Source organism: Pelophylax lessonae (assembly GCF_965119305.1).
Source record: "Pelophylax lessonae genome assembly, chromosome: 2".
NCBI lineage: Eukaryota > Metazoa > Chordata > Amphibia > Anura > Ranidae > Pelophylax > Pelophylax lessonae.
The window spans coordinates 98152136-98224224 of record NC_138769.1 but is presented as its reverse complement, the minus strand read 5'-3'; the positions used below and the strand labels follow the sequence as shown (position 1 = coordinate 98224224).

The following is a 72089-nucleotide window of genomic DNA, read 5'->3' as shown; positions in this document are numbered from 1 at the left end:
GCGGAGTGTCCGCAATAGAGGATCCGGCATGGACGGGGACAACCGGTAGTTGTCATAACCGTTCGTAGCATAATATGTAACCGCATACCAGTTTCCTACCCGGCAACTAGGTACGACACATCATTTAATTGGCTGATCGTATGTTTTTTTCTATTGGAGTATAGTCCACGGCCCGATTACCATATCACTATACTAGTTTCCTACCCGGCAACTAGGTACGACACATCATTTAATTGGCTGTTCGTATGTTTTTTTTCTATTGGAGCATAGTCCACGGCCCGATTACCATATCACTATATAGAGGCGGAGATGGCGTGATGACGCTACTCCTGAAGACGTCATTCTGACGAAACGCGTAGAGCGTCATCGCGTCACATCCGCCTGGTGGAACGCACTTCCGGTCTGTGGAACGCACGGCGTCCCGGAAGTGCGCGACCGCAATAGTTGTATACCTGCCGATTGACTCTTTATGTTTGTGAGTACCCTTTTTTTATACTAATAAAGCCTTGTTAAACGGTACTACCCTATGTGAGCCTTATTTCCCACATACCCGAGGATACCCCAGTTTCCAAGGACAGTGCGACAGAGGACTCGGGCAGGTCGGGACCATACCCCTACTTATAAGACCACCCAGGGAGAGCAGAGGGGATACAGTGGCAATATTTCCAAGGCCTGATACCCCTGCAGGGGTGATTATTGTCGGTGAGTGTGGTCCTAAGGGTGCGGGGAGCACAGAGTGGTCACTGGAATCCGGGCACCCTCAAAACAGCATTTGAATGCACCTGCACTGAAGTCACTTTGTTTGCACCTTATATTTATGGACTCATAATCCATTTTTGTTTCAAATGTTTATGATCTATTGGTTCTTATATTACTTTGATTAATGCTGCTATAATTTATGGTTGTCTCTATACATCTGCTGCTAGTTTTTACAGTGATTTAAAGTTGTTTATGCCATTCCTCCTACAGATTTATATAGGTGTTTATATATATTTATATATTTTTATATATTTTCAACATATATTTTTTATGATTTTTATCACTTTTTTTATATACCACACCCACTTTTCATCAGTATATCACTATTTACATATTTATATTTATATTTCTATTTGTGTTGGCATATGGTTACTTTAAGTGGATTGATAGTGTGATTGTTTACCCTAAAGGGGTCACTTATCACGGATTTATTGATTTATAATACACATAGCACAGGATCATTGCACTTAGCACTTTACGAGTCCAACACTATTTATTACATTTAAGATTGTTTATTTTGCACTTTACACTTGTGGAGATGTGTATGGAGGATTAAGTATACAGAAGATTTGGTATATTGGCAGCGCCATACACCTGTTTGGAGTTTTTATTTTTTATTTTCATACTATATATCTTCGGAAATATAGTTTAACAGGTGGGCAGCAGCCATTACGAATAAGGAATCTATTAATATCCTAAGCGCGGATTTATATATATCACAGCTATCCCACCTTTTGGTGTTTACATCTGCAGCTATGGATATTTTTAGTTTCACAAGCACTAGGAAAGTTGATATTGAGCAGATTTTCAGCAGTGATAGGGTGTCCACTAATCATGATGTCAATAGCCTGTTCAAACAACTTAAACATGCGTTAGAAAAGCAGGTTAGGGTGTGGTGGGACATCACCACCCTGGAGATGTACCTGAAGGAAAAAATCACTCCCAGAAGGTTACGCTGGGATGTCCACCCTAATGATGGGCTTAATGACAAAACACTGATGGACAGCTGGTTCATTTTCTTTAACAGATGTGAATCAGAATTATTGCAAACTATTATTACTAGGAGGAAACACAAACTTACGGAAGTAGAGAAATTAATAAAACAACTGAAAGAATCTTTGACACCCTTTTCACTGACTAATGAATATAAGGACAAAGAAAAAGAAATCCAAGAAAACATTACTAAATATGATTTAGAAATACAGACAAAAAAACAGAAGAAGTATAGCAGAGATATTCTAGATTATAAAAACAATAAAATTTATAATTGGCAAACATCCATAGAGGATGAAGCTATGGAACTACAGGAAACAACCTTAATAGCAGACTCCAGGGAAACTACACCGGAGGCACAGGAACAGGATTCTTACCCTGACACCCCTATCCCAAGAACCCCTAGGAGTGTCAATTTTGACAGAAGAACCAGAGAGGATGAACCCCAGACCCCTAGGAACACGAGGGAACACAGAGATGAAAGACCTAGATATATGGGAAATACTAGGGAAAGGGCACCGCAAGAACCCAGATTCTTTTCTCCAGGGTATAGGACCCCCACATACAACAGGGGGAGGGGACCCCAAGAACCCAGACACGCATCACCTGGCTATAGAATCCCTATGTTTAACAGATTCTCCCCCCTGAGGGAGGAGAGAACCTATATCCTCAGGGAAGATAGAAGGGGAGGATATAACCAACGGGGAAGGGATTTTTTTCACGTGAACAACTATGGAAGACCCCCGAGGCAACAGAACTGGCAGAACCAGTACAGAAGACCAGGGGGAAGAGGCCCCCAAGGACACAATTACCGAGGGGGATTCCCAGACAACACGAACAATCGAGGATGGGGACAAGGCCCCAGGAGGGACCAAACATCCCCACAGAGAGAGAGAGGGATGAACTATGCACCTTACCAACAGAACAATTGGAACAACTGGAACGGGTACGGGGCAAGAGGCAACGGACAAGAGGCAAACGTGGGGGCAGGAAGAAAGCGAAGAAGGGAATTTTAGGTACGGGCATTTTTAATCTTAGCAATACAGTTTTTAGTAAAGAAGAGATGGCCATTTTAGATTTGGGGTTAAAATTTGCACCTTCAAAGGATATAGACAAATTTGAAACCTATATAGACCTACAAAAATTCATTCGCAAATTGAATGTTAAAAAATTCTTCCAGATCAAGGGGGAATATAAGAACCCCATATCTACACGTTTTAAACACACGGTTTTAAGGAACAATTCGGTTTTTAATCCTAAAGTCCCAAACAATGATTGTATTAATGCTTTTAAAAAAATGGTGGAGGAAGATATTAAACAGTTACAAATACATGGGAAAGATGGCAAACGGATTTGGAAAGCAATCAGGAATCTGGAAAAAAACAAAGAAGTGGTTATAAGACCGGCGGACAAGGGAGGAGGACTGGTCATTTTGGCTAAAAAAGACTATGAGGAAGAAATGGATAACCTCCTTAAAGTGCCGGACACATATAAGAAATTAAAGAAAAACCCGAAAATTGAATATACCAGAAAACTTAAGGAATATGTACGGAAGGGTGAAGATATGGGCATTTTAACAGAAAAGGAGGCGAAATATTTGATACCAGAGTCCTCGAAGACCCCTGTGATTTATCATATTCCGAAAATCCACAAGCGACTTGAAAAACCACCCGGGAGACCCATAGTCAGTGGGGTGGATTCCTTATTCTCCAGGTTGGGAGAATATTTAGACAAGTTTCTCCAACCACTCGTATCCAAAGGAAGATCTTATTTAAAGGATAGCACCCAACTGCTAAATGAAATTAAGAATGTAGAAGTTAGAGAATCCCAATTCCTGGTCACTATAGATGCTAACTCGTTGTATACAAGTATCAAACAAAAAGATGGGCTCAGTGCAATAAAAAAAGCACTTTATGAGGATAACAGCCTTAAGAGAACCCAGATACAATACATACTTGAAGGCCTAAAGCTAGCTATGGAAAGCAACTATTTCTGGTATGGGAAGTCATTCTATGTACAAACTAGAGGGGTTGCTATGGGGGCAAGATATGCCCCTAGTGTGGCGAACGTGTTTATGAACATGTGGGAGGAACAACAAATTTACAGCCAAAATTTACCTGAAATCAAATTCTATAAGCGATACATAGATGACATTATAATGATTTGGGAGGGGACCAGAGATTCCTTACAGGAATTCCTGGAAGAGATCAATTCCAACTCGTATGGGCTAACCTTTACTGGCCATTGGGATTTGGACAAAATAGACTATTTGGATCTACAAATCTTCAAAGAAGATGGCCACCTACAAACGAGGACGTTTTTTAAAACCACGGATAAAAACGGATATATCCCGCGAACCAGCTGTCATCATCCGAAGTGGAAAAATAACATCCCAAAAGGGCAATTTATGAGAATGAGGAGAAATTGTGGTAAACTTGATGACTACGATCAGCAAACATCTATTTTAATGCAGAGATTTGAAGAAAAAGGATATGAGAGGGACTGTTTGGAAAAAACAAGGTTGGAAGTTAGGAGTATAGACAGGGAAAACCTGTTGAAAACTAAAACAGCAAAAAATGGAGGGAATTTTGATTGTGCATTTATTTCAGGATACCATAGACAATATAAGGATGTAGAAAGGATATTTAGGAGATATTGGCCAGTATTAAAGAGTGATAAAACACTAGCCAAAGTACTTCCAGAAAAACCCAGGTTTATATACCGTAGGGCACCGACTTTAAGAAACCGATTAGTCAAAAATGTAATAGATCCTCCTAAAAGTATAAAGATCTTTCCTGATATGAAAGGGTTTATCAGGTGCAGGAAATGTACGGCCTGTAAGAATAATCCTTCTCAACCCAGGAAAATGCTAGATTTTAAATCAAGGGTAAACCATAGGAAATTTAAAATCAATAATCTTATTACATGTAACACCACACATGTCACTTATGTAGTGGAATGTACTTGCCATTTACAATATGTAGGGCGTACCACCAGACCCCTTCATGTCAGGATCAGGGAGCACATAACAAATATAAAAAATGGCTTCCCGAAGCATAGCCTTTCCAGACATTATCTGGAAGTTCATAATAAAAATCCACAAGGCCTAATTTTTTATGGCATAGACTCCATTACAGGACACTGGCGAGGGGAAAGTAAGAGGAAAAAGATTTCCCAGAATGAGACCAAGTGGATATATCTGCTCGAATCACTTCAGCCCAAGGGACTCAATTTAGACATAGACCTGAATTGTTTTATTTCTAATTTTTAAATTTCACATATTTATAGTTTTTAATTAGTAGTATCAGGTCTAGTCCCTCATATTCTTGTTGTTTTCGGCCACCTATATATGCCATTTTGGTTAGATTCACCACTGGCTTAGGTTTAGATTTTAGTACATCCTTTATACATACCTTCCTTTTGGGGAATACATCATTATTCCCCAGTCCCTAGCTAATCATTATCCACCACATTTTTCACTTTATGATCCACTATCCTGCATTTACTATATATTATATATTGTAAACATGAGTTCACCCACTATAGGTGTTCTATGCACTTTTTATATTTACCATTTCACTACCCATCAGGGAGATTGCTTGCACCACCACTCCCACCTGTATTTTTATTCTTATTTTTAAAAAAAAAAAAAAAAAAAAAAAAAAAAAATTTATTAGTAAGTCATGTTGTTAATCTATCCTCCACCTTCTGGAATAACCCCTTTTGAAATTTTATCTTTATTTTTATCTATTTTTATATAGCCCTCATTATTGTTTAGACTCCTACCAGGAGCATTCTGTCGAATATCCACTTTAATATATATAATTTTTGTTTTAATTTTTTTTGTTTGTATTAAGTCTAATATTTTATAATTTAAATTCATTTTCTATTTGGGATTATAATTGGTATGTGAGGACCAAATTGACCCACCGGTCCTTAATTATATTCACACCAATAATTTTATTCTGCTTAGTTTAGTACAATAAGAAAACAGTATCTAAGTTGGGATTGTTTGTTTGGAAAACATATGCAGGGAGATGGTAAAGGTACCAGGTCAACAAAATTTGTCTCCAGACTGCTATAATAGAAAAAAACTTAAAAAAGAAATGTGCGGATTATTGGTTATTCCGCTCTTCAATTAATACAGAGTATTGTGGACGGAGTTCATTCTATTAAAGATGAGCGGAGTGTCCGCAATAGAGGATCCGGCATGGACGGGGACAACCGGTAGTTGTCATAACCGTTCGTAGCATAATATGTAACCGCATACCAGTTTCCTACCCGGCAACTAGGTACGACACATCATTTAATTGGCTGATCGTATGTTTTTTTCTATTGGAGTATAGTCCACGGCCCGATTACCATATCACTATACTAGTTTCCTACCCGGCAACTAGGTACGACACATCATTTAATTGGCTGTTCGTATGTTTTTTTTCTATTGGAGCATAGTCCACGGCCCGATTACCATATCACTATATAGAGGCGGAGATGGCGTGATGACGCTACTCCTGAAGACGTCATTCTGACGAAACGCGTAGAGCGTCATCGCGTCACATCCGCCTGGTGGAACGCACTTCCGGTCTGTGGAACGCACGGCGTCCCGGAAGTGCGCGACCGCAATAGTTGTATACCTGCCGATTGACTCTTTATGTTTGTGAGTACCCTTTTTTTATACTAATAAAGCCTTGTTAAACGGTACTACCCTATGTGAGCCTTATTTCCCACATACCCGAGGATACCCCAGTTTCCAAGGACAGTGCGACAGAGGACTCGGGCAGGTCGGGACCATACCCCTACTTATAAGACCACCCAGGGAGAGCAGAGGGGATACAGTGGCAATATTTCCAAGGCCTGATACCCCTGCAGGGGTGATTATTGTCGGTGAGTGTGGTCCTAAGGGTGCGGGGAGCACAGAGTGGTCACTGGAATCCGGGCACCCTCAAAACAGCATTTGAATGCACCTGCACTGAAGTCACTTTGTTTGCACCTTATATTTATGGACTCATAATCCATTTTTGTTTCAAATGTTTATGATCTATTGGTTCTTATATTACTTTGATTAATGCTGCTATAATTTATGGTTGTCTCTATACATCTGCTGCTAGTTTTTACAGTGATTTAAAGTTGTTTATGCCATTCCTCCTACAGATTTATATAGGTGTTTATATATATTTATATATTTTTATATATTTTCAACATATATTTTTTATGATTTTTATCACTTTTTTTATATACCACACCCACTTTTCATCAGTATATCACTATTTACATATTTATATTTATATTTCTATTTGTGTTGGCATATGGTTACTTTAAGTGGATTGATAGTGTGATTGTTTACCCTAAAGGGGTCACTTATCACGGATTTATTGATTTATAATACACATAGCACAGGATCATTGCACTTAGCACTTTACGAGTCCAACACTATTTATTACATTTAAGATTGTTTATTTTGCACTTTACACTTGTGGAGATGTGTATGGAGGATTAAGTATACAGAAGATTTGGTATATTGGCAGCGCCATACACCTGTTTGGAGTTTTTATTTTTTATGGGATTTTTGACTTGCCATAAAATCCATTTCTCTGATGTTCATTGACGGACAGCACCCACCCCTCTGTGGAGTTGTAATTCTCCTGACACTGCTTGTAACAAAACTGAGTGGCTATAGCAGAGAGAGGGAGTATACCCCCTGGGACTGCCCATGCGTGTAGTCAGAATTTTTTTTCTGCCTAGCGTCCTACTCTTGTAGGGGACAGTATAATCCGATGGTTAAGAATACCAGAAGCTGTGTATGTCAGTGAACATCAGAGAAATGGATTTTACGGTAAGTCAAAAATCAAATTTTTTGTGAGCCCACCTTAAAGGGTTGTAAAGTCAGAAGGTTTTTAAAGTGGAACTTCACTCCCCCAATCAACATTGATTTTTTTTTTTTTTTTTTTTTTACTCCTCCTGCTGCTAGCATTAGTAAATAGATAGGAAAAGATATAATATTTGCTTTGTTAAAAACATTTCTTCAGTTACTTCTGGTTTCTTGCCTAGGCAAATGATGTCCTTCATCCTAGGAGTCTTCAGGAGGGGAGGAGAGGCTTTTCTCAGCTAAGCACCTTCTCTTGTATGTATACTTGTGCTATGGGCCGGAAGTAAATGCTACCTGGATCATGCGCCCTTACTGAAGATGGCCAGGGGGTGATTTTCAAAGCGCTTGCTAAGCAAAATAAAGCACAAAGAAAGGGATGGATGAGGGAGTTTGCTTTGAATAATAAAAATTTAATTAAATAGCGTTTTTAGTTTGTGGGGCTCAGATGCAGTGAAGATCCACTTTAATCCTAATGTATTCTATGCATTAACCACTTGCTGACCGCCCGCTGCATATATACTGCGGCAGGCTGGCTCGGCTGTGCAAATTGCCCTACCTGTGCTGAAGTCCGGGGGAGCACTCCTGGGGGTGTGTGCGCCCCCTCGCACCCACTAGGCAGCAGGAATGCTGATCCACAGAACCAGCAGCACCCACGATCGCTACCCGCTTAGGGAGAAGGACAGTCAGCTGTTGTAAACACAGCAGACTCTCTGAAATGATCACAGAGTGCCTGTGATCCTTCTATATAGGAACACAGGTCTCTGTGATCATTTCACAAGTCCTTCCCCCCACACTTAGAAAACACCCCCTAGACTCACAATTAACCCTTTGATAACCCCTTCCCTGCCAGTGTCATTATTACAGTAACAGTGCATATTTTTAGCACTGATTACTGTAGTAATGTCGCTGGTCCCTCCAAAAAGTGTCAAAAATGTCAGTTAGGGGTCCGATCCGTCCGCCGCAATGTTACAGTCCTGCTAAAAATAACAGATCGCCGCCATTACTAGTAAAAAAAAAAAAAAAAAAAAAATGACCTAAATCTTTCCCCTAGTTTGTAGACGCGATAACTTCGGCGCAAACCAATCAAAATACGCTTATTGGGATTTTTTGTTTACCAAACATATTTAGCAGAATACAAATTGGCCTGAAAGGATGAAAAAAATTGATTTTAAAAAAATGTTGGTTTTTTTTGGTAATGTTATATAGCAGAAAGTGAAAAATATAGTTATTTATTTTCAGAATTGTCGCTCTTTATTTGTTTATAGCGCAAAAAAATAAAATCGCAGAGGTGATCAAATATCATAAAAAGGAGGCTCTACTTGTGGGGGGAAAAATTACATTTTATTTAGGTACAGTGTCACACGACTGCGCAATTGTCTGTTAAAGTAACGCAGTGCCGAATTGCAAAAAATGGCCTGGTCATTAAGGGGGCAAATCCTTCCGGTCTAGAACTGGTTAAGTTAAAAGCCTTCTGTGTGCAGCAGCCCCCACCCCAATACTAACCTGGATGCCCTCTCTAGCCAGTGATGTCCACGAGTCTCTTAGCCACCTGGGACTCTCCCTCCTGACTAACTGAGACACAGTAGCGGTGCCATTGGCTCCCGCTGCTGTCAATCAGGAGAGAAAGGGGCGGGGCTGAACGACAGCTCTGTGTCTGAATGGATACATGGAGCTGCAGCTCGAATGGGTGCACTATAGCAAGCTGTGGGGGTATTCGACAGGAGGGAGGGGCCAGGGGCAGCAAAGAGGGACCCGATAAGAGGAGGATCTGGGCTGCTCTGTGCAAAACCAACTTCACAGAGGAGGTATGACATGTTTGTTTGTGTGGGGAAAAGGGAGGTAATATGGCGCTGTCAGGCTAATAAATAGGAAATATAAATATATCTTAAAGTGCACTGGTGATAAAGTGAATAAAAATCAAGGTATATAAAACTTCATATGGTGAATCCTTAAAAAGTGTAAATATGTTTAAAGAATTTGATAAAAAATATATGTATATATATATAATATCGTGATAAATGGATAAGAAAATTAAGATATAAGTGATAAATTAATTGAAAATCAATTCAGTGTGTGATCTTAAAGGTGTATGTATGACTATATAAAAAATAAAGTGATGTTTTAAATATCCTCCATAAATAATTAAGGTGCTAATTAATCAGATATATATTGTGCTAGTGGGCCAAACAATAAATAGCTTTGTATAAATCTGTACACAATCAATTCATAAATAGTGTCCCAGCAGTTTAAATAGCATAAATAAATAAATAAATATAAAGAGAATATATAGAAAAATTGTCCATATAAATAGCCAAATATTAAATGGTGCTGCAAATATAATTGAGTCCCAAAAAGGGTGATGAAGCAGGGATTTTAACAGGATAAAATGGATTACAGGACTTCCAGACTGATGGGGGTGCTCAATACAGGAATCAGTGCTCCCCTCCTATTACTCCCGCACTCACCAGATGGTGGTACCCCCACAGGGGTAATCAGCGTTAGGGGTGACTCTCAAAGGTCCCTCCGAAGGCTGGCTAGTAATCCACTTAATCCCGACTTCGTATGCCGTATCTTTCTCCAGGGGAAAATTGATGAGAAATCCCTCCTCTTAAAGTACTCCAATATATTTGAGAGATCCGGATGAGGAAAGAAAAAAGGGGCTCCAATAGTGAAGTATTGCAAAAAATAGGTGCTTTATTCATATAAATTTACAATACTCACATTTAATAACAGAAAAACGGTGCATGTATGTCCTAGGGACCGCAACACCCTCGTGTAGCGGTAGTTCCGGGACGCGGTGCGTTCCACCGGCCGGATGTGCGTCTCAGTCAACAGGAAGCGGAACTGACGTAATCACGCTCTACGCGTTTCGTCATCAATGACGTCATCAGGAGCAGCGTATGGTCACGTCAGGTCCGCCCAGTGTTATACTTCCTGGTTGCCGGGCAACGTTAATTGCAAACTCCATGACCGCCAATAGGAAAAAACCTCTTCGGCGCGTCATGAGTTGCCGGGCAAGGACATATTAAACATTTAAAAAGGATAAAACGGACATAAATTCTATTGGTTAAAAAGTAAAGCATCATCTGTTACTAAGTGGAATTGAGATGTCTAACAATAGTAAAAGAAGATACGATATATAAGTACTAACAGAACTGTTATATATTTAAAAAGGCATAATGGAATGTAAACGATAGATAAATACTAAAAATTTATATAAATTAAATATAAAAACAACTTCATTTTTAATTAATAATTGGAGATATCTTAACAATAAGTAAATGGATACTAGAAATAAATATAATTGGACCGAAGTCCATTAAAGGTGCATCCGTGCAGTTTTAAGGTAATAAGGCAAAAATCTATAAAATCATTAAATTCAGTTAACGGGAGGAATATTTTATAGAAAATATCTTATAAATTACCATAACTAGTATTCTTTAAATTTATTTTTAAAGGAGGTGTGTTTATATCGCATCTATACAGTGGGAACTACATTTAATCATCTTTATATATAAATCTGGACCAACTACAGAAATCATTTATTGTACTACAACCTTTATATAAGTAATGGGTGTGATGTTTTACATATTAGCTTTAATTTCTTCCTAATTTTAAATAGATATATTGTACTTTAATTGGCATGTAGGATGATGAACATAATTAATAGGAAAAATAATATAGAATTAATAAATTATGTGATTCCTAAATTTGAGGGAGGATAAAAAGTGCATATCTAACATATGTATATGGTTAAGGGAGCTATGACTTATACTTATACTATTACTTATATAAAGGTTGTAGTACAATAAATGATTTCTGTAGTTGGTCCAGATTTATATATAAAGATGATTAAATGTAGTTCCCACTGTATAGATGCGATATAAACACACCTCCTTTAAAAATAAATTTAAAGAATACTAGTTATGGTAATTTATAAGATATTTTCTATAAAATATTCCTCCCGTTAACTGAATTTAATGATTTTATAGATTTTTGCCTTATTACCTTAAAACTGCACGGATGCACCTTTAATGGACTTCGGTCCAATTATATTTATTTCTAGTATCCATTTACTTATTGTTAAGATATCTCCAATTATTAATTAAAAATGAAGTTGTTTTTATATTTAATTTATATAAATTTTTAGTATTTATCTATCGTTTACATTCCATTATGCCTTTTTAAATATATAACAGTTCTGTTAGTACTTATATATCGTATCTTCTTTTACTATTGTTAGACATCTCAATTCCACTTAGTAACAGATGATGCTTTACTTTTTAACCAATAGAATTTATGTCCGTTTTATCCTTTTTAAATGTTTAATATGTCCTTGCCCGGCAACTCATGACGCGCCGAAGAGGTTTTTTCCTATTGGCGGTCATGGAGTTTGCAATTAACGTTGCCCGGCAACCAGGAAGTATAACACTGGGCGGACCTGACGTGACCATACGCTGCTCCTGATGACGTCATTGATGACGAAACGCGTAGAGCGTGATTACGTCAGTTCCGCTTCCTGTTGACTGAGACGCACATCCGGCCGGTGGAACGCACCGCGTCCCGGAACTACCGCTACACGAGGGTGTTGCGGTCCCTAGGACATACATGCACCGTTTTTCTGTTATTAAATGTGAGTATTGTAAATTTATATGAATAAAGCACCTATTTTTTGCAATACTTCACTATTGGAGCCCCTTTTTTCTTTCCTCATCCGGATCTCTCAAATATATTGGAGTACTTTAAGAGGAGGGATTTCTCATCAATTTTCCCCTGGAGAAAGATACGGCATACGAAGTCGGGATTAAGTGGATTACTAGCCAGCCTTCGGAGGGACCTTTGAGAGTCACCCCAAACGCTGATTACCCCTGTGGGGGTACCACCATCTGGTGAGTGCGGGAGTAATAGGAGGGGAGCACTGATTCCTGTATTGAGCACCCCCATCAGTCTGGAAGTCCTGTAATCCATTTTATCCTGTTAAAATCCCTGCTTCATCACCCTTTTTGGGACTCAATTATATTTGCAGCACCATTTAATATTTGGCTATTTATATGGACAATTTTTCTATATATTCTCTTTATATTTATTTATTTATTTATGCTATTTAAACTGCTGGGACACTATTTATGAATTGATTGTGTACAGATTTATACAAAGCTATTTATTGTTTGGCCCACTAGCACAATATATATCTGATTAATTAGCACCTTAATTATTTATGGAGGATATTTAAAACATCACTTTATTTTTTATATAGTCATACATACACCTTTAAGATCACACACTGAATTGATTTTCAATTAATTTATCACTTATATCTTAATTTTCTTATCCATTTATCACGATATTATATATATATACATATATTTTTTATCAAATTCTTTAAACATATTTACACTTTTTAAGGATTCACCATATGAAGTTTTATATACCTTGATTTTTATTCACTTTATCACCAGTGCACTTTAAGATATATTTATATTTCCTATTTATTAGCCTGACAGCGCCATATTACCTCCCTTTTCCCCACATTTACTAAATATAGTTATCTATATTTTTGAGGTAGGCTGCAGTCATTTATTTACTTAATTTCCTCCAATAGCGCAGAAATTTTTCCCCTATATGACATGTTTGTTATTTAACCTCTTCATACTACATTATAGCCAAAAGACAGGTACAGCATGGGCCTAAATTGCCGGGAGGGCATCCATTTACAACCTCCTATGCATGAGCTGCCTGTGCGCTCCCTGTGGGTGCAAGCGGCTCACTCTGTGATCAGCGAGTCAATGAGACTCGGCTGATCCCAGATCGGAGTAAGGGGCCGATCCCGACCCTTGACCACGTGATCTGATGTTAGCCAATGACAGCTGATCACGTGATGTAAACAGAGTCGCTAATCAGCTTTTTTATTTCCTCACACAAAAAAAGCTGATTATTCGAAATCCTTTTCATAGTAGAATTTGGAGACTCCTCAGCTCATACGATACAAACGTTTATTTTCTTAAAGTAAAGTAAAACATACCAAAATAGAACAAAACCGAAAGGTTTCACGCATCCAAAGGAGAGATTTATGTTACGTGTTTTCAGAGTGTAGGGTGTCCTTTTCTCATCTCTCTCTGAAGACCGTCTAGCATACTGTCTTCTTATACTGTATGTAAAGATGATGTCAGCAAAAAAGTATGTCCCAAGAAGGTAGTATTACCAAATATAAAAGTAACACCCACTCTTACATATAGTATCTTACAAAAGTGAGTACACCCCTCACATTTTTGTAAATATTTTATTATATCTTTTCATGTGACAACACTGAAGAAATGACACTTTGCTACAATGTAAAGTAGTGAGTGTACAGCTTGTATAACAGTGTAAATTTGCTGTCCCCTCAAAATAACTCAACACACAGCCATTAATGTCTGAACCGCTGGAAACAAAAGTGAGTACACCCCTAAGTGAAATTGGGCTCAAAGTATCAATATTTTGTGTGACCACCATTATTTTCCAGCACTGCCTTAACCCTCTTGGGCATGGAGCTCACCAGAGCTTTACAGGTTGCCACTGGAGCCCTTTTCCACTCCTCCATGATGACATCACTGAGCTGGTGGATGTTAGAGACCTTGTGCTCCTCCACCTTCTGTTTGAAGATGCTTAATAGGGTGGAGCTGCAAAACGGAGGGTGCAGTGTAACGAGGCGTGGAGCAGCGGAGGAAAGGGCACAGTGTAACGAGGCGTAGAACGGAGGGTGCAATGTAAAGAGGCGCGGAGGAAAGGGCACAGTGTAACGAGGCACGGAGGCGAGGGTGTAATGTAACGAGGTGTGGAGCGGCGGAGGAAAGGGCGCAGTGTAACGAGCTGCGGAGTGGAGGGGGGGGGCGCAGTGTAACGAGGCGCAGAGGGGAGGGTGCAATGTAATGAGGTGTGGAGCGGTGGAGGAAAGGGCGCAGTGTAACGAGGTGCGCAGGGGAGCGGTGGAGGGCGCAGTGTAATAAGGCGTAGAGGGGAGGGTGCAATGTAATAAGGTGTGGATCGGTGGAGGAAAGGGCGCAGTGTAACGAGGCGCGGAGGGGAGGGCGCAGTGTAACGAGGCGCGGAGGAGAGGGCGCAGTGTAACGAGGTACAGAGGGGAGGGCGCAATGTAATGAGGTGTGGAGGGCGCAGTGTAACGAGGAGCAGAGGGGAGGGAACAGTGTAACGAGGCTCGGAGGAGAGGGGGTGCAGAGGGGAGGATGCAATGTAATGAGGTGTGGAGGAGGGGGTATAGTGTAACGAGGCGTGAAGGGGAGGGGGTGCAGTGGGGAGGGTGCAATGTAATGTGTGGAGGGGAGGGCGCAGTGTAACGAGGCGTGGAGGAGAGGGGGTGCAGTGGGGAGGGTGCAATGTAATGAGGGGTGGAGGGGAGGGCACAGTGTAACGAGGCACGGAGGAGAGGGGGCGCAGTGTAACAAGGCGCAGAGGGGAAGGCGCAATGTAATGAGGTGTGGAGTGGTGGAGGGGAGGGCACAGTGTAACGAGGCGCAGAGGGGAGGGTGCAATGTAATGAGGCGTGGAGCGGTGGAGGGGAGGGCGCAATGTATGAGGTGTGGAGTGGTGGAGGGGAGGGTGTGGTGTAATGAGGTGTGGAGCGGTGGAGTGGAGGGCGCTGTGTAACGAGGCGCGGAGGGGAGGGCGCGGTGTAACGAGGCGCGGAGTGGAGGGCGCAGTGTAACGAGGCACGGAGGGGAGGGCGCGGTGTAACGAGGCGCGGAGTGGAGGGCGCAGTGTAACGAGGCACGGAGGGGAGGGCGCGGTGTAACGAGGCGCGGAGTGGAGGGCGCGGTGTAACGAGGAGAGGGGAGGAAGAGGAAACAAAATGGAGAGCCATTCAGAGAAGAGGTACAAATAATAGGGGGAACATAATCTAAGACTGGAACGGCTGTGTACAATCAGCTGATTCAGTTAAGCTGTGTAAATGAAATCTAGAAGCTGATTGGTTACTATGCAAAGCTGCTCCGGATTCTGCCCACTCCAGATTTGGTACACTCCCTCTCTCCCCCGTGACATATCTGTGAAGGAGAATACTTCCAGCAAAGGGTGGGGCGGATCCTCTCCTGCCCAACTATACAACACATCACCCATCTACCATTCACGGTCATGTGCTGCACTCCTCACACAGTACAACAAGAACTTAATGACGGGGCCAATCAGCGGGAGGGGGCGTGTCTATGAGTTCTGTTGTACTTCCTGTGATTACGGAATAGCAGCACGCCGGATGTTTCGTGCCGTATCCTAGGAAACAGGGGCGTGTCTACAGTGTAACTGAAACTGTTGCAGGAAGGCCGGTGGATCAGTAGGTGAGTCCCGGGTGTGATTTGTTCCTTCTCCTTGTACCCAGCCGGCCTCAGATAGCTGAGGATGTCCTCACAGAGGAATGATACACATGGCTGATCCTTATTCTGTGTAATAATAATCATGAATCTGCACATTATTTCTTTCTACAAGTCCTGCACACAGTGTCAGGGAGAAGTCTCACACTGTACATGTTCGTTGTTGCTGGAGGAGTTTCCATGGCAACCATAGGAGTGGATTTCATTGTTCTTATGGAGCGAGGAAGGTGTTGGAACCCCTGCTAACATCATACTGCCTTTTGGGGGGGGGGGGGGGGTTTAAGGGGAATTTCACTGCTGCATTTGTTCCCTCCCTGGCCCTCCTCCGCGCCTCCATATTGCAAGGTCTAAATGCAATATTCCCCACGCACGCGTTCCTGGTAACGGCTGTTGTAATGCTGGGTGCTGTAATGACCACAGGCTGGAATCTGAAGACAATCTGAGTGAAGAAATGTCATCGGCACACCAAGTATTCCTCAAAAGGGTGCAAAGATTTATTTTCCCGGTCACATAGTATACATACGGCAACGTTTCGGAGCCATGCAGGAACCCTTCATCAGGCGGGTGTCACAGGGTCTGCGTGCCTCAGAAACGTCACCGTATGTGTACTATGTGACCGGGAAAATAAAGCTTTGGACCTTTTTGAGGAATCCTTGTGCTGATCACATTACTGCTCTCCATCTTACAAGGTCCATTGCATGTGTAGATGCAATGCCGTTTTCTGCCAAGTATTTGGGACCTGGGAGAGACCGGCAGCACGTCTGCATGAATGCTGCCATAGTATGGCCACTCAAGTTGTCCAAAGTTTTTTTTTCTCACATATTTGTAAAGCTGGATACATTACACACTATACAACTTTTGTTGTTTGATTTCCTTTAGATTTCCCCTCAACTATGTAGTGCAAGGACCGGCCTGATTGCATACAAATTGAAAATGTTTAGGTCTGACCTCATATTATATGGTTTTGGTAAATCTAAAGGAAAACATCTAAAACGGATTGTATAGTGTGTATCCAGCTTAAGAGGCAGGGGGAGGACAAAAAAAGTAGAAATATTTTTACAGGGAGTTTAGTTCTGCTTTAGGGTCATGTGGTCACCCATTTCACCAGCTTCCGATTGTAAACAATGGTTGGGAGCTGTCAGTGACAGCTCAGTCACTGTGCTGGAATTCCACTCTCAACACAGAACAGTTTTGTTGACTGATGCATATATATGCGCCTCAGAGATAAACTGGAACTAAAGTCCTCAGAATACTTTTTTTTTTTTTTAAAGCGGAGTTCCACCCAAAAGTGGAACTTCCGCTTTAGGGAGTCCTGACCCCCTGACATGCCACATTTGGCATGTCATTTTTTTTGGGGGGGGGGAGCGGGTACATAGTTTTGACAGGTACCATCTCCCACTTCCGCTCGGAGCGCCGCGGCGCCCTGAGCGGAAGTTCTCCTCTCCCCCTCCCTCCCTGCAATCTTCTGGGACATGTCAGAGGTCCCAGAAGATTGCCGGCCAATCAAGACGCGCAGCGCGACTCGCGCATGCGCAGTGGGTACCCGGCTGTGAAGCCGCAAACTGTCACAGCCGGGTGCCCACAGCAGTGATGCCAGCGCCGAGGGAGAGGATCGAGGCTTCGGGCGGCCGCATCGCTGGACCGTTGGACAGGTGAGTGAATGGCTGGAACTCCGCTTTAAGTAGAATTAAACTAACCTATCCTTTTCAGCCAAGGAAGCTGCCATGTCGGCCTCTGTTTGATCTGCAACTGCCATAAAGCTATCCATGTGATCAGTTATGATGCCAGACATTGGATGGTTTGACAGTTTGATTGAGGACACAAGCAATTGTGACAGTTAGCAATCCTGGCAATCAAGGTATGTAACTGCTTTTAGAAACCGTTAAATCAGTGGGTTTAGTTCCGCTTTAAAGCGGAGTTCCACCCAAAAATGGAACTTCCGCTTTAGGTATTCTAACCCCCTGACATGCGACATTTGGCATGTCATTTTTTTTGGGGGGGGTGCGGGTACCTAGTTTTGACAGGTACCCGCTCCCACTTCCGCTCGGAGCGCCGCGGCGCCCTGAACGGAAGTTCTCCTCTCCCCCTCCCTCCCTGCAATCTTCTGGGACATGTCAGAGGTCCCAGAAGATTGCCGGCCAATCAAGACGCGCAGCGCGACTCGCGCATGCGCAGTGGGTACCCGACTGTGAAGCCGCAAACTGTCACAGCCGGGTGCCCACAGCAGTGATGCCGGCGCCGAGGGAGAGGATCGAGGCTTCGGGCGGCTGCATCGCTGGACCTTTGGACAGGTGAGTGAAATGGCTGGAACTCCGCTTTAAGGCTCTTTTTTTTTCCTGCTCATACATTCAGTTAGGCCCCTTTCACACAAGCGGACTGTTCAGATCCGCCTGTCCGTTTTTCAGGCGGATCTGAATGGATGCCCCATGCATCTCTATGGGGCATTGGATGTCATTGGAGACATGTCCGCTGGCATCTGATCCGATCCGTCAATTCCGGACGGATGGAAAACCTATTTTGAGGCTCTGAAGAAGAGAAGAATGGACAGACGGTCCGTTCTCATCTGATTCCCCCATAGAGAAGAATGGGGACCTGACAGCTGTGTCCCCGCGCAGCTGCCATCCAACTGGAGTCCGCTGACGGACTACCGTGTGGGAAAGGGGCCTTAGTCTGTTATTTTTCAACTTCCAGAATAAGCTGTCCAGAAAAATTGGCAGTGAAAGCGGATCTGAATACATTGTTTCAATGGTTTCAAAAAAACGTTTCATTCAAGGAATACCAGGAACGCTAACTGTCACATTTGCTTGTGCTCTCAACCAAACTTCAAAACCATGAAATGGCTGTTGTCATAAATGATCACATGTGCAGCATCATGGCAACTGCAGATCAACCAGAGACCAAGGCTCTTTTCACATGTAATGAAAATAAGAAAGATGCCGCTCCAGGTGAGTAGATCCAGGTTAGTAGATTGAACAGGTGGGACTCCTCTTACGGGTGCACGCCTCGGCTCACCAGCCATAAAGTATCCATGTGAAAAGAAGTGGCTTCACACTAAAATACCGAAAGCTCATTTATTGTATAATCCCAATAAAGTGCATGACCTACACCACAGGACCAATAGCCGGTGCAGAGGTTGATGCGATTCACACATGAGTAAGCACAATGTAACTGTTCGTTGGGTGAGTGGAAGCCAGTAGAGGGATCGGCAAAGAGGGGTGGAGGACACTAAATGGTTGGTAAGGTGGATGAGTCTGGCAGCAGCATTCATGATGGACTAATGGGGAGATGACCTATTTAAAGGTTAGCCGATGAGGAGGGAGTTGCAGTAGTCGAGGTAAGAGATAACCAGGGAGTAAATCAGGAGCTTTGTGGTGTCATTGGTTAGGAAGAGACATCTTTTAGAGATATTGCGGAGGTTAAGGGGGCAAGCCTTGGAAAGTGATTGGATGTGGGGCTGAAAGTAGAGTTCAGATTTCAGGATGGCACCTAGCACCCTGGCATGCAGGGATGGGTTGATGGTTGTACCATTGCGCTTGGCAGAGAAGTCAGGGGAAGAGGTACGTGGGGGGAGGAAATATTATGAGCTTGGCTTTGGACAGGTTGAGTTTGAGGAAGTGTTGTGATATCCTGACAGATATGTCTGTTAGTAAGTTAGTGATGCGTGAGGAGACTGATGGAGTGAGCTGAGGGGTGGAGAGGTAGATTTGGGTGTTGTCAGCATAGAAATTATATTGAAAGCCATGGGAGGCTATCAGCTGACCCAGGGAGGAGGTGTAGATTGAAAATGGGAGAGGTCCAAGAACAGAACCTTGGGGGACCCCGATGGAGAAAGGAAGAGGATTGGAGGAAGTAGAATTGCAAGTGAAACAAATAGGTAGGATAAGAGTCAGCGAAGGGCACAGTCGCAGAGACCAAAGAAATAAAGGTTTTTTTGAGGAGAATGGTCAATCGTATAAAAGGCAGGAGTACCGAATAGTGTCCATTGCTTTTTGCTGTTAGTAAGTCATTTGTGAGTTTTAAAAGAGCAGTTTCAGTGAAGTGTTAAGGGCAAAATCCAAACCAAAATGGATCAAGAAGGTTATTCTTAACCACTTCCCGCCCGCCCTATAGGCGATTAAGTGGTTGCATTATCCTGACCGGACGTCATATGACGGCGGCAGGATAATGCGCTCTGGGGGGCCCGCAGAGCGGTGATCAGTGATGCGGCATGTCACACTGACACACCGCATCTCCGATCTCGGTAAAGAGCCTACTGACGTAGGCTCTTTACCATGTGACCAGCTGTGTCCAATCACGGCTGGTCACATTGTACACAGGAAGAGCCATTGATTGGCTTTCCTCAGTAAAGGAGGATCTGCGGCTCTCCTGACGGGGGGGTCTGCACTGGTAATCAGATAATTGATTGACAGTGCAGACCCTCGGGGGGGTGCCACTAGAACCACCAGGGATGACCACCCATGACCCCAGGGATGCCCACTATGGCCACCAGGGATGGCAATCAGGGCTCAGGGAGCCCACCAGTGCCCTCCCCATCAGTGCTGCCCACCAGTGCCTATCATTGCCATCTATCAGTGCCGCCCGTCAGTGCCACCCGTCAGTGCCCACCAGTGCCGCCTATCAGTGCCCATCAATGTCGCCTATCAGTGCCCAGCAGTGCTGCCTATCAGTGCCCATCAATGCTGCATATCAGTTCCACCCCATCAGTGCCTCCTCATCAGTGCCTGTCAGTGCAGCCTCATCAGTGCAGGAAAAAACCTATTTATTTACAAAATTGTATAACATAAACAAAAAAACTCTTTTTTTTTTCAAACTTTTCTGTCTTTTTTTTTATTTGTTTAGCAAAAAAGAAAAAACCTTGCGGTGATCAAATAGCACCAAAAGAAAGCTCTATTTGTGGGGGGAAAATGACATAAATTTGGTTTAGGTACAGTGTTGCATGACCGCACAGTTGTCATTCAAAATGCAACAGCGCTAAAAGCTGAAAATTAGCCTGGGTGGAAGGGTGTGAAAGTGCCCGGTATTGAAGTGGTTAATGAGGTGGTCACTCGCGTTGAAGAAGTTTAGAAGAAAAGGAAAGCAAGGAGATTTGATGTGGATTGTTGAGATTGCTAGTTTCCAGGAATGGCTTTTTTAAATGTGTAACTACATTGATACTAGAAGAGGTGCCTAAGTGTCATTTGCTGTCATTTCATCTAATGCTTATCATTGCAGATATGGTGCGCCTACATGTGAAACACGGTGATGAGAGCCAGTTCCTCTTCGATACGACTGTCAATGTTCCTGTGGATGACTTGGTGAAAGATATAGTAGTCATTTACAATGGCAGGCTTAAAGTTAGTAGGATTTGTTCAGGTAAGAAAGGCCTCACAACTAACAGAGATACATTATATATCTCCACACAGGTGTACACCCATGTGAATGTAGCCTTAAGATAAACAATTATACAAGGGGACAATTCTCCTGTATAAATAACACTAGTATACACACGTATTTGTTGCTTTGAGTTGTACTGTCATGTTTTTATTCTTCAAGCTGCCTTGTTAAATGGAAATGGTTCACCGTTTATTGTATAGGATGGTAAAGTGGGCTGTTTACCTATGAATTTGGTACCTGATGCAAGTCTGCTCCATCAGGCTTTCTGCTGCTACCAATAAATATAGCCTTTTTGATCATTTGCATTTTTATTCTCGTGGGTGATTGTGTAGGCGGGTCCCCAGTGCACTGCATTGCCCTGGGCCCTTTAATGCTCTTAAGATGGCACTGAGCACACCGGTGTGAAAGAGGCCTAAAACTATCATTTCTGTTTTGGTTGGAGTAAAGCTTGGACCCACATGAAGAATATGGGATCTAAAAAAAAAAACTCACTGCTGAAAGTGGCATTAATAGTCTGCCCTTTTTTCCCTTTATAGAGATGGCAGAGTTGGCAGAACATGGAATTACTTTGCCCCCCAATATGCAGGGATTGGCTGATGAGCAGATTGAAGATCTGAAACTAAAGGATGAATGGGAAGCTAAATGTGTGCCCAGTGGAGGAAGTGCCTTTAAAAAGGATGAGATTGGAAGACGCAATGGACATGGTAATGATGTCATCTCCGAATTTTAGTAGTATTTTTTTTCTAAATATGAACAGATTTTATATCTAGCATTCCATATCCTCTTACTGTAGAAGTAAATCATGACCTGCTATAACTGTACAATGTGTGGAATGTATTGACACTTTCTTTTAAAGGTAATTTCAGTTGACTCTTTACTTTCCCTTCTTCCCTGGTGTTCCTGCTAGTCCCCCTTGCTTTCTTAATAAAAACTGACCACACAAAGCAGGAGAGCACATCGTGGTCAGTTCTCTAGCTATGCTGGGAACTCAGTGTGCTCTCATCCAATGATCAGACTTGTCCTGACAAGCCCCCACTGCACAGCCATTCACTGGCTAGCTCAGTGTGCTGCTATGCAGCTCAGAACAGAGGGAATGTGATCACTTATATAAAAAAAAGAGAAACATTTTATTTATGTTTCTTTAGATCTATAGAAAAATGATTTGCCTTTCATTTCTATTTTAAACTGAATGGGTTGTTTTACAAGGTGATCGTTTACAATCACTTTTAGTCCCCGTTCACACTAAGGCGACCTGTGAGGCGACCTGGTCGCCTCACAGGTCGCCGTAGGTCGCCTCCCATAGGGAAGCTGCGGACCCGTTCTAATAGGAGCGACACAAGTCACTCCGACTTAATAAAAGGGTCCGGAGCTTCTTTGGGGCGACCAGGAGGCGACCGCCATAGACTTCAATGTTATGAAGTCCGTGGCGGCCGCTCCGAGGTCGCGGCGCGCTGCTCGCACCGCGACCTCGGAGGTCGCGGTGCGAAGTAGCGTCGCCCCTATGTGAACGGGGCCTAAGTGATCATTTTTTTCCTTATTTATTTGTTCCTGACAAATTATATTTGCATTATCTGCCCCAATGGAGCTTTATTGTCTTTGCCACAATCGCCTAAACACCCTGTAGGGTCAATTTGGGCAAAAGGCATTCAGCAAACAATTTTATTTTTGAGTTATGGGAATACTTTGGAGAACCAGGCCCACAGAAGCACTTGGAAAATATACAAACAAGTGGAACACAGGGCCTTGGGGCTTCAATAATTGAGGGAGCTCTTAAAGTTTTTGGGTCAAATAACTTTTTTTTCATAAGGGTTTGCTAAAATCCAAATCTCCAGGAGCGGAGCCCAGTGCTGGAGCAAGCTCCAGAACTTGGCTCCAGTGACTGGCCCGGTAGGGGTGTGCTAGTGTGGGCACCAGTGACACCTGCCACGCAGCTTGTGCACATGCTTAGCCCCACACGCTGCGCTCGCTCTTTATCCACTTAGGGGGAAAGAGGATTTGCGCTGGGAGGATGGGGGAAGAGGATTTGTGCTAGGAGGATGGGGGGGGAGATGAATTAACCCAGGATGGGGGGGGGGGTGCTGGAAGGGAGGACTTGGGGGTGAGGATTTTTGCTGAGAGGGGGGCGGGGGGGATTTGAAGAGACGTCCTTCATGTTGCACCCTATCACAAATGCAGGTACTGTAGACAGTGAGGGGGTGGGGGGTGGCAAGGGGATGGTGAGGTGTAGGGGTGGACCAAACTGCTCCTTCACCTGTGTAGACAAATATCTTTGCACCAGCCCTGGATATTGGTAATCCATATTATATCATACTCTGTTGTATGGGTTTTTTTTCAGCACCTAGTGACAATATGAAGAAGGTGTTGCAAAAGACAATGGAGGAAGCAAAAGCCTTAATATCAAAGGTAACCTTGTTTTCCACACTATTATGCCGATTCTGTTGCTGAAATCAAACGGTGAATAAAAAGACTCCCTGCAAATAAAATTGAAAAACACTCCTCTCTCAAACTGCCCAAGCTGCCGATCACCAATGTATCGAAGAGAAATTGGCACTTTTTTTAGCATGTTTCTTGCTAGCACATGTATATGCAGGACATATAATTAGCTCTCAGTGTCCCCCCCCCCCCCCCCATTTCCCCAGACTGATTCCTGAAGTACAAGGAATAATTTGAGGCTGGAATTAGTCATGTAGGGAGTTTGCACTATTGCATTTACACTACATTTAAAGCGGTAGTATCCCGCTTTTTTACACTTTTACCTACAGGTAAGCCTATAATAAGGCTTACCTGTAGGTACAAATAATATCTCCTAAACCGGCATGGTTTAGGAGATATTTACAGTGCATGCAGCCGTCCGGGGGGACCTTCAATCTATTTGCCGGGAGCTTGCCGGAAAATCACTCCCGCGCGCATGCGCGGGAGTGACGTCATCGCGGCTCCAGCCAATCATCGCGCCGGAGCCGTCTCTTCCAGCCAATCACCGCGCCGGAGCCGCCGAACCCGGAAGAGACTGCGAGGGATCATGGCAGCGCCCGCAGCGATGTCCGGGGGTCCGTGTTGGGGCTTCGTTCTAAGGTAAGTAATACATAATGAGCTAGTATGCGATGCATACTAGCTCATTATGCCTTTGTCTTGCAGGTTTTTTTTTTTTTTTTTTTTTTTTTTGAACTTTGGGTTTACAACCGCTTTAATATATTTTAATAAATGCATCAGGGCATTCATTGGTATGTTTTATATCTGCCTGGAGTTTAACTTTCAAGCCAGACTGTCACAACTGTAGAGATGCTGATTGGCCATGAGTGTTGTCAGGACATGACAAAGATTGCAGCTATATTGTAAAATGTGTTTGAAATGAACTGAAAAGCCTCTTCTCTTTGTGTAGAAACAAGCGGAGGCCAATGTGTGTGTAACAATGGATATGGTAAAGGATGCTTTGGATCAGCTCCGTGGTGCTGTAATGATTGTGTATCCCATGGAATTACCTCCACATGATCCAATCAGGATGGAGTTTGAAAATAATGAAGACCTCTCTGGAACTCAGGTATAATACCTCCTCTTCCATTGTCATGGCTTATTTAACCGACAAGCAGTCTTTGGCAGTATCTATGTGTTTTTTTTTGGCAAACTTAGAATTCACCAAATTTTGGTGTCTTTTTAGGCCCCTTTCACAGGAGCAGACCAATTGGGTCCACCTGTCAGTTTTTTCGATTGTTCTCCTCTATGAAGTGGTGGGTAAACGTGTTCATTGGCCCCCACCGACATCCGATCCATTAAAAACAGGTGGATGGGGATCTGTTCACCTTCCGTCTAGTGGATCGAATGGTAGTCGGGGGTTAGCAGACAGGTGTTCCATTTAACATCCGACAGCCCATAGAGGAGAGCGGGCTGTGTTTGTTCTGCATAAGTAGAGTGGACACAGACCAGCAATCCGCCTGCTCAGCGGAGATCAGCGGACAGAACCACCACTGAGCAAGACCCATGTGGAAGGGGCTTTAGTTAGTTCTGTGTTTTCAAAGCAGTTCATATGCTGTTTTGTTTTCACTCAACGAGTGGGCTAAACAAAGAGATTACTATATCTATACAAATAAGATGGATGGAGAATCCCCATTCTCCCCCCTTCCTTCGCGCCAGGACATCGTATCATTGTATTGTGATGGTGGCACCCACTAATGGCGCAGAATACAGTGATCAGCACCTGCAGCCGCTGATCGAGGAAAGTTTTCGAACATATACCACATGGGAAGGCCACACACTGATTGAAAGTCCCTGCTGAACGGGCCAAATTTCAATCAGTGTATGATCAGCTTAAGATAAAGGAAGTTCCTGAAGGAAGATGGATTTAGGTGTATCTAAACCCAAGAACAAACATGTCATATATTGCAGCTTACTACTTCTTGGTAGTGGCTGCTTTAGTTTTCTTTTTTCAGGCTTTTACATTCTTTAATTGTGCTTTTTAATCCTGCTAGTAAAACACTTCATGTCCCAAGGTGACAGTTCTTACTCCCAGTACGGTAACTATGGAGGAACAAGAAGGGTTTTAGTACTATAAAACACCTCTTCCTCTCCTCTCCTCTCCATAACATTAATTATAGGGGTTCTGCAGTACAGCAGAGGGGAACTGGGCAGGACTGATAACACTACATGACATTTCTATGTAGCAGAGGCACGGTAATGTCAATTTGCTACAAGAAGTTTTTGAGCTCCCTGAATTTCTGAAAGAATTAACAGTATTTTTTTGCAATTCTGAAACATATATAACATAACATAACTTTTTTTTTTTTTTTTTTTTTTTTATCAAACCGGTTCTTTATTGAACATAAATGCACAAACAACAGAAAAAGGGTAATACAGTATCCAACAAATCAGTAAGAATTTGTAAAAAAGACATCTTGACATATGGGTTATAAAGACCTATATGAAAGCATAGACTGAATGAACGTCCTAGGCATAAAACAGAAGTGTGACACAGCAGTGCAAAGAATATGATGATTTACAACAAACAGCAGGTAGGCAATATAGTGGCACAGTAGACGGGGAGGTGGTCTCAAATTAAGAACACGTCTCGGGGGGCCTGTACCCACCTGTCCAGATCTTATTAAATTTGTTGGGACAGCCACGATGGGCATATATTAGTTTTTTGTAGGGCAGAGTGTCATTAGTTACATAGTTACATAGTAGGTGAGGTTGAATAAAGACAATAGTCCATCCAGTTCAACCTGTGTAGGTGTGTGTGGCTGTAATCATCTCACATACCCCTGAATGTTCTGATCCTTGAGATGCACGTCTAAGAGTCTTTTGAAAGCCACCATACTTCCCGCAGAAACCACCTCTTGTGGTAGAGAATTCCACAATCTTGTAGCCCTGACAGTAAAGAACCCCCCACGTTGCCTGAGGTTAAAACGCTTCTCCTCTAATCGCATTGTATGCCCCCGAGTCCTCATGCAATCCCTTCGACTGAACAGCTTTTTTTCTAAGCTGAGATCACCATTGAGGTATTTATAAATTGCTATCATGTCCCCCCTCAGGCGTCTCTTCTCCAGGGAGAATAAATCAAGCGATTGCAGACGCTCTTCATAATCAAGGTCCTCCAATCCCCTAATTAGTTTAGTTGCCTTTCTCTGGACTTTCTCCAGCTCCAACACATCCCTTCTGAGGACTGGCGACCAGAACTGGACAGAATACTCCAGATGCGGTCGGACCAGAGTTTTATAAAGTGGAAGGATTATAGTCTTATCTCTGGAATACATCCCTTTCTTTATGCATGCAGTGTTTGCCCTGCCTAATTTTGTGTCATCTGCAAAAACTGCTATTGAACTACTGACCCCGACCTCAATGCTAACTTCCCTGAGCCAGTCTTGGAAAGTGGGGGGTCTGTCTCGCATCCAACGTCTCACTATCACTTTCCGGGCTGAGAATAAAGTTTAGTGTAGGAAAATAGTAGTGAGTTTATTCATACTGGTATCGGGGAAAATCCCCAATAAACATGGTTTGGGGACCAACGAAAGGGGGGAGCCCATGGTGTAGTGCAGGAATTTAACTACCTGTGCCCAAAAGCCCTGAATCTTCGGGCAATTCCAAATCAGATGATGGAAAGTCCCCCGTTCACGTCCACACATAGGGCAGGTGTCAGAAGCATCCTGTCGGTATTTGGCCGTCAAAAGGGGAGTGAGGTATGCACAGTGAAGTATATAGAGTTGTGTAAGGCGGTCAGACAGTTTGGGGGAGACCAGTTTACAGGCATCTAGGGCGTCACTCCACTCGTCATCCTCCAAGTCTCCCACATCCTCCTCCCACCTGGGTTTAAGTGCATATGCAAGGGCCGTGGAAGCCGGCTCGTGCAGCATGGTATATAGGATCGAAATAAGGTGGCTAGGTTCCGAGCATCTGACTACTTCCAGCCCAGGGACCGGGGTCAGCGCAGGGATTGGCTGGGGAAACTGCGCTCGAAACGCGTGATGGATCTGAAGGTAGCGAAAGTATATGTGGCGAGGGAGACCAAATTAACATAACATTTTTAACTGTATATTTAACAGACCAAAAAGGATCAGATAATAGAGGTTTATTGTTAGGATTTACATACATTTTAGTCTTCTGCGTTATGATGTGACATACAAAGAATAATGACTAAAGCTGATTCCACCTGGGCTTTGACAGCTCTGTGAGAAGATAGGGCAGGTGCTTACTTCACACAGATATGGATAGTGGCTACCCAGACCAGTGTAGGGACATTCATCCAGCAACTTAATGTGGGAGGAAACCAGGAAAAGCACTGGGATATTAGGTGTTGCAGCTGTTCTGTCACCATGATGTGGTGTTCTTTCGTGTAGTTGTCCTGGGGGTGACCTGGAAATCCTAAGTTAGCAGTAACAACTTTCCTTAGAGACTGACCAAATAAACATTTATATCCAACATACCTGTTTTTTATTTTCATGTGTATATACTGAGGCGGTGTAGATATTTTTAAGATGGATCTACAGCCAACCCAAACACCTTTTATTGCATGGTGACGTGACCATATACTTAGCCATTTTATCACATGATCGCAGCTTATGGGGAGATACAGAACTTGGGCAGAGCAGCTGGTTGGCAAAGATCCTGTCTGCAGTCCTGTAACCAAATACCTGGATTGGCAAGTATTATGGATATTTTTTTTCTCTTCCATTTATTTAGAGTGGACAGGGTGGTCAGATTGTGGGAGTTTAGTGTGGCATGAGCTCCACTCGAAGTGCATGTTAAGCCAACACTTTTTCTTTTCTCAGTTTTGCATGGTAAGGGAAAGGGTTTGAGCCTCTGTCAGGTTTTTCTGCTATCTAGGGCCCCGTTAGAGATACTTGCCTTCACTTTCTGTCCTGCTAACAACATTATGCAAGACAGGAAGTGAAAAATCTATCCCCAATCGTCTTCCATAACAGCCCATGAGAGAGAGACCCCCTTCCCGAACAGGAAACACATCACCAATACACTTTAAAAGGCGGCCCCTCTGCTGAACCGGTCAGTTTTTGTGTTTCCATCTGATTGGCCGGAGCCGCGGTGACGTCACTCCCACGCACGCGCGCGGGAGCTGACGGTCACGGCACGGGGCTCTGAAGGAACGGCACCAGCGGCCGTTCCTTCAGAGCGCATGCGCCAGTGACGTCACTGGCTGCATGTAAGGTAAATATCTCCTAAACGGTACATGTTTAGAAGATATTTACAGTACCTATTGGTAAGCCTTATCATAGGCTTACCTATAGGTAAAAGTTGCAGATTATGGTTTACTTCCTCTTTAAATAGCGTTTCCTTCAAGCATAGGCTGTCAGGAAGCTACACGTTGAGGAGCCAATACTGCATCTTAGATTCAATGCAGACTATAGATCAGGCGGATACAGGCGCCCTTGGCACCAGCAGGACACAGGTAAGATGGAGGTTGCTGTGCCTACCTACTTTCACTTGTGTTTTGCTCCTAGGTTTTCACCTAGCCTATAATTTGTGACCTCTGGCCCCTTGAGTTGGGGTTAATGTGACAGGTCACTGTTGGACTCTCCCTACCGGGGAAAGAAGAAGGGCTGGGCCAAGCAACGGCAGCCAAACCCAGGTTGGACCCGGGTAAGTGCTGCAGTGCATCTGGTTTAGGCAAACTGTCTTCTAAGTCTGCTGATGTTTTTTTCTGAATGGAAATGCTTGATGTTCCCTCTCCCTGACCATAGTCGGACTGATTAAGTGTCCTTTCTATGATCCTCAAATTTTCCAAATCTTGGAAGAGTGATACTAATTTATGTTGTATCCTGTCTTCCAGAGTCCCAGAGCGGTGCTCAGGAAACCTCTACTGCCTCACCAGTGTTATTAGGTTCTGTTGCCTCAAGAAAGTGTGGTAATTGTGCAGACAGACTACCTAGTTCCCACACAAAACCTTTCTGCTACAAATGTATTTATAAGCTAGCAGGAAAAGAATCTTCAGCCTTAATGAAGGATTTCCTAAAGACTGTCCAAGAGGAAATGCTGACGACAATTCAGACTGTGAAGTCCTCATTAGGAAATTCAGGATCCACAGTATCTCCTGCAGGGGAGGGTACCTCCTCACAGGAGAGCCTTTCGGTTAGGCCAGGACAGGCCAGCCAGTCACCTTCTCAGAGTCTACCTTCAGGGTTACAAAGGAGTAGACAGGTGGAAGAGGATAGAGACCGCTCAGCCTCCCAATCCAGCTCACAGGGAGTAGGGGAAAGGGACTCAGAGGAAACAGAGGAGACAGAACCAACCAGAAATCTGTTTGGGCTGGATAACATGCAAGGGCTCCTTCAAGCAGTGTATGCTTCTGAAGAGATACCCGATTTGCCAAAAGGGACTTCAGCCCAGGATAGACTCTATAAGGGTCTAGGTAAGACTCTTTCTAGAGTTTTTCCTATCCACCAATCTCTAAAGGGGTTGGTTCTCCAACAATGGCAGCGGCCGGAGACTACGTTTAGCAGACCAGTGTCCTGGAAATGCAGATTTCCCTTTAAAGAAGAGGATATCGAACAGCTGATAAAAAGCCCTAAACTAGATGCACCCTTGGCACAAGTAACCAAAAAGTCTGACCTCTCCTTTGCTGATACAGGCAGTATTAAGGATGTCATGAATAGGAAAGCGGAGTCCCTTCTGAGGAAGGCCTGGGAGGCGAATGCTTCTACTATGGCTCCAGCACTAGCTGCCTCTTGTGTGGCAAGGAATACCTTTTGTTAGCTTGACAGGCTGAACAAAAACTTACCACAGGAAAAACCCCAAGACCTACAGGACTCCCTTTCACTAATAGGGAAAGCAGTAGCTTACTTGGCTGATGCAGCAGTGGAGTCTGTCGTAGCCTCTGCCAAAACAGGTGCCCTCCTAAATTCGGCCAGAAGAGCCATTTGGCTAAAAGAATGGGAGGGGGACCTTACCTCAAAAACAAAGCTTTGCGCCTTGCCTTTTGAGGGATCTCTACTCTTCGGATCTGGTTTGGATGAGGTCTTAGCCAGGTCCTCAGAAAGGGGGAAGAAATTTCCGGTAAAGAGGAAGGAGGTTCCCAGGAAATTTTTTCGAGGCCCCCAGGAACGAAGTCAAAATAGACGTAAAAGGGAACCTAACAAAAGATGGGGTTTCAGGAAGGGAAGACAAAGGAACAGTTTGCTCTTTCACTCCACTGCAGGCTCTAGAGACAACAAGTGACGCCAGCGTCAAGGTGGGGGGCAGACTGAATCAATTTCTCACCCAGTGGAAAGAAATTTCAGTCTCCCCATATATTTACACCCTCATTCAGGAAGGTTATCGCCTTCAATTCACTTCAATACCTCCTATTACAATAACCCTGACCCAAATTCCCAAAAAACCCCAAACAAAAAAAGCCCTACTACAAGGAATTCAAGAACTGGTAGAGCAGCTAGTAATAATTCCGGTTCTAGAAGATCAACATCTTCAAGGCTTCCACTCCCATGTGTTTGTGGTCCCAAAGGCATCAGGCAAGTTCCAGCTAATAATAAACCTAAAAAAGGTCAACTGGTTCCTGAGGTACAAAAAATTTTCTATGGAAACAATTTATTCGGTACGGAAGAACTTATTAAAAGACGTCTTCATGACCACCTTGGATCTCAGAGATGCTTATCTGCATGTTCCCATCCATCCAGAACATCAGAAATTCCTGAGATTTGCTATAGAAACCAAAGGAAAGACAACACATTGGCAGTTCAGGGCACTACCTTTCGGACTGGCCGCCAGTCCAAGGATCTTCACAAAGGTTCTTGCGGAGGCAGTGGCTCACCTACACCTGTTAGGGATTGCCCTGATCCCTTACTTGGACGATCTACTGATTTTTGGAAAATCAGAGGCCCAGGTAAACCTAGATACCCACCGGGTGATAGTCTTCCTGGAGAGTCTTGGATGGCTCATCAACCTGAAGAAATCAGCCTTGGTACCTTCCCAGATGCGGAATTTTCTGGGTTTCCAGGTAGACTCAAGGGCTCAAAAACTGTTTTTGCCCCAAGAAAAAAGGGAAAAAATAAGTACCGCAGTCCAGACTGGTAGATTCCCCATCCTGTTCCAGGAGAGAGGTTCTAAGGGTGTTGGGGCTTATGTCAGCCAGTATACCAGCACTGGTGTGGGCACAACTGCACACAAGGGAACTTCTGTTCTTTAGACGAGCACGTCATCCTCACTCCAAGTACAGGCATCCCTGATATGGTGGAAAGACCAAACCAACTTGGGGAAGGGCAGACCCTGGGGACAGTGGAATCCTATAGAGATTACCACGGACGCCAGTACAAAGGGGTGGGGAGCCCACATGAGTGGAGCCCAGGCACAAGGGATCTGGGACTATGGAACAGCTCAAGCCTCCTCAAATTTCAGAGAGTTGAAGGCAGTGGGGGAGGCCTTGGAAGCCTTCAGAGAAAACATCCTCAACAGAGAAGTTCTCTTCCTTTCAGACAATACTACAACAGTGGTATATCTGAACAGGCAAGGAGGAACCAGATCCAGACCCCTCTTGGATTTGACTACAGCAATCCTGAGTTGGGCCGAGGAAAGGGTAGTCTCCCTGGTAGCAGTTCACATCAGGGGGAAAAACAACCTACAAGCAGACTTCCTCAGTCGTCATCTTATTCAAGAGGGAGAATGGGAGTTAGATCCCAGAGTCTTTCAAATGATAATTCAGAGATTTGGAACCCCAGAGATAGACCTGTTCGCCACGGCGCAGAACAAGAAGGTGAAAAAATTCTTCTCCCTTACTCGGACCAGAGGGATGACAGGGTTGGATGCACTAGCCCAACCTTGGCAATTCAACCTGGCATATGCCTTCCCCCCTCTGATGTTGATCCCGAGAGTCCTTCAAAAATTAAACCAGTCAGGGGATCTTCGGTTGATTTTAATTGCTCCTTGGTGGCCAAGGAGGCCTTGGTTTGCCACAATGAAGGCCATGGCAGTGGCTTGCCCATGGCGACTTCCAGTTTCTCAAAACCTACTGTCACAGGGTCCTGTTCTGTGTCCAGACCCGGAATTTTTTCAGTTAGCAGCCTAGCTACTGAAAGCCAGCTCCTAATTTCAAAAGGTTGCTCGCAGAGAGTGGTAGATACTCTCTTGTTGAGCAGGAAACCTGTTACAAAAAGATCTACACTAAGGTATGGAAAAGTTTTTGTACCTGGGGTAGGCAAAAAGGTTTTGCCTCCTCCTCTACCCCTGTAATCCTAGAGTTTCTACAGGATGGGGTAGATAAGGGTGAGGCCATTAACACCTAGGGTACAAGTGGCGGCTCTCTCGGTGTTCCTAGACACCCGTCTGGCGAAAGAGCCACTGATAAAAAGATTTTTGTTAGCCAGACAAAGGGTTACTCCTATTGTAAAAGACAGGTTCCCACCTTGGGACCTGACAAGGGTCCTAGAGGCATTATCTAGGGTTCTCTTCGAACCATTGGAAGAGATTTCCCTTAAAATGTTGTCCCTAAAATTGACTTTCTTACTGGCTCACGACAGCTAGAAGAGTAGGAGACCTCCAAGATCTCTCTATAAAAGAACCATTTATGGTAGTATTTCCAGACAGGATAGTCTTAAGACCAGATCCTCTGTATCTACCGAAGGTAGCATCTCCTTTTCACAGAACACAGGAGATAAACCTGCCTTCCTTCTGTGATAACCCAAAGAACAGTAAGGAAAGAAGTTTCCACTGCATTGATGTAAGAAGAGCCTTGCTCACTTATTTAGATAGGAGAAGACCCTTTAGGAGGTCAAACCATCTATTAGTTCTTCACACTGGACCTAGGAAAGGGTTGCAGGCCTCTAAGCCTTCAGTATCTAGATGGATCAGACAGGCAATTACCACCGCTTATGAGGCATCAGGTATCCCTGCTTCTAGTAAAATAAAAGCGCACTCTACAAGAGCCCTAGCAACATCCTGGGCCGAGAAGGCAGGAGCATCTTGGGAACAGATCCGCAAGGCAGCCACTTGGTCCAGCCACGACACTTTCCTGAAACACTACAGGATAGAAGTACTGTCTCAACAGGACCTAACCTTTGGACGGAAGGTCTTACAGGCAGTAGTCCCACCCTAAGGTAGGCCAGGGGTAATCTAGTATCCTCTCATGTTTGGGCCGTCCTGGAAGGCGATTTGAGAAAACTTATCGTTAGTTTACCGGTAACGGCTTTTCGGATGAGCCTTCCAGGACGGCCGGCCTACCCGCCCTATTAAAAGGGTGCAAACAAATTAAGGGGTAAGTACCTATAAAATTAATTTGAACACTTCCCTCGAGAAATTGGTTGTGGAAGATACTTTTTTACAACTGAGGGGCAGAGGGAAGGGTGGGGCCTTTTAACTATGTTTAATTGATTGTGTTTCCGGTAGGAGGAGCCTATCATCTCATGTTTGGGCCGTCCTGGAAGGCTCATCAGAAAAGCCGTTACCGGTAAACTAACGGTAAGTTTTTGCAGAGTTCTGCCGCCAATTAGTGTTTTAACACTAGGACCGAGAGGCCGTGTGTGGTTCCTGTGCCCATCCTAGACCACTGTTTAAGACCTATACATGACTTCCTTGTAGTGAATGTCATTGGCTTACTCTGCAGCAGGAGTGTAATGCTGGTACCATTCACACAACATCTTTTACCATGTTCTTTACTTATGAGTGCTCGGGGGGATCTATCTTGTACCACATTGGTTCTCTCTTCATAGCTTCTTTGCACATGGGTAAAAACTCGGTTTCTCCCATGTTTTTAGGGCATTTTTTGGAGTGTCTTGTCTTGCTTTGCTTCACTTAGTGTGGAGTGTTGCAACAAATTTACATTTGCAACCCTAAGTCCATTTTGCAGGTCATGCATTGTACTTTTGGCATTTTGGAGTGGTCTCTATCCTGTATCAAAATGTTATACAGCTTCCATGGCTTTATGTGTAGATGGTATGCTAGTTTATGTTGCTGCATTTATGTAGTGTGTCCTTGTGCTACAAGAAATGTTGATACAGGGGTATAACCATATTTTGCATCTGGGCAGCCCAATGGCTTGGTGGTTGGCACTTCTGCCTGGCAGCCCTGGGGTCATCGGTTCAGATCCAACCATGCCATCAGAATCCTGCATGTTTTCGAAGTATGCAAATGGTGCTAAAAGCCGTGGCTGGCAAATGCAGAACATAAAGACAGCAACTTGGTTCCGTACCTTCTGCCGCTTCACATAAGGTTCTGACAAACAGCCAGCAGCAGCGAGCGCCTCCTCATCTTCAGCAATGATTGCAATAAGTGAGCTGGTAGTCGTTGCTGACACGAATAAATATTTGCATGTGCAATTAGGTGTGTATGTGCTCCAGTTAGCAGAAAGAGGGGTGTATTTGGAGGCGTGTTCTAGTGAATTGTGGGCATCCCATAATATTCCAGAGGTATGGTAGTCATGTCGGCATTTTTAGGCCAACCCCCTACTGCTTAGACTTTTCAGGTGGCAGTGAGGGCACAGTAGCTTGGAGTATTAGCATTGCTTGGGGTATCAGCGCTGTCGCCATATAACAAAGCTGGTGTGTATGTATGTGTGTGTGTATATATGTGTAAGATATATATATTTTATGTGTGTGTGATTCTGTACTGTCGCCTACAGGATGCGTGGCTTCTGCTGTGATTACTCACAGCAGAAGCCGATCTGCGGGTGCCGGGCAATGGATGTCTGCCAGCACCTGCCGATCATTGGACAGAGACACAGGGGAAGTGATGGATTTTGTGTCCCTAAAAAGCAGGGAATAAAATGCATCACTTCTCTTAGTAAGAGCAGCACACAGTTTACACGAAAACACTAGTTGGGCACACAGTTAAACCTTTGATCGCCCTAGATGTATACCCCTTCCTGGCCTGTGTCATTAGCACAGTGACAGTGCATATTTTTAGCACTGATCATTGTATTAGTGTCCCTGGTTCCCACAAAGCGTCAGATTGTCCACCGCAATATCACAGTCCTGCTATAAGTTGCTGATCGCTACCATTAGTAGTATAAAAAGAACAAAATACAAATTCCAGTGTATATATACTATAGTTTGTCGATGCTAAAACTTTTCACAAACCAATCCAAATACGCTTATTGGGATTTTTTTTTACACCAAAAATATGTAGCAGAATACAAATTGGCCTAAATTTTTTTTTTTTTTTTTTTTTTTTTTTATTGGATGTTTTTTATAGCAGAAAGTAAAAATAAATAAATATATAATTTTTTTTTTTCTTTTTTTGAAAATTTGTTGATCTTTTGTTCATAGCGCAAAAAAAAAAAAATGCAGTGGTGATCAAATACCACCAAAAGATAGCTCTATTTTGTGAGGGGGGGGGGGGGGGAGGGGGGGGACATGCATATGATTTATGCACAGCGCTGGTCCTGCACTCATACAGTGATGCTGAGAGCGGTGCTGACAATATATCTTTCTCTTACGTCCTCCGACAGTCGCCGCCTCTTCATATTCGTCACATATGGGGGTATTAGACTTTGCTCCGAAGGAGTAGCTAGGCAACAGAATATGTTAACATTAAAGTTTTTAACATATCCCACCCTCAAGGGGTGGTCCCCTCAGTCAATACCCTCCTACTTCCTGCAACCATATCTCAGTTTTAATGTCTAGCTTGTCAGGAGTGGCTGGCTTTTCCTGTGCTGGGGCTTTCTGCCCCAGACTCTTTCTTCTTTTTGAAATTTTGTTTGAGTTTTCTCTCTACCTTTACTTAGCTGTTATTTTTGTCAGCGTTAGTTAGTTCTTCTGATGAAGAGGATCATGCGGGCTGGGTCTCGGGCTGATCCCCCCTGGTCGCAGGTCGTGGGTCAGTGGCTTCCCAGCCTGCCATCGAGCGTTCAGCCAGGTAACGCTCCTGGCACAGTGAACGACCCATCCCTGTTCGGTGCAGGGATGATTGGTGAGGTGGCTACCTCACTGGACGCCGTGCGGTTTCTTAACCCCCATTTTGTGCATCTTGAATTGCGACTCTCCCTGCCTCATGTGCAGCGGCTTGTTCGCCTGTGCGGGTCCCCCACGCCATTAAGAGGTAAGTGTATCTATGTGGGGACCTGTCTGTCTGGGGGGGTGTCAGTCTGGGACTGTGTAACCTGCCTCTATTCACACTGCCTGTCTCCCTATCTCTCGGCTGCATGCTGTGGGCTGCAAGGGGGGGGGGGGGAGCTGTGTGACACTGTGTGTGTCAGTCTGGTCAGTGTGAAAAGCTGTGTGCTGTGGGGCATGTTTTTTTGGCATGTTTGGGCATTTACAGCGATCGCTGCGGCGATCTGACATGTGTTCTTATACATGGATGACATGTGTGCATTACTACACTGTGGAGCGGCGGTTTCGGCGCCAAACGGCGCCATTTTGCCTACACTCGCTCCGGCCGCATGTTTTACATGCATGGCGGCCATTTTCTTGTAGCCTCCATAGGCTTTCATAGAGCGCCCTGGCAGCATCACTTCCTCTTTCCAGGAACACCGATCGAGGCAGCAGCAGCGGCGAGGGTCTCCTCAGGTTTTATCCTTCTGTTCTTGCTATCCATTGCCTGTGTTCAGTTTGCATATTCCCTGTGGGGGTCTCATTGTGCTTGAGTGTGGTGCGGTGGGCTGCGCTTGCCGCGCTTGCTTAAAGGGGCAGTTAACCCTTTATTGTCTGGTATTACAGGGGCAATGGATTCTCAGGAGGGCAAATTTCCTACCGCCTTGGTGGAAAGCCAGGGGACCGCTGTTTCCCCCCCAGGGGGGGATTTAGCCACTATTGTGGCTGGCCTTGCTGCTCAGGTGCAGATGCTGGTGGCTGCTCAATCTACTAAAAGACCCAGAATTGCTCTTTCCTCTGATTCTGAGGGTGAAGGTGATGGGGTTGTTATGGCGGGGGCCTCCTTATCGGGGTCCCGCTCCTCCCTAGATCTAGTGGGGTCCGAAGTGGAGGCTGAAGTTGAGGGGGTTGATAATTCTCCCCCTGGCTCGCCTGAAGAGCTTGCAATCATGGATGAATTGATTGCTTCCATAAAGCAAACATTGCGTTTGCAGGATGAAGTGTGTCCCCCCGCTGCCTTGGCGGCTTATGGGACGCAGAGAAAACGCAGGACACCGCAGGTTTTTCCCTGCAATGATGATTTTCAGCGCGCTGTTAAGGAACAATGGCGCAATCTGCGCAAACCTTTTGCTGTGCCAAGTAGGTTCAAGCTGCGTTATCCTTTCTCGCCTTCCACTGATGAAAGGTGGTGTGTACCTCCCCCAGTGGATCACGCAATTGCGGTTTTGAACAAGGCCACTGCGATTCCTGCAGAGGATTCCCCTGTGTTCCGTGATGCCACGGATAGGAGATTGGAGTCTCTTGCCCGTCATACTTATTCTGTTACGGGTTCTATGCTTAAAGCTCTGTTTGCTTCACTCATGGCGGCCCAGGCGATCGTAAGTTGGACGCAGATGCTTAGGCGCGTCCTAGTGGCCGACTCGGCCTCGCCGGCGACCCTGGATATGGTGGATCAAATCCACCAGGGTGTCATGTATCTGTGTGATGCGGACCTGGACCTGGTTCCATTGGCTGCACGTGTGCACAGCGTGGCGGTGTTGTCTCGCCGCCTGGTTTGGTTAAAATGTTGGTCGGTGGACCAATCTTCGCGTAAGACCTTAGCCAATCTACCTTATGATGGGTCTCGCCTTTTTGGGGAGTCCTTGGATGTGTTGATTAAGGGGATCACCGGGGGTAAGAGCACTCTCTTGCCCCATTTCCCCAAGGCTAAGGGGGCTTCTGGGAAGAAGCATGCTAATTTTCGGCCCCCTCAGGGGTCCTTTCGTGCCTTTCGGCCGCACTACAAGGGCAAGCCGTTCAAAGGTCAAGGCTCTCAGAAGAAGCCCTGGTCTGGGAAACAGAAGTCCGGCCAATCCGGATCTGCAGCCCATAACAGTTCGGCCTGGAGGGGCGCCCTCACCCAGTTTTGGGGTGGGGGGACGCTTGTTTGGTTTTCTTCAACCCTGGTTGGCCCGTGTGCGGGACAGGTGGGTTCAGGAGATCGTTCGATCTGGTTACAAGATCAAGTTTCTCTCTCGGCCGGAGAGCAGATTTTTTCCCTCAAATCTTCAACTGTCTCCAGAGCGTTTGCGGGACCTGCACCTGGCGGTGCGGGACCTGAGGGCTCAGGGAGTGGTGGTTCCGGTGCCTCATCGGGACAGATTTCGGGGGTTTTATTCCAATCTGTTCACCGTGCCCAGAAAGGAGGGCAAGGTTCGTCCAATTCTGGACTTGAAGGCTCTGAACCGCTCTGTGCGGGTTCGCAAGTTCCGCATGGAATCCCTGCGGTCGGTGGTGGCTGCCCTGGTTCCGGGGGAATTCATGGCCTCCATCGATTTGAAGGATGCGTATCTTCACATCCCCATTTTCGAGGGTCACCAGAGGTTCCTTCGATTTGCCATTGCGGAGGATCACTACCAGTTCGTGGCGTTGCCTTTTGGTCTCGCCTCGGCTCCGCGGGTCTTCACCAAGGTGCTTGCACCGGTTCTGGCATTATTGAGGGCCCAGGGCATTTCTGTCCTGGGGTATCTGGACGACATTCTGGTTCGGTCTGCGACCAGCCAGGGTCTGGAAAAGGACCTATCTGTCACGATGCGAACTCTGCAGGAGTTTGGTTGGACGATAAATTTTCCAAAGTCGACACTGAGTCCGTCGGTTCGTCTTCCCTACCTGGGAATGATTCTGGACTCGGTGCAGGCGAAGGTCTTCCTGCCGGAAGACAAACTCAGAACTCTTCAGGAGGAAGTCAGGTCCCTCAGGGACGTTCCGCACTCGTCTCTGCGGACGTGCATGAGATGTCTGGGATTGATGGTCTCGGCTTTCGAGGCGATTCCCTTCGCCCAGTTTCACACGCGGGGTCTCCAAGCGGAGATCCTGTCCAGGTGGGACGGGCGACCTCAATCTCTGGATCTTCAAATCTCGTTGAGTCATCGCACCAGAAGAAACCTTCTGTGGTGGCTCCAGTCCCCGATGGTGTCCGGGGGCAAGTCGTTTCGTCCTGTCTCGTGGACGGTGATCACCACGGATGCCAGCCTGTCGGGCTGGGGTGGTGTTCTGGGCGTTCTATCCGCCCAGGGAACTTGGTCGGAGGGGGAGTCTTCCCTTCCGATCAACATTCTGGAATTGCGTGCGATAAAGCTCTGTCTTCATCGCTGGACGGACCGGCTGCAGGGCTGCCCGGTTCGGGTGCAGACGGACAATGCCACGGCGGTGGCCTACATCAACCACCAAGGGGGCACCAGGAGTGCCCGAGCGGCTCGAGAAGTGGCCGACATTCTGTCTTGGGCCGAGACTCATGTCCCGGCGATAACGGCGGTTCACATTCCGGGAGTGGAGAATTGGCAGGCGGACTATCTGAGTCGCCAGACCCTGGATCAGGGGGAATGGTCTCTCCACCCGGCTGTCTTCCAGATGTTGTGCGCGAAGTGGGGTCTTCCAGATGTGGACCTGTTCGCGTCTCGTCTCAACAACAAGGTGAAAAGGTTCGTGGCAAGGACGCGCGACCCTCGGGCAGACGCGTCGGACGCGTTAGTGGCCCCGTGGCATCAGTACAGGCTGATGTACGCGTTTCCACCGATTCAGTTGCTGTCCAGGTTCCTTCGCAGGTTACACTCGGAACGCAGCACGGTGATTCTTGTGGCACCGGACTGGCCTCGCCGGTCCTGGTACGCAGACCTCGTGAATCTGGCGGTCGACGCTCCGTGGCGTCTGCCTCTTCGAGACGATCTACTGTCTCAAGGACCGATATACCATCCTGCTTTACAGTCGCTGGCTTTGACGGCCTGGCTGTTGAGACCGAGGTCCTGAAGGAGAGGGGTCTCTCTCCAGAGGTCGTTCATACTTTGATCAACGCGAGGAAGTCTTCCTCGGGGAAGGTTTATTACCGTACTTGGAAGGCCTATTTTGCCTGGTGTGAGTCCAGGGGGTTTTCACCCCGCACGTACTCGGTTTCCCGTGTGCTGTCCTTTCTTCAAACGGGTGTTGATCAGCGTTTGGCGCTGGCTACGATAAAGGGTCAGGTGTCTGCACTGGCCGTTCTGTTTCAACGTCCCGTGGCTTCCAACTCCTTGGTTGGCACTTTTGTTCAGGGTGTGCGGCATCTGGTTCCTCCTAGGAGGGATCCTTTGCCCCCTTGGGACTTGAATCTCGTTCTGTCTGTGTTGCAACGTGCTCCTTTTGAACAGATCAGGGAGATCTCGTTGTCTATGTTGTCCAAAAAGGTCGCCTTTTTGGTGGCGATCACTTCGGGTCGGAGATGGCAGCTTTGTCCTGCAAGTCTCCGTATCTGGTTGTTCATTTGGATAAGGTGGTCTTACGACCTAATCCTTCTTTTCTTCCGAAACGAGTTTCGGAATTCCATCTTAATGAGGATATTGTCTTACCTTCGCTGTGCGCGAAGCCTAAACATCCAAAGGAGGTGAGATTGCATTCTCTGGATGTTGTTCGGGCGATAAGGGTTTACCTTAAATCGACTGAGTCTTTTCGAAAGACGGACTCCTTGTTTGTTCTTCCAGAGGGTCCTCGGAAGGGCATGTCGGCTTCGGCCTCTACCATCGCAAAATGGATCAGGCAGACCATTGAACAGGCCTATGCTTTGCAGGGGAAGGTTCCCCCTGTGCCTGTGAAGGCGCACTCTACTAGATCTTTGAGTACGTCTTGGGCCTGTCGTCATGGGGCTTCTGTAGCCCAGGTGTGTAAGGCGGCGACTTGGTCGACCGTGCACACGTTCACAAAATTCTACAAAGTAGATGTTCAGGCATCGGCGGATGCTTCCTTTGGCCGCAAGGTTCTTAGTGCGGCAATTCCCTAGGGTCCCTTTATTGGGGACCTCTGGCTGTTGGGATAAGTTTTTTATCCCCTGGTTATTTGTCTTTTCCTGGGTTGTTGCTCCTGTTGAGCACTTGTTTTTCCTGTTGCCCAGCTGGTTTCCTTCCTTTGGTAAGTTTCCTTTCTTTGATGCGGAGACTGCGTTGCCTTTTCGGCGCGGATGCGTTTCCCACCCCTCATGTTTGCACTGCTTTGGGATGTCCCCATATGTGACGAATATGAAGAGGCGGCGACTGTCGGAGGACGTAAGAGAAAACGGAATTTTTGTAAAATCTTACCTGTAAAATTCCTTTCTCTGAGTCCTCCGACAGTCGCCGCCCCCGCCCCTCTTTTGGGGTTTGGTTGTATACTCTACTGCTATTCCACTAAAACTGAGATATGGTTGCAGGAAGTAGGAGGGTATTGACTGAGGGGACCACCCCTTGAGGGTGGAATATGTTAAAAGCTTTAATGTTAACATATTCTGTTGCCTAGCTACTCCTTCGGAGCAAAGTCTAATACCCCCATATGTGACGAATATGAAGAGGCGGCGACTGTCGGAGGACTCAGAGAAAGGAATTTTACAGGTAAGATTTTACAAAAATTCAGTTTTTGTATCAAAACTGTCCATCGCTGAAGATTTAAAAAAAGAGGACCCAGCTCATCACATTAATGGCCTTAAGACATTTGGAAAATGTAAAAATATATATATAAACAAAAATCATAAAATTCGACTAACGAGTCAGTCACTGTGCTCTCTCCTTTTTATGAGCATATTCCCTGTCAGTACATTGGCATGCAGCAGACCTGATTGGTTCCCAATCCTGTCTCTCCCTCTCCCAGTCAGCTCTTTTGTACAGAGGCTTCAAGAGACCAATAGCAAGTCAAATTGAGGTAACTACACTGCTTTTTTTTCATCATCTTAGGCTAATATCTATTCTGCTACATATTTTTGGTAAAAAATAAGTGTATATTGATTGGTTTGCGCAAAAGTTATCGCGTCTACAAACTAGGAGATAGATTTTTCATATTTTATTTTTTTACCAGTAATGGCGCTGATTAGTGATTTCTAGCTGGACTGCGACATTGCGGACACCTAACTGACATTTGATGGGACCAGTGACATTACTACATTGATCAGTGCTAAAAATATGCACTGTTACTGTGCTAATGGCACTGGCAGGGAAGGGGTTAACACCAGGGGCGATCAAAGGGTTAAGTGTGCTCCTAGGGAGTGCTTTCTAACTGTGGGGAATGGACTTACTGGATGAAATTAGAGACTAAATAGTAGGAACACAGGATCCCTTTGTTCATCTGTGACAGAAGGGCGGTCTGCCTTGTTTACATAGGCAGACTGCCGTTCTGTCTCCAAGGGGAGTGATCGCAGGATCTGCTGACTGGCTCCCCATCTGGCCAATTGGCGGGTGTGCCCCCCCCCCCCACTATCTACAGCGACATACAGGTACAATATTTTGCATAATAGAGCTGACCTGCCACAGTAAAACTACGGCCGCTGGTCGGCAAGTGGTTAAAAAAAAAAAAAATCTGTATATATCAATGTATTATTCATACATTTTTGTGCACATAAGGTTGCACCATTTTGTCTCTCTTTTCAACAGCTTTACCATACCCAGTGGCGGTTCTACATTAAATTGCTCCCCGGGCAAGACTCCCTCCCGGCGCCCCCCCCCCCCTCCCCCCAAAAAAAAATAAATAACATGACAACATAACAATAAATGCAGAGTGCCACAGCATTGCCCCCAATAAATGCAGAGTGCCACAGCATTGCCCCCAATAAATGCAGAGTGCCACAGCATTGCCCCCCAATAAATGCAGAGTGCCACAGCATTGCCCCCCAATAAATGCAGAGTGATACAGCATTGCCCCCAATAAATGCAGAGTGCCACAGCATTGCCCCCAATAAATGCAGAGTGCCACAGCATTGCCCCCCAATAAATGCAGAGTGATACAGCATTGCCCCCAATATATGCAGAGTGCCACAGCATTGCCCCCAATATATGCAGAGTGCCACAGCATTGCCCCCCAATAAATGCAGAGTGCCACAGCATTGCCCCCCAATAAATGCAGAGTGCCACAGCATTGCCCCCCAATAAATGCAGAGTGCCACAGCATTGCCCCCCAATAAATGCAGAGTGCCACAGCATTGCCCCCCAATAAATGCAGAGTGCCACAGCATTGCCCCCCAATAAATGCAGAGTGCCACAGCATTGCCCCCAATAAATGCAGAGTCCATACCCCTACTGCATCCTAAACTTTATACGTTATTTTTTGCTTTAGCTAAAATGTAACATTGCAGATTTTTTTAGATCTGTGCCAAGACGTAATGGAGGAGGACACCTCTTGTGTGGCCATGCTAGAACATTCCTAAAATTGCTGCTTAGCTGAAGTATGAGTTGAACCATTCTTTAGTTTGGCGATATGACATTTCTCATTTAGACATTCTTTATAATCTTTATTTGGTACTTGTAAATATGCCATCCAATTGATCTTTCTCTAGGGGATGGTATGAGACAGGCCAGTTCCCAGATTTGTCCACATCATTGTTAGCAGGACAATGTACGATGGGAAGGGGAGGCCTGAGAAAGACACGGCCTGTGATCAAATATTGTCCCTGGAATCAGACTTACATATTCATCTTCTCCCATGTCACTGGTGTGCTTTGTCCTCTCTGACCCATGTCTGATCTATGTGTTGTCTTTGGACTAAGCTCCAGACTCTTTCCTTGGTCTTCTTGATGTTTGCCTGACTTTCCTTTGTGACTCCTCACACATTCATGTTGGCCTCTGTTTAGTTTAGTTTTGATGTTTTTCGTATTTGTAAATTAGGATGCTCCGCACATCTTGAAAGTCATTATCTGTAGACCTGCATCGTGTCATGGTGGAAACCAAAGGTTCACCAAAGCTGAGATCTTCAACTCGACCTACTGTAGACTGCTTCTTTGTCTTAAATCTCAATATCCTGAGATAGTCTCAGGATTCAGATATTTTTTTTTTCCAAGTGTCCGTTTTCTTTTAGTATGAGGTGTGACAACCTATTTACGGATTGGACTATAGAAAAAAATAATTTTGCTTACCTTTTACGCTAGTGACTCTTGTCGCCTTCAAAGTAGTCCCCTTGTAAAGCCACTGCCGGAAACATTCCTGGTAGGGATGCACCGGTATCCGCGCCCATACCCAGTATTTTCACGAGTACTCGCACTAGTGAAAATGCTCCTGATACCGAAACTGATACTTTGCATCATTACAAAATGAACTGGTGCAAAAACTCTCACATGCGATTTGAACAGGAATGTGGGTCGATTCCACCCATCACTTGTGTTATGTAAATGTTATAACTCTCATTAAATGAGAAGTATCTGAATCGGGGTTTTTGCACATTTATACTTGCCTAGATGGATGCAGCATCGCTCCGATGCTGCATCTGTTCCCTGCCGCCACTACACTGAGAACCTAGCAATTGAACACCGCCAGTCACTCAGTTTCCACAGCAGCCCTCTGCTCTGCCCCCGCCTCACTGGAGTGCCTGGCTGTGGAGGGGCGCCGGCTCAGGCTCTCAGTGGCTCAGTGGACCGGCTTTGTGACGTCAGCAGACTTCAGCCCACTGTGTATGGAAAACGGGTCACAGGAGTGCAAAATGAACTGCACTCATGTGATCCAAAGGAGAAGTACAGCCAAATGAGCTTTGACTGTACTTCTCCTTTTGAGTACATATCTGGTCAAATGCAAAATTTGCATAGTGTTCCTGTCCCGCTGATAGAAATTCACAGCCACTGGAGGAGATGTATAGGCAGTCCACCCCCAAGCTGACATCACAACATCACTTCTGCACTATACCCACAGGGGTCCCCTGTGAGCACCTCCAGCGGCCATGATTTTCTATCATCGACGGGACTGGGACACTATGCAGATTTTACATTTGACCATATATGTACTTAATGTGAGTTATAATAGTTTTAATATACTGCCCACTAGATGGCATCTTGTGCCCATTTATTTTGTATTGACACAAAGTATCAGTACTCATTGATAAAAAAATAAAAAATTGTGCAACCCTAATTACTAGAATTTGTTTTCTGCAATGTTGAGCAGTATCTTTGTCGCAGAGTGCTGGATGTGCAGAATTTCATTCCATCTGCAGGGTTACAGGGTGCTAAGTCAGGGCAACAAGGTGGTTGGTTAAGTTCTGTAATGGATTTCTGGCCAAGAATTCACGAACACCTAACACATCATGATCAGTAGCATTGTCTTCCAGCCTTTTCCTCTAAGCAGATTCCCGTTATCATCCCGTTTCATTTTCCACATTTTCATCCATCCTTTGGGTTTTTGGCTGCCCGCTTCTTTCGTCATCGTGGGCATCTTCACCATCTCTCCTCAAACTGCCTATGCCATTCAAAAACACTTGTACTTTTGCCAACTTTAAGGCAAAATTGAATTTTAATCCACTGCTCCAGAATCCTTTCACTCACTTTCTCCCAACAGCTCAACGCACAAACTCGTTATTTCTTCTGCTACTCCATAAAGAGTCAACAGGTCTGCGACCCAGGGGAGTGCAAGGTGGAACATGTCATAACACACTTGAACGCGAATGGCTGTGTGACTCCTGATGTTTTCACTGATTTATATTTAGTTTGCTAAAGGATTGTGTCATAAACTGCCATTTACTTAGAAAAAAAAAAAAAAAAAAAAAATATATATATATATATATATTTTTTTTTTTTTCCATCCTTGCTGCACCTTGGTGCTGCTGATATTCTGCAGCTTATTTGCTACATTACAGAGACTTGAGTAGAGTGTAACTTTGTACATTCTCAATAAAGTTGAAAAAAAATAAGTCAAAAGAGCGCTACTCTGAAACAGGACAGAAAAACAGACACAATTTGTCCTTGTTCGCACTTATATATGGGGCCGACTACGCTACCTGCAGACTGCGCACAGGGCTGATCATCCGCAGGTAATCGCTTCATGTACGATTTATATGCAAGTGCTCGCAAATTGCTGCAGGTGCTCAAAGCGTCCCATTGCTTTGAACAGGGTTTCCTGCCTGCAGATATTCACAGGAAACCCTGATGAGTCGGGAAAAGTAAACCCTTACCTATGGCTTGCGCGGTTTGCAGGAAACCCTGGTGAGTCTGCAAAAGGAAATCATAGTTGGCCCTTTATACAAGTGTGAATGAAGCTTAAATATATTCAAAATCTGGCTGTTATATTAAATAATGTTTTATGATCGCTTTATTTTCTTAACAGCATAATCTGGATTGTGGGAGGGAGGGGCAGAATACTGAACTACTGGTGGCTCTATTTCTTTGGGCACAGCTGTCAGTCTGATACTGGAATCTTGTGTACAGGATGGGAAAGCACATTTAACCATTACTATTAGTTAATGCTTTTAGAAAGGGAAGAATGTTGATCTGTACACATGAAAGACATGTCTAACTGTAAGGAGGGCTTCTGTGTGTGTCCCAGGGCTTTGCTTTACCATCTTAAGGCATTCTAGTTCATGTTCTGATTCTCATTTGGGGTGCATTCACACCTGCAGCTAATCGTGTCCACGCATGTGTAATCACTTAGACTGCCCATGTCCAGGGCTGATCACTTGCAAGTTATCGCTGTGTGAGAGATTACATGCGAGTAGGTGCTATTAGCTGTAGGAGCCCATTGCTTTCAAGGGTGCTGCCTACTTGGAGCTAACCTTGTGAATCCCCACTAGGGTTCTCACATCTAATCACAGGCAGGGTCCATTCCCATGTGTAAATGCACACTCAATGATCTGAACCTTCACCTATGGATCAAATAGAATGATGATTTTTCTCACATTCCAGTAATTTTTGTTAATTCATATGTTTTTGTATTTTAGGCCGGACAGATGGTCATTGAGGAACCTGATGCCCAGTTGTGGTGGGCTGGGAAGGAGCTGCTGAGGAATAAGAAACTTGTTGACTATGTGGGCAAAAATGAAAAGACTAAAATAATTGTGAAGATACAAAAGGTACTTACAACATTTTCTTACTACCTATTCTACATGGCCAAAGATATGCAGACATCTGATTATCACACCGTATGAGCTAGTTGGACTTTCCATTCCAAAAAACATGAGCAATAATTTAGAGATGTGTATTCATGGGAATTTGTGTCCATTCAGCCAAAAGAACATTTGTATTGTCAGTTACTGATATTAAATTGGAAGACCTGACTCCCCATCGGTGTTTCGGTTCATCCCAAAGGTTTCGTAGTGTTGAGGTCAGGGCTTTGTGCAGTTCCTTCACACCATACTCCTTAAACCATGTCTTTATGGAGCTGGCATTGTGTAAAGGGCCACAGTCATTTTGGAACCGAAAAAAAACATTTCCTAAAATGTTGCTACTAATTTTGGAAGCGCACAATTGTCAGAAAAGTCTTGCTTGCAAGTGTATACTGGAGCATTGATGTAGTACTAAACACTCTGGGGTTGATTAACTAAAACTAGAGTGTACAAAATCTGGTGCAGCTGTGCATGGTAGCCAATCAGCTTCTAACTTCAGCTCGTTCAGTTAAGCTTGGGGGAAAAAAAATGGAAGTTGATTGGTAGCTATGCAGGGCTGCACCAGATTTTGCACTCAAGTTTTAGTGACTCCAACTCCTCAGTGTGGTTTTACATTTTTTTTTATTTTTTTTTACTTAGTGTATTGTTACCCAGCAGTAGTGCATGCCCAAGTACATTGATTTGCCCCAGTGTGCCCAATGTAAATAATTTGCATGTTCACCACCCCTGTTTCCAGGTTGCAGGGCACCACTTCCCTGACCTTCTAAGTAGCCTATGTACTTCATTGACTGTTTGGAAGGGGCAGCACAGGGAGGAGGGAAGCAGGGGAGTGACTTGCTGCTGGGGCTGTTCTTTTCTATGCACTTAAAGTATATATAAACCCTCACCTTGTAAAACAACCCATTAAGTTTAAAATAGAAATAAAAGGCAAAATAGAGATAAAAAAAACAATTATAAATACCTTATTTTCCCCTTTTTTACAAGTGATCAAATACCCTCTGTTCTCAGCTGCATAGAGCGATGAGGTAGGAGAAACAGCAGCACCCTGATCTTTTCAGTGAATGGCTGTGCAGGATGGGCAAGTCAGCAGAATTCTTATCATTGGGGAAGAGCACACTGAGTTCCCAGCACCGCTAGAAAACTTACCATGCTCTGCTCTCCTGCCTAGTGGGGTTTTATTAGGAAAGCAGAGGAGGGACTGGAATCTCCAGGGATTTCACATAAAGGAAGCAATAGAGCACAGGATACTTTTTCATACAAGTACATTGTACATCAGGAACATGAAATAGTGGGCTTACATATTCTTTAAGGAGACTTGTGCACGCAGCCAGCCAGTATCACACCTGCAAAGGTGGCTCCATGGGACCCCTTAAGGGGATGGAGCCATCCAAAGAAACTAAGGAAGGTGGAATTTTAGGAAGAGGAACTGAATGAGGCCACAAGCTTAAAAGCAAAATGGATTTGCAAACATGGTAAAAGTTTAGGCCTTAGACTTTAGTAACACCTTAACAGGACCCTTCACAGAAAGGACCTGAACTCAATAATTTAGAGAGGAGTCAATATACTTTTAGCTTTATAAGTAGGTGTATTGGTTAGGTGTTCACAAACCTTTTGGCCATATAGTACATTTTCATCGTAGTGGGATGAAGCATTGTACTTATTATGGGTAATATCTCCAAATTTCAATAAAGATGAGCTTAAAGGGAACCTGCCAAAATACAAATGTAGACACTGCCATTGTTGACTTGTTTCAAAAGGATTACTCCGTAGCAGCCTACATATTTTCTCTGTACAGGTTACCTTTGAAAACAAGTCAGCGTTCACATCTCCCATATTTCTATCCTGACCGGTTCCCTTCAAATTGCTGCAATCCGGTTTCTTAGGCCATTATCAGAATGGACCTTATTTGTTATCTGTGCAGTCTAGTTTGTAGTAGAACGAACATTCATTTTATATAGAAATTTCTTTCCACTGACAGCCCAGAGTGTGGTTTTGGTCGTACGTGATGTTGATGATATCCTATGATATATCCTGACAGTGTACATAAATGCTGTGCATGCCTCTTGATTTGATCTTTATCACTACCTATGTATTTTAGTATATATTTGTGCTTTAAACCCATCTAGAGAGGACAAGGAGCTCCAGCAAGAGAGCCTGTCATTTCAGAGGAAGAGCAGAAGAACATGATGATGTATTACCATAGGAGGCAGGAGCAATTCAAGGTAATATGTGGCACCCTACTCATGTGTTCATTAACTTCAGCTCAGATCCAGTGAGAGGTACGGTGTGTAATTGGAATTTGGGCAAATACATTGATTGAAGCTGCTGGGCTTTCTGTGCCTCACTGCACTGACTGGGCTACAAACGTATGGTTTTGCGCTGTAGCCTCTATGTTACATAGTTACATAGTAGGTGAGGTTGAATAAAGACAATAGTCCATCCAGTTCAACCTGTGTAGGTGTGTGTGGCTGTAATCCTCTCATATAGCCATTAATGTCCTGATCCTTGAGTTGTACGTCTAAGAGTCTTTTGAAAGCCACCATACTTCCCGCAGAAACCACCTCTTGTGGTAGAGAATTCCACAATCTTGTAGCCCTAACAGTAAAGAACCCCCCACCTTCATAATTAAGGTCCTCCAAGCCCCTAATCAGTTTAGTTGCCCTACTCTGGATCCTCTCCAGCTCCAACACTTCCCTCCTGAGGACTGGCGACCAGAACTGGACAGAATACTCCAGATGTGGTTTGACCAGAGTTTTATAAAGTGGAAGGATTATAGACTTATCTCTGGAATACATCCCTTTCTTTATGCATGCTAATATTCTGCTGGCTTTGGCAGCTGCCGCTTGACATTGCATGCTATTGCCTAGTCTATCATCAACCAAGACTCCCAGATCTTTCTCCATTTTTGATTCCCCCAAGGGTTCCCCTCCTCACGTGTATTGTGTTTTTATGTTTTATGTTTTTATGTTGAATGTCATCTGCTGTAAGGGAGACCTCACCAAAAGCTTTACCACAGAGTTCTGTACAGGGAGCTATTCTATAGGGACAAAAGTTTTGGACGCCTGACCATCATACCTGCACCATGTTGCCACTTGTATGAAGTTTTGGACCCACCTCTTAAATATTGAGTTCATATGTTTTCTGTGTAGGGTAGTGTTTATCCCACAGCCATAGGTGTGCCCAGCCTATGGCATTAGGGTGTGCACCCCAAAGCTCAAACACACATGCATGCGTGTTTCTACATATATATGGCCCCGGCCCAACAACCTCTCTGCCGGCACAGTAAAAGAAGTGCATAAGCACTTCTATTATAGCAGAGCTATTAAGAGGGAGATCTTTTCCATCTCCCCGCCTTCAAACAGAGCGATTATGCTAATGCACCCGTGCGCATGCCTTTGCCCACAGCATACAAAGGCATGTTAGACAATGCACGGTTACCTTGTGGCAGCAGTTTAGGGAAGGCCCTTTTTTATTCCAGCCTGACTGTGCCACTGTGTACCAAGATATGGATTGATGAGTTTGGTGTGGAGGAGCTCAAGTGACCTGCAAAGAGCCCTGACCTCGACCCTACTGAAAACCTTTACTATGAATTGAAAGGTCAATTGCAAGCTAATCAACATCCGTACCTGGCCTCACTAATGCTTTTAGGTTAAATGGCACATGAGTCCACAGACACTCCAAAATCCTGTGGAAAGCCTTCTCAGAAGAGTGGTAGGTGTTATAGTTGCAGTATATATTAAAGCACGTGGTTTTGGAATTGATGGCCAACAAGCTGATATTAGTGTGATCACCTCGGCTATCCGAGTGGAAGTTCTCCTCTCCTCTTCCCTCCCCGCAGTCTTCAGGGACATGTCACAGGTCTCAGAAGCCTGCAGGACACCATTTGCAAATCACAGTGCGGCTCGCGCATGCGCAGTGGACAGCCAGCTGTGAAGCCAAAAGCCGCATTGCCGCCTGCCCACAATTGGGATGCTGGCGATGGGAACCCGAAGGCTAGTGAAGAATTAGCCCGGATAAGGACGGCGCTGGATCCCTGGTCAGGTAAGTTTCCTTTTATTAAAAGTCAGCAGCTACAGGATTTGTTGCTGCTGACTTTTATATAGTGTTTGTTTTTTTTTTTTGGATGGACCTCCTCTTTCAATTCTGCAAAATGTAACATTGATGTGAAAAGAATAATAAGAAATATGTAGGATTTATTATTCATTTAATGAATGTCAAACATGGCAGGTTATTCCATAATGGATAAGTTTACCTTCGGAACATGTTACACTTTTCACCCTTCTTTAGGGTGGGATATGTAACATGTTCCAGCATTTGCAGCCTCCCCCCCCCCTCCCTTTGACAGCAAGCGGGGGATCTTCTCCCCGCACCCACTATCACAATTTTAAAATAATGTGGCCATGAAGGGCCCCGTCCACACGGCCGCGTCATGCTTTCAACCTGTGAATCAGTGCCTGCAAGTGCCATTAGCCATTGCCATTGACAGCTTGTAGTTCTCAATGAACTACGAGGGTGCTGGTAAGCGCTCTCATAGTCCATCGATCTTCCTGCTCTTAAGCCTCGTACACACGCAACGATTATCGGCCGACCGATCGGCCGTCTTTTGTCCAGTGTTGTTGTGTTGGTTGAAATGTGCTCTAGACTGCACACAAATTTTCTCGGCCAACAAAAACCAACTTCAGAAGTGATGTCATGTGATGGTTAACTTTCCGTGTGTTTTTTCTTCTCTGAGCATGCCCAGTCTTGCTCATCAGATTTTTGTCTGCCGAAATCTGTACTGACTGACGGAAAATCGGCCATTCTGTTGACGGCCAACAAAAATTTTATAGCCTGCACACCAGATTTTGTTCAGCCGAAAAGTCGCAGTCGGTTGTCGGAAGCATCATACTAACAAGCCGACAATCGGCAGATCAGACGTTGGCCGAAAATTCATGGCCAACAATCGTTGCGTGTGTACAAGGCATTAGGTAACTGCCTGTCTGTACAAGGTACAGGCAAACATCCTGAGAGCATGCAAGAGCCTGATTGTAGGTTCAGTCCTCTGCAGACTCCTTTTAAAAAAAATACTAAATGCACATATTTTTTATCTGCAAAAAAAACAAAAATTGCTATTTTTTAAAGGGGAATATATCCTTTTTATCCTTTTTACCAACTGTAAATGGGGTTGGTAACTGTACAGAGTGATGGTTTATAGTATGCATACAGCCTAACATGTATCACACACATAGATAAATAGCATTTTGGCTTTACTCGCTAACCAGCAAACTAATATTTGTCTCTTGGTTCCAGAAACTTGAAGAGGATGAGGATATTTCATACCTGAATGCTGACTGGGCTGACAATAACTCCTTAAAAAGACAGTTCCAGGGTGTGAAGAACATTAAATGGAGGCCGGCGTGAGAATCCAGCAATATTCCTCATTCACAAACATCTGGTATATTTAGTACATCGACAAGTTTGTAGTAGACAAGTTTTAATTGTCATCTCCTGTTCTATATAAATAAATTATCTTTATTTATAATTTTTGTGGCTTCTATCAGTTCATGGCTGTGGAATAGATTACAATAGTGCCCTTTAGAATGAAATACGTTTTTGAAAAATCACTGTGTAGTAAAATTTGCTATTCAATAATGAACTGTAATTGTGCAAACTCAGATTGCCTTTCATTTCAGAGATGGTTCTATAGGCATTCTGAAGAACTGTTGGCTGCCTTTCACATGGGCGTTTCGTTTTCTTCATCCACTCCATCAATGGATGAAAAAGAGATCCGGACTTAAGTTTTTACATCCGTTGTGTACATCCGTTTTCTAAGGATTTTCTAACTTTTGGGACGATTAGAATTCGAACCAGTCGAACATTGATTGACCCAAATTCTATTTGAAGAATAGCTGATTGCTAAGGAGCGGCTGCTGCCAGGTCCTTAACAACTGATGAGTCATCATCTGTCAGTGGAATACCCCACTGACAGCTGAATGTAAAAAAAAGTTGCTGGCAATAAAAAAAAAAAAAAAAAAAGGTGAAAAAAAAAAAAAACAGCGTGGAGTTTTTCCTTACCCCAATCCATACCAGTCCCTTTTATAGATTTTTAAGGAAAACCCTATACCAAAATTAAAAAAAAAATTACGTGGGGTCTCCCCCCCCCCCCCAAAATCGGTACCAGACCCTTATCCAAACACCATCCATACGAGACCCTTATCCCCCGTGCAGATCCATCATGATGCCCTGTAAATTTATTTATTTTTTTTTAAGAAAGTTCTGCACTCGACGAAGGCTCCAACTGTCTGACAGTTCTTAAATAACTAAGGGTCGGGCCACCCGATGTCCCTGGATGATGTCCCCCCAAAATCGGTACCAGACCCTTATCCAAACACCATCCATACGAGACGCTTATCCCCCATGCAGATCCATCATGATGCCCTGTAATTATTTTTTTAATAAAGTCCTGCATTCGATGAAGCCTCCAACTGTCTGACAGTTCCTAAACAACTAAGGGTCAGGGCCACCCAATGTCCCTGGATGACCCTGCCTCTTGTGACATCATCAACCCAGCATGCCCCTGGTTGATGACGTCACAAGGGTGCGGGTCACCCGGGAATGTCATTGGGTGGCCCAGTCAATTAGTTAGTTAAGAACTGTCAGTGGAGCTGTCAGACAGCGGGAGGCTTCCTCGGGTGCAGACTTCTGTTTTATTTTTGGGGGGGGCAGGCTGCGATGGCATTTATTGTGATTGAAACCTGATTTACTTTGGTGGGACTTTGTTTTTTTTGTTTCTTTTTTAATACAAGAATTGCATTTATTTTTGACACTTCTTTTGTACAGTGTACCCCATACTCATTCACATGGGGGGCAGATCTGGGGGCTTCCAGATTCCGATAAGCCCCTGCCCGCAGACCCCTACAATCACCAGCAAGGTTTTGAGGAAGAAGCCCTTGATCCCATTAACATGGGGACAAGGTGTTTCGCTATGGTGCTCACTCATCCCCTCCCTTTCCTGGCCAGCCGTGCTCGGATAAGGGTCTGGTATGTATTTTTTTTTTTTAGGGGGGGGGGGGGCGCAATGCCATGTGTTTTTTCTTCTTTTTTTTTTTTTTTTTTGCCAGCAATTGTTTTTACATTCAGCTGTCAGTAGGGAACACCGCTGACAGCTGATTTAGCATTCGTTGTTACGATGCCGGTGGGTGCCGGCTCCTAACAACGGATGCAAATGCGAACCATTTGTCTGTTGACCTCCATTTAGGTCTGCGTTAAACAGAAGAAAAATAGGGCTTTCTTCTGTTTTTAATAAACTAGTGTTAACGAAGGTGGATGTCAGCGAATGGTCATCCGCTAACATCTGCTTGCCCATAGAAATACATGGGCGTAGGTTTTTTCATCTGTCAACGTACAAACGGAACGCCCATGTGAAAGGGGCTTCGTTTACATGGGCAGTTAGGAATGAACAGCAGAGTCTTGCGTGGGATCATACCTGTAGGTGAACAGCTGTGGAAGGGAAGCCTGTACAGGCTGACAGCAGCCACATCTGTCCACAATTCTTATAGTAATGGACAGATGACCGGTCCTTGAAGCAATCTATCTGAGTAAAGGGCCAATCCACTGTCCCTAACCGCAATTCAAGTTTTATTCCTAATGCATTCTATGCTTTAAGATAAAAAACCTTCAGTGTGCAGCAGCCCCCTAATACTTACCTGAGCCCCCTCTCGATGTGCCTCGGCTGTCTGGGACTCTCCCTCCTGATTGGCTGAGACACAGCAGTGGCGCCATTGGCTCTTCCTGCTGTCAATCAAATCAGTTAGCCAATGAGAGGAGAGGGGGCGGAGCTGAACCACGGCTCCATGTCTGAATGGACACACAGCTGTGACTCGGCTTGGCTGCCCCCATAGCAAGCTGCTTGCTCTAGGGGCACTTGACAGGAGGGAGGGGCTAGGAGCGCCAGCAAGAGACCCTAAACGAGGAGGATTGAGGCTGCTCCAACTGGACAAAGGAGGGAAGTATGACTTTTTTGTTACTTTTTAAAGAAAAGAAAAAACAGACCTTAGTATAACTTTAATAATGTTCAATATGTAGTGCTGAAAAGTATTGTCAGAGACTGCAGATATATTAGAGATCACTGATAATATACCCTTACAAATCAATGCTCCCACTAGAATCTGTTTGGGTCCAAGGGCATTACGAGGCTCTTGGATGGTAGATTGGGCCCTGGGGCCCTACAAGAATGCACGACACTAGAGTTCTGACTTATTGGAGCAAAAGATTTATAAAGTACTCAAACTGCCAGGCAACTAGCATTTTTGCACCAATGATGGCCTCCCTATTTCTTTTACGAAAGCTTTTTTTTTTTTTTCCCCAAAAAATATTTAAACACTTTACAAATCTGTATCGACTCCCTGGACAGCAGGCTCATTATAACATAGGCCACTGTGTGGCGCTCTAATGCTTAGAAACAATTTGCATTAAAGTAACATCGTCACATCGTTTTAGAATCTTTCAGTGTTAAATATTCTGAAGATTAGAATGTCTTTTTTTTTATAAATTACAAAATTGACTATGCATAAGTTTTAAAATTATTATTTTCAAAACACCTTTTATTATTGGACAGATAGGAGTAACATTCAAGTGAGTTGAGTAATTTTTCTTTTAAATAATTTTTTTTGAGGGAAACGGATTATCTTACAAATGTTCGAGCTTCTGTGTGGATTAGAAGCCTTAGCAAGTAAGATAGAGCTTGCTTCATTTTGTGGCCTGCCCCTTTTGTTCATTGGCTTTCATTTGTTTCAGTCATGAAGGCTGGGCATTACATGTGGGCATGACTGATGGCACCATGCCTGCATAGGAACACCCTCTCCTCCAGACTGGCAGCCACCCATGATATTGCCTGTATTGCATAGAAAAGAACAGTGACCCACTCTACCTGGAGTATACAAATGTGGGCAGCAGCAGATATGGAAATTGTAGAAGGAAGATCTCACTGTTGGAGCATACCAAGACCTAAAGGAAACCAACGGCTGCCTCTGCCACCTGGTTCTACCTATAAATAAATGACTTTTGGGTGGGCTGACTATTTATTTGCACTTTTACTAAAAATTATATTAATATATTCTTTTAAATGTAGATGTCCTTAAAGCAAAGTCCTTAGGACCATCCAATCATGTAGAGGGGGGGGGGGGGGGTCTCCAAACTTTACTGTACAAGGGCCGCATTTATAAATATTCACTGGCCAAAATAAAAAATCAGATTTTCAAATTAAATTTAAATGAATAAATCATTTTTCTTGGGAGTTTTTTTTTTGGAAACCGGTATGAACAGAGAAAAAAAACTTCAGTAAACTTTAGTTCAGAAATTCCAAATAAAGTTGAGCCAATGAGAGTCCCTATCAATGTCCTTCTTACATAAGCGTCCCCATTTGAGTCTCCTCCCCTACATCAGTGTCCAAGTTTCCATACGAACGCTCAAAATCTAACCACGTATGGCCAGCTAAACCCTTCCTTGGGTATGTTCCATGTGGCATCGCCTTGCCGTTGATGGCACGATGCTGTGCTTTCTCACTTTGCGAGCGTTAACGCAACATAAAGGTGTAAAGCCAGCCTAAATTATCTGTCTACGTAAGGCTCCATTCACACCTGGGCGTTTTTGAGTGTTTTTCAGCTCCAAAAACGCTAAAAAAAAAATGTTCCAAAACGCCCAACAAGTAAAACCCCATTCATTTAAATGGCCCCTATTCACATCTGAGCGTTTTGCAAAACACCTGTAGCTAAATAAAGTACATGAGCTTCTTTTTGGGCTGATTACCAGCATTTTTGATAGATGTCAATGCCTGCCTCCAAAAACGCCTGAAAATCGCGGTAAAAAACATGGTAAAACGCTACGCTCAAGTGTGAATGCAGCCTTAGTATTCTAACTAAACTAGTCGCTGCTCATTCTTGTGTTTTTAGGAATCTGCAGAACACTCTCGCCCACCTTTTTTTCCTCTGTACAAACCTTCAGACATTGCAGTTATTTGTTCTTTTCGGCAGCGGTGACGTTACCTGCAGGATAAAATTTCAGAGATTGCGTAAAGCTGGGACACCACTTCATTCTGTATTGACATAAAACAAGCTCATAATGACTTCTATATTTGTTCTACGGCTTATTGTGGAGTTACAGCACAATGTCAGCCATATGTGTAGAATCACAGTCACAATACATATCTAGAGTGTTTTATCTGACCAAATTCACTTGCTTGTATCTATATGTAAAGCCAACCAGTGATAACATTGTTCTTATGTCACTTGCTTGCCGCCTGGTCATTGTACTATAAAGGAGGAAATTCCCTCTGCTGTGGGCCTTTCTGTGCCCTTTCACCTTTTTAAAGCGGAGTTTCACCCTAATTTTTAACTTAACACCATACATAGCATTAACACATTCTAAAAACGAATTGGATAATTTTTTTTTTATGGTTCCCTTACCTTATTTTTCATTAAAAATAACTTAATTTCTTCCAACTTCCTCCTTATGCGGCCGCGGCCCCTGACATAATTTCCTCCTTTGCATTGACTCCTGGGAGATGAGCATCATCAATCCCAGGAGTCAATATGCCTGCACCGGTGTCCCTCGTCACTTCCGGCGCAGACGCGTCATTCCCTGCTGAATGATTGAGAACAGCTTCTGGGCATGCGCAGAACCAGCTGTAGGATGATGCGCCTGCACCGGAAATGACGAGTTAGAGCATTCCGGGATTCGCGACTCCAGGAAGAGGGACACTGTGGCTTCAGCTGCCCACACCGCAGATGGCCGCGCTGGACAAGAACTTCACGAGGTAAGTAATTCATCCTGCAGGTACAGGGGACAGGTTAGAGAATATCATTGTTTAAATGCACAAACAATGACTATTCTAGGGGTATTTTTAGTTAAAAAAAAAAAATTAATTTCCGGAACTCTGCTTTAAGCTGCTCAAACACCTCACATATAGCGGTGGTGGTCAATGTTCTTGATATTGGGGGGCCTCAAGTGCAGTTGCCGACATCACAAAAAGGCCGTACATAAAATTAGATGATGATGATTTAGTCTAAGAGATAGCAAACACACAACAGGATATAGTCCAAGACTATGGGCATGATACAAGAGATGGTCAACAACCTATGGGTATGATACAAGAGATGGTCAGAAACTGTGGAAATAATGCACGAGACGCTCAGTGACTGTGGACATTATACAAGAGACAGTTACTGGCTGTGTGGGCATGATGCAGGAGATGATTAAAGACTTTGGACACAATATAAGAGATGGTCACAAACTGTGAACATGATACAAGCGATGAACAGAGTTTGCAGGCATGCCACCAGAGACTGCAGACATGAAAGAAGAGATGATCTAAGACTATGGATATGATACAATAGTTGGCCAAAGACGGCAGACATGATACAAGAGATAGTCTGAGACTATGGGCATGATACAAAAGATAGACGGGATACAAGAGATGATCGGAGTCTGAATACATGATACAAAAGATGATCGGAGACTGTAGATGTGATACAAAAAATGGTCAAAGAATGCAGACCTGGTGCAGGGCTGTGAACATGATAGAAGAGTTGTTGGAAACTGGGAACATGCTTTAATAGAGAGGGGCAGATCTACTAACACTGGAGAGTGTAAAATCTGGTGCATGTACAAGTTGTTCTTAAATACTGTGAACTTTGTTATTACATGTTTGCTTTTCAATAAACTTTACGGAAAAAAAAAATCTGGTGCAACTCTGCATAGAAACGAATCAGCTATAAAGTTTTATTGACAAAGTTTAATTGAACAAGCTGCAGTTAGAAGCTGATTGGCTACCATGCACCGCTGCAACAGATTTTGCACTCTCCAGTTTTAGTATATCAACCCCTAAAAGTCTGAAGACACTTTACACCAGACTGCTAGACATCATTGCTGTCACAGAGCACTAGGGAAACCCATTATGGTATCTGCAGGGGCCCCGAGGGCTGCACAAACTTGTCAAAGGGCCACAGGTTGAGCATCAGGGACGAACAGTAATGCATGTTATTTGGACCATACAAGTAGCTATTTTATCTATGGCTATATTGTCAATGGATTTACTGTCTGGAAGAAAATACAATTGGAAGATCAATTGGGCACCAATGCACTAATTAAAAATGTTTTACATGGTCGGAACACAATTCTAAACTGTTCAAAAACAAGTTTGAAATTGCATAATAAGAACCAATCAACCCCTTCTGATTCTATGGACATTCTATGATCTACAAAAATCTTTATTAACCACCTCCCTTCTGCCGTATAGTCCAATGGCGGCGGACAGGATCTTCTCACGCGGCTCTTTACCCATGTGATTGGCTGTGTCCAACAACAGCTGGACCCATGTAAACACGGAAGTATCTTTTTTTCGGCTCACCTTGCCTTACACTGACAGAGTGTGAGGCGAGGAGAGCCAATCAGCAGCATCTCCTTACAGGGGAGTCCTGTACAGGTAATCAGGGCACTGATCATCAGTGCAGCCCCAACAGTGCCCATCAGTGCGGTCTTTCAGTGTCAATCAGTGTCCGCCTATTTCTCTTACGTCCTCCGACAGTCGCCGCCTCTTCATATTCGTCACATATGGGGTATTAGACTTTGCTCCGAAGGAGTAGCTAGGCAACAGAATATGTTAACAATAAAGCTTTAACATATCCCACCCTCAAGGGGTGGTCCCCTCAGTCAATACCCTCCTACTTCCTGCAACCATATCCCAGTTTTAATGTCTAGCTTGTCAGGAGTGGCTGGCTCTCTCTGTGCTGGGACTTTTTGTCCCAGACTCTTTCTTCTTTTTGATATTTTGTTTGAGTTTTCTCTCTACCTTTACTTAGCTGTTATTTTTGTCAGCATTAGTTAGTTCTTCGGACGAAGAGGATCATGCGGACTGGGTCTCGGGCTGATCCCCCTGGTCGCAGGTCGTGGGTCAGTGGCTTCCCAGTCTGCCATCGAGCGTTCAGCCAGGTAACGCTCCTGGCACGGTGAACGACCCATCCCTGTTCGGTGCAGGGATGATTGGTGAGGTGGCTACCTCACCGGACGCTGTGCGGTTTCTGAACCGCCATTGTGTGCGTCTTGAGTAGCGACTCTCCCTGCCTCATGTGCAGCGGCTTGTTCGCCTGTGCGGGTTCCCCACGCCATGTGAGGTAAGTGTATCTATGTGGGGACCTGTCTGTCTGGGGGGGTCTCAGTCTGGGACTGTGTAACCTGCCTTTAATCACACTGCTTGTCTCCCTATCTCTCGGCTGCATGCTGTGGGCTGCAAGGGGGGGGGGGGAGCTGTATGACACTGAGTATGTCAGGCTGGGCAGTGTGAGGAGCTGTGTGCTGTGGGGCATGTTTTTAATGGCATGTTGGGGCATATACAGCGATCGCTGCGGCGATCTAACATATATCCATATTATGGGATGATATTGTGTGTGATTTTATGCACTGTGGAGCGGCGATTTCGGCGCCAAACGGCGCCATTTTACCGGCGCCCGCTCCGGCCGCATGGTTTACATGCACGGCGGCCATTTTCTTGTAGCCTCCATAGGCTTACATAGAGCGCCCTGGCAGCATCACTTCCTCTCTCCTGGAAGCACCGATCGAGGCAGCAGCAGCAGCGGAGTCTCCTCAGGTTTTATCCTTCTATTCCTGTGTTCCATTGCCTGTATTCAGTCTGTATATTCCCTGTGGGGGTCTCATTGTGCCTGAGTGTGGTGCGGTGGGCTGCGCTTGCCGCGCTTGCTGTAAGGGGGCAGTTAACCCTTGGTTGTCTGGCATACAGGGGCAATGGATTCTCAGGAGGGCAAATTTCCCACAGTCTTGGTGGAAAGCCAGGGGACCGCTGTTTCCCCCCCAGGGGGGGATTTGGCCACTATTGTGGCTGGCCTTGCTGCACAGGTGCAAATGCTGGTGGCTGCTCAATCTACTAAACGGCCCAGAGTTGCTCTGTCCTCTGCTTCTGAGGGTGAAGGTGATGGGGCTGTTCTGGCGGGGACCCCCCTATCGGGGTCCCGCTCCTCTCTGGATCTAGTGGGGTCTGAGGTAGAGGCTGAAGTTGAGGGGGTTGATAATTCTCCCCCTGGCTCGCCTGAAGAGCTTGCAATCATGGATGAGTTGATTGCTTCCATTAAGCAGACGCTACGTTTGCAGGACGAGGTGTGTCCCCCAGCTGCCTTGGCGGCTTATGGGACGCAGAGAAAACGCAGGACGCCGCAGGTCTTTCCCTGCAATGCTGATTTTCAGCGCGCTGTTAAGGACCAATGGCGCGATTTGCGCAAGCCTTTTGCGGTACCAAGTAAATTTAAGCTGCGTTATCCTTTCTCGCCTGCCACTGATGAACGGTGGTGTGTGCCTCCGCCAGTAGATCATGCTATTGCGGTTTTGAACAAAGCCACTGCGATCCCGGCAGAGGGATCCCCTATTTTCCGTGATGCCACGGATAGGAGACTGGAGTCTCTTGCCCGTCATACTTATTCTGTTACGGGTTCTATGCTTAAGGCTCTGTTTGCTTCTCTCATGGCGGCCCAGGCGATCGCAAGTTGGACGCAGATGCTTAGGCGCGTCCTAGTGGCCGATTCGGCCTCGGCGGCGACCCTGGATATGGTGGATCAGATCCACCAGGGTGTCATGTATCTGTGTGATGCGGACCTGGACCTGATTCCGTTGGCCGCGCGTGTGCACAGCGTGGCGGTGTTGTCTCGCCGCCTGGTTTGGTTGAAATGTTGGTCGGTGGACCAATCTTCACGTAAAACCTTAGCCAATCTGCCTTATGATGGGTCTCGCCTTTTTGGGGAGTCCCTGGATGTGTTGATTAAGGGGATTACTGGGGGTAAGAGCACTCTCTTGCCCCATTTCCCCAAGGCTAAGGGGGCTTCTGGGAAGAAGCATGCTAATTTTCGGCCCCCTCAGGGGTCCTTTCGTGCCTTTCGGCCGCACTACAAGGGCAAACCGTTCAAGGGCCAGGGCTCTCAGAAGAAGCCCTGGTCTGGAAAACAGAAGTCCGGCCAATCCGGACCTGCGGCCCATAACAGTTCGGCCTGAAGGGACGCCCTCACCCAGTTTTGGGGTGGGGGGACGCTTGCTCGGTTTTCTTCAGCCCTGGTTGGCCCGTGTGCGGGACAGATGGGTTCTGGAAATCGTTCGATCTGGTTACAAGATCGAGTTTCTCTCTCGGCCAGAGAGCAGATTTTTTCCCTCAAATCTACAACTGTCTCCAGAGCGCCTGCGGGATCTGCGCCTGGCGGTGCGGGACCTGAGGGCTCAGGGAGTGGTGGTTCCGGTGCCTCATCGGGACAGATTTCGGGGGTTTTATTCCAATCTGTTCACTGTGCCCAGAAAGGAGGGCAAGGTTCGTCCAATTCTGGACTTGAAAGCTCTGAACCGCTCTGTGCGGGTTCGCAAGTTCCGCATGGAATCCCTGCGCTCGGTGGTGGCTGCCCTGGTTCCGGGGGAATTCATGGCCTCCATCGATTTGAAGGATGCGTATCTTCACATCCCCATATTCGAGGGTCATCAGAGGTACCTTCGATTTGCCATTGCGGAGGATCACTACCAGTTCGTGGCGTTGCCCTTTGGGCTCGCCTCGGCTCCGCGGGTCTTCACCAAGGTGCTTGCACCGGTTCTGGCATTATTGAGAGCCCAGGGCATTTCTGTCCTGGGGTATCTGGACGACATTCTGATTCGGTCTGCGACCAGTCAGGGTCTGGAGAAGGACCTGTCTGTCACGATGCAAACTCTGCAGGAGTTCGGTTGGACGATAAATGTTCCAAAGTCGACTCTGAGTCCGTCGGTTCGTCTTCCCTATCTGGGAATGATACTGGACTCGGTGCAGGCGAAGGTCTTCCTGCCGGAAGACAAACTCAGGACTCTTCAGGAGGAAGTCAGGTCCCTCAGGGACGTTCCGAACTCGTCTCTGCGGACGTGTATGAGATGTCTGGGATTGATGGTCTCGGCTTTCGAGGCGATTCCTTTCGCGCAGTTTCACACGCGGGGTCTCCAAGCGGAGATCTTGTCCACGTGGGACGGGCGACCTCAATCTCTGGATCTTCAGATCTCGTTGAGTCATCGCACCAGGGAAAACCTCCTGTGGTGGCTCCAGTCCCCGTTGGTGTCCGGGGGCAAGTCGTTTCGTCCGATCTCGTGGACGATAATCACCACGGATGCCAGCCTGTCGGGCTGGGGTGGTGTTCTGGGCGTTCTGTCCGCCCAGGGGACCTGGTCGGAGGGGGAGTCTTCCCTCCCGATCAACATTCTGGAATTGCGTGCGATAAGGCTCTGTCTTCATCGCTGGACGGACCGGCTGCAGGGCTGCCCGGTTCGGGTGCAGACGGACAATGCCACGGCGGTGGCCTACATCAACCACCAAGGGGGCACCAGGAGTGCCCGAGCGGCTCGAGAAGTGGCCGACATTCTGTCTTGGGCCGAGACTCATGTCCCGGCGATAACGGCGGTTCACATTCCGGGAGTGGAGGACTGGCAGGCGGACTATCTGAGTCGCCAGACCCTGGATCAGGGGGAATGGTCTCTCCACCCGGCTGTCTTCCAGATGTTGTGCGCGAAGTGGGGTCTTCCAGATGTGGACCTGTTCGCGTCTCGCCTCAACTACAAGGTGAAGAGGTTCGTGGCAAGGACGCGCGACCCTCGGGCGGACGCGTCGGACGCGTTAGTGGCCCCGTGGCATCAGTACAGGCTGATGTACGCGTTTCCACCGATTCAGTTGCTGTCCCGGTTCCTTCGCAGGTTACACTCGGAACGCAGCACGGTGATTCTTGTGGCACCGGACTGGCCTCGCCGGTCCTGGTACGCAGACCTCGTGAATCTGGCGGTCGACGCCCCCTGGCGTCTGCCTCTTCGGGACGATCTACTGTCTCAAGGACCGATTTACCATCCTGCTTTACAGTCGCTGGCTTTGACGGCCTGGCTGTTGAGACCGAGGTCCTGAAGGAGAAGGGTCTCTCTCCAGAGGTTGTTCATACCTTGATCAACGCGAGGAAGTCTTCCTCGGGAAAGGTTTATTACCGTACTTGGAAGGCCTATTTTGCCTGGTGTGAGTCCAGGGGGTTTTCACCCCGCACGTACTCGGTTTCCCGTGTGCTGTCTTTCCTTCAGACGGGTGTCGATCAGCGTTTGGCGCTGGCTACGATAAAGGGTCAGGTGTCTGCGCTGGCCGTTCTGTTTCAACGTCCCGTAGCTTCCAACTCCTTGGTTGGCACTTTTATTCAGGGTGTGCGGCATCTGGTTCCTCCTAGGAGGGATCCCTTGCCCCCTTGGGACTTGAATCTAGTCCTGTATGTGTTACAACGTGCTCCTTTTGAACAGATCAGGGAGATCTCGTTGTCTATGTTGTCCAAAAAGGTCGCCTTTTTGGTGGCGATCACTTCGGCTCGCAGAGTGTCGGAACTGGCGGCTTTGTCCTGCAAGTCTCCGTACCTGGTTGTTCATTTGGATAAGGTGGTCTTGCAACCTAATCCTTCTTTTCTGCCGAAACGAGTTTCGGAATTCCATCTTAACGAGGATATTGTTTTGCCTTCGTTGTGCACGAAGCCTAAACATCCTAAGGAGGTGAGATTGCATTCTCTGGATGTTGTTCGAGCGATTAGGGTTTACCTTAAATCGACTGAGTCTTTTCGAAAGACGGACTCCTTGTTTGTTCTTCCAGAGGGTCCTCGGAAGGGCATGGCGGCTTCCGCCTCTACCATTGCCAAATGGATCAGGCAGACCATTGAACAGGCTTATGCCTTGCAGGGGAAGGTTCCCCCTGTGCCTGTGAAGGCGCACTCTACTAGATCTCTGAGTACGTCTTGGGCCTGTCGTCATGGGGCTTCTGTAGCCCAGGTGTGTAAGGCGGCGACTTGGTCGACCGTGCACACTTTCACAAAATTCTACAAAGTAGATGTTCAGGCATCGGCGGATGCTTCCTTTGGCCGCAAGGTTCTTAGTGCGGCTGTTCCCTAGGGTCCCTTGTTGGGGACTCCTGGCTGTTGGGATAAGTTTTGTATCCCCTGGTTTTTTGTCTTTTCCTGGGTTGTTGCTCCTGTTGAGCACTTATTTTTGCTGTTGCCCAGCTAGTTCCTTCCTTTGGTAAGGTTCCTTTCTTTGATGTGGAGACTGCGTTGCCTTTCGGCGCGGATGCGTTTCCCACCCCTCATGTTTGCACTGCTTTGGGACGTCCCCATATGTGACGAATATGAAGAGGCGGCGACTGTCGGAGGACGTAAGAGAAAACGGAATTTTTGTAAAATCTTACCTGTAAAATTCCTTTCTCTGAGTCCTCCGACAGTCGCCGCCCCCGCCCCTCTTTTGGGGTTTGTATGTATACTCTACTGCTATTCCACTAAAACTGAGATATGGTTGCAGGAAGTAGGAGGGTATTGACTGAGGGGACCACCCCTTGAGGGTGGGATATGTTAAAGCTTTATTGTTAACATATTCTGTTGCCTAGCTACTCCTTCGGAGCAAAGTCTAATACCCCATATGTGACGAATATGAAGAGGCGGCGACTGTCGGAGGACTCAGAGAAAGGAATTTTACAGGTAAGATTTTACAAAAATTCCGTTTTTTGCCACCTATCAGTGCAGCATATTAGTGCCGCCTCATCAGTGCACATCGGCGAAGGAGAAAAATTAGCTTATTTACAAAAATTACTGACAAACTAAAAAATTTTTTTTTTTTTTTAGAAAATTTTTTTTTTAAAAACAGCGGTGATTACCACCAAAACAAAGCTCTATTTGTGTGGAAAAAATTATAAAAATTCCATTTGGGTACAGTGTTGCATGACCGTGCAATTGTCATTAAATCTTGACAGCGCTTAAAGCTGAAAATTGGCCTCGTCAGGAAAGGGGTGAAAGTGCCCAGTAACATGGTATCTGTAAAATGATGTACACTAGTACTATTTTTGGTACAAATGAGTAAATATACATTTTCAACTGTCCTTTTCAATAATTTTTTTTTTTCACAAATGATACTGCCATGAACAAATATATATGCTATTCACAACTTTAGTTTATAGCTAAAATTTGTTGAATGCAGTTTGTGTTATTTTGAGACCAAGGTCCTACTTTTTCTCCAGTGGTCTGTTTTTCACCTTAAAGTTATTCATTACCGGTACTTACAGTTGTGTTAAAAAGAAGTGTGTTTAAAAAAAAAAGTGAGTAAAGCTCAAAATCCTTATAATAGCTTTTATTTTCATACACGCAAATGCATTGGGAACATTGCACAGTCCTTTCCAAATCAAAGCATGAAGAAAAATGTTTTTAAATGTGTTATTACATTACAGAAAGTGAAGAAAAAGGAATTTTCTGCTTTTCCAAAAAAATAGCAGCGTCTGAATTTTTCTTTATAAACTCAAACATTAAACTGAAAAAACTGTATAAACTGAAAAAACTGAAAAATGCTTGAAGATTTATTTGAAAAATACCCCCTTGAGTGTGTGGTACTTTATGGTGAGCAAATAAAAGAATAGATAAATAAGGTTTGGGATTATTATCCAAAAAATATCTTGAAATAAAATAAAATATATATACTTTTATTAGCCAAAGGCTCTCAGATAAAGTGTTATCAAACTACAAATAATAGATACATCCAGAATACATACTGGCTTTACAGACAAAGTGTGCAATACATAAAAACATGAATTAGACTACTTATTGGAGTGGTGTATAATCCAACGTGTTTGGATTATATTCGAAAGACAAGGAATCATCATCATATGCAGTGTGCGACAATCTCCCTTGTGGATTCAGCTGGATATTCTGCTATTTTCCCCATCCAGACCCATTACATCAATACACAGGAAGTATTTTGACCATATATGTAGGTAAGCATAAAATATCAGAATATATAGAGAAGATGTTTTGATGGAAGACTTTTGTGAATATTCCAGAAATTAGCACTCACAGATATAATTGTCCTAGGTTGAAGACCATAGGGCGCAAAAAGAAAAATGTAATAGGTATTGCTTCGTGGCAAAAAACGCTGTAAAAAATTGCGTGACTTTGAGGTCATGGTACAGGCATGGCACAGATGGTATAGGCATGGCACAGATGATGGTATAGGCATGGCACAGGTGATGGAATAGGCATGGCACAGGTGATGGTATAGGCATGGCACAGGTGATGGTACAGGCATGGCACAGGTGATGGTATAGGCATGGCACAGGTGATGGTATAGGCATGGCACAGGTGATTAAATAGGCATTGCACAGGTGGTGGTATAGGCATGGCACAGGTGATAGAATAGGCATGGCACAGATGGCACAGGTGATGGAATTGGCATGGCACAGATGGTACAGGCATGGCACAGGTGATAGAATAGGCATGGCACATGTTATGGAATAGGCATGGCACAGATGGTACAGGCATGGCACAGGTGATGGAATAGGCATGGCACAGGTGATGATAAGGTCATGGCACAGATGGTACAGGCATGGCACAGGTGATGGAATAGGCATGGCACAGATGATGGTATAGGCATGGCACAGGTGATGGAAAAGGCATGGCACAGATGGTACAGGCATGGCACAGGTGATGGTAAGGTCATGGCACAGGTGATGGAATAGGCAAGGCACAGGTGATGGAATAGGCATGGCACAGATGGTACAGGCATGGCACAGGTGATGGAATAGGCATGGCACAGATGATGGTACAGGCATGGCACAGGTGATGGAATAGGCATGGCACAGATGGTACAGGCATGGTACAGGTGATGGAATAGGCATGGCACAGGTGATGGAAAGGTCATGGCACAGGTGATGGAATAGGCATGGCACAGATGGTACAGGCATGGCACAGGTGATGGAATAGGCATGGCACAGATGGTACAGGCATGGCACAGGTGATGGAATATGCATGGCACAGGTGCTGGAATAGGCATGGCACAGATGGTACAGGCATGGCACAGGTGATGGAATAGGCATGGCACAGGTGATGAAATAGGCATGGCACAGATGGTACAGGCATGGCACAGGTGATGGAATAGGCATGGCACAGGTGATGGAATAGGCATGGCACAGATGGTACAGGCATGGCACAGGTGATGGAATAGGCATGACACAGATGGTATAGTACACAGGTACAGGCATGTCACAGGCATGTAACGCGGCCGGCCCGTTCCCCCCCCCCCTCATCAATGCAGAGAGAGACCAGCGTGCGTGCGTGCCCCCTTCAAAGCACCAGACTGTGACAGTGTGCAGGCCCCCCCCCCCAGTCCCCGAGGCATCACTTACCGGCTCAGTCTCACTGCTGCTGCCTGCGGGAGTAGCGTCTCTGGGCTGGCTCTGCGTACTCTCACAGCGGCGTCGGAATGTCACTCTTCTTCTGCCTGCGGACTGCAGCTTTTGTTCCACGGAGTTCGCCAGTCCAGTCCTCGCGCGCTCTCCTCTCTCTCAGCCGGGCGGGAAGTTTCGGGAACAGAAGGTGATTACGACATGACACCGGGGCGGTGCACCGCCCCCACGCGTCACGTTCCGGGATGTCCTCCTGTGATTGGTCCAGGCTGGAGTCTGGACCAATCACAGCCAGGAGTCCAGGAAAGTGGGGAGTGTCGGGGCGCATTGCTCTGCGCCCCGACATTCCCCCAGAAGGCCGCCAATCGGTGCCTCTGTCTGCCTCATGTGGGAGGCAAAACCCCACCCCCCATACCAATCACTCAGTCCGGCGCCCCTAGTGGGCGAAAAATAGCCTTTTTTTTTTCTTTTTTTTTTTTTATTCAATCTTTTTTTTCTTCTTCGTTTTTTTTTTTTTTGGGGGGCGGCGCCCCTGCGCCCCCTATTGGCCGGCTGCCACTGGGTTTAAGTGACCATTTTTTTGTATGATTCTTCTTTAAGGTGGCGTAGTGGGGGGGGGGTGTCCTATGCCTTTATACTTTTGCTTATAGGTGTCCCTCATTCCCATCTCAAAATGTTGGGAGGTGTGCTTAAAGCAGAACTTAACTGTATATGAGCACCAAAAACGTAAAAAGCTTTTAAAGTCATTTTTAATATTCAAAGCAATCTCACCTATTCATCCATGTCTCCATGCTCTATTTTATTGAGGAAACCACTCTGAGAAACACTTAGCTGAGAAAGTCCCTCCTCCAGATAAAAGAAAAAAATGCCCATGAAGACTCCTGGGATGTATGACATCATTTTGGCCTACGCCTGAAACCAGGAAGCAATTGAAGGAATGTAAAAAAAAAAAAAAAAGTTTAAAACAAGTAAATCTAATATACCTTCCTATCAATTTACTAAGTCTAGCAGCAAAAGGATTAAAAATAGTTCATGTTGATTGAGAAAGTTTTGGAACTAAACCCTCTCAATCAAAATGTACTATTTTGTTAGCTTTAACTATCGTAGAGAGAAGTGAGTTGCCAGGCTGACTGTGGTGATAGAGTCTCAGGACTGGATGGAGAAAAATACAAATCCATTGGCAAGTAAAATGTATCTCGTGTGCATTTAGCTGTTTGCCCAGAGTTTAGCTTTAATTGCATAATGATATACAGTACCTTTTACCCAACATTCAACTTTGACCTAAGAGTCACAAATTTTACTATGAAATTAATTTTTCCATAAATCCTATGGGAAAACGGGTGAATCCTGGGAGAAAACGATTGATAAATACACCCCTAAGAGTCTGCTTGTACTAAATGTATTTTCTGACAAGAATAAATAAATAATTATAAATTATTAATTATTATTATTATGCAGGATTTATATAGTGCCAACAGTTTGCGCAGCGCTTTACAGTGTGGGGGAAGACAATACAGTTACGGTTAATATAAAGTATGGTTCTTGCGCTAACACAGAGGATGGTAAAGATACACCTCAATGCAGCATATACTCAAGCTGGTGCTAAATAAAACAGCTGTTCAAGATAATATATAGGGGGTTGTAATGCGCTTTAAGGTGTACTAAAACCCGTATAAATAAATCTGTATATAATAAACAAGGAAATCATATAAACATCCTATTCCAAATTGTGATTAAAAATATAAAGTGCTCATGTGTTTCAAGTATAGGTGATGTACGTAAACTTAATTTCCAATGCCACTGTGCATATCATAAAACATCATCAATCCTTATTATTAAATGAGGTGCCTTAAAGCAGATAAATATATAAGGTGCTTAATATAAAAAGTGCAGGTGCATCAATATAAAATCCTAGTATACAACGTGCTTCTATAAATGTATAAATCAATATGCTTCTTCCTGTGTTAGATGCTAAAATTAGGTGTCCCAAAAAATTATATAAGGTAGTCCAATCAAACATACAAGAGTCCAATCAGTAAATTAGAATATAAAGTGGTCCGTAGTGCTTTCTATTTTCCTCCACCTTCCCCGTGTCTTGTGTGTCTTCAGTGCATACACCTCTAGGTGCCCAAAATGCTCACCTCATCAGGTAAGTGATACGCCTGTATCATTTAGCCAGTGGGGCCTCTGGTTTCTATTCCTCTCCGCTTTATTCGTCTCCCTCTGGGATGCTCCCTTGTCTCCTGAGGGGTATCCAGTACTTTCTCCTATGCCACTTTCTCTTTCTTATGGGTGCTTCCTAAATCTTTTCCACTTGTGATTCTTTACTGCTCCTCTTTATCTTTCCAGCTCATGTAAATGATAGGGGCCAACATAGTGTAGTCGTTCAAGAAATTTATTACACAAAAAATAGCCAACTCACATATAAAATCACGATCGAGCGTTTGTTGCGGTCTGTTCCGGGTTCTCTGTCCCGTTCCGATACGTCACTTCCAGGTCATCCTACGCGTTACGTCACGAGGACTCCCGCGCCTCAGCTCCCAGAAGTCTGCCTATCACACAAGCAGGAAATGATGTTTCGGGGGTGTGGTCAGTATACATTCTGTGTACAGAACACCTCCCGGTAGCCATATTTTTTTGCATTTTCAGAACATTACAACAGCTGCAGATTGAAAAGGAAAGGTAATTTTCAATAAGATTCAATAACAATATGATTTGTGTCGCAATTGTATGCGCTATATTGTTTTTACTTTATTTGCTGATTTTTTCCCCCCACTAAAGTGGAGTTACCCTTTAAGTTCTTATCCTTCAAAGCACTGCATACATCACCACCATGCTCTAAAAACATATTGGCTGCTTACCAGACCCAAGAGGGTCAACAGGCATGTAAGCTGTTCTCAGCTTAGGGATCGATCCGTCTCCGGGATCACAGATGGATATACAGTGGGTACGGAAAGTATTCAGACCCCCTTAAATTTTTCACTCTTTGTTATATTGCAGCCATTTGCTAAAATCATTTAAGTTCCTTCTTCTTCCTCATGAATGTACACATAGCACCCCATACTGACAGAAAAACACAGAATTGTTAACATTGTTGCAGATTTATTAAAAAAGAAAAACTGAAATATCACATGGTCCTAAGTATTCAGACCCTTTGCTCAGTATTTAGTAGAAGCCCCCTTTTGATCTAATACAGCCATGAGTCTTTTTGGGAAAGATGCAACAAGTCTTTCACACCTGGATTTGGG

At 45.0% G+C, this 72089-nt stretch overlaps 1 protein-coding gene and 1 pseudogene across 3 annotated transcripts; both read left to right on the top strand.

Annotated features, from left to right (window-relative positions):
- Positions 1 to 15850: 15850 nt before the first annotated feature.
- Positions 15851 to 53097, top strand: LOC309547465 (cilia- and flagella-associated protein 298-A). 2 transcript variants are annotated; one of them, XM_082247326.1, is made up of 8 exons: positions 15851 to 15945; positions 21190 to 21330; positions 21888 to 22055; positions 23687 to 23754; positions 24731 to 24889; positions 47466 to 47597; positions 49757 to 49852; positions 52920 to 53096. In XM_082247326.1, exons 2-8 carry the CDS (start codon positions 21192 to 21194, stop codon positions 53028 to 53030), a joined length of 873 nt encoding a protein of 290 aa, XP_082103452.1. In that variant the 5' UTR covers positions 15851 to 15945; positions 21190 to 21191; the 3' UTR covers positions 53031 to 53096. The 2 variants fall into 2 exon arrangements, with proteins under 2 accessions (XP_082103452.1, XP_082103453.1); XM_082247327.1 differs by lacking the exon at positions 15851 to 15945 and having other exon boundaries at positions 52920 to 53097.
- LOC309546625 (lamina-associated polypeptide 2-like) lies at positions 29791 to 31008 on the top strand (annotated as a pseudogene). Its single transcript has one exon. The product of its transcript is annotated as a lamina-associated polypeptide 2-like (transcript).
- Positions 53098 to 72089: the final 18992 nt, after the last annotated feature.

What these genes read in the sequence shown, in the direction of transcription:
- LOC309547465 (XM_082247327.1), top strand. Translation starts at nt 21,192, where the DNA reads ATGGTGCGCCTACATGTGAAACACGGTGATGAGAGCCAGTTCCTCTTC. An exon ending in CAAAAGCCTTAATATCAAAG is followed by an intron (nt 23,755 to 24,730) that starts GTAACCTTGTTT and finishes CTCTTTGTGTAG; the next exon opens with AAACAAGCGGAGGCCAATGT. An exon ending in TAATTGTGAAGATACAAAAG is followed by an intron (nt 47,598 to 49,756) that starts GTACTTACAACA and finishes AAACCCATCTAG; the next exon opens with AGAGGACAAGGAGCTCCAGC.